Source organism: Ipomoea nil, unplaced genomic scaffold (assembly GCF_001879475.1).
Source record: "Ipomoea nil cultivar Tokyo-kokei standard unplaced genomic scaffold, Asagao_1.1 scaffold2700, whole genome shotgun sequence".
Lineage (NCBI taxonomy): Eukaryota > Viridiplantae > Streptophyta > Magnoliopsida > Solanales > Convolvulaceae > Ipomoea > Ipomoea nil.
The window spans coordinates 1016642-1088626 of record NW_017619128.1 but is presented as its reverse complement, the minus strand read 5'-3'; the positions used below and the strand labels follow the sequence as shown (position 1 = coordinate 1088626).

Genomic DNA, 71985 nt, shown 5'->3' with positions numbered 1-71985 from the left:
ATGACTTTTCAATGAAACCCTATTTTAGGCAATGGTATTTTAGTCTCTTCATTTTTTTTTTCAAAAAGTTAATTTCATTGGATGTCCCTTATCTTTAGAGCATCCTCTTTAGTATGGTTTTTGCACGGATTTTTAAGTGCCAAGCAGGAGAGAAGAGTGGAGGAAAGAAAATAAGAAAAAGAAAAATGAAAAAACAAAAGAATAAGAAAAACCCTCAACACTCCCAGTGGGCTACACGCGCCCACTGAGCACCGCTGGTGCGCGTACTATTTTTTTTTTTTTAAATCTAAGTGGGGTGCCCATAATAGGAGACAAAAAACCATCTCTCCTGCAATACTCTTTTTTCTTCTCTCTCCTCTTCCTCTCTCTCCCACATAGGATTAAGCTGTAACACCCCACTTTTTCTAAATCTTAATTACAAATCTAAACCACAATTAACATAATCTAAGCAGCGGATAAACAACTAAGTAAGATAACTAGTGGGAATGTCAATGCCACAACCACCACTCCGTGGTGATTGCACAGGCTAAGACTAGAACAAGAAACAAAGATTTAATAACTAACATCCATAAAATTAACTGAAAGTCATAAGGGGGAAAAAGGCACCTCGAAGTCTGCATCATCCAACATCATCCACAACATAAATCTAAAATCCAGTAAATAAATTCATAATCAAAGCATAAAGAGTTTAGACTTCTATAACTACTAGATTTGTCTAACTCGATCACTTCTCAACGATGGGTCCACCTGAAAGGGGTTTTACAAACAACACATAGATAAATAGGAAAAACACCCGTTAGCACGAATCTAAGTATAACCACACTCTACCCTGTAAAGTACTATAGAGTATACTTTGAAAAACATTTGATAACATTCATAATTAACAATCCCATCTCATAGGCAACTATAATCACATCACATACTTTCTATATGCTTGCAACCTATAATATCAACAGGCATGCTTCAAATACAAATAACTCATCAACGTAAGTATACCAACACACATTTCTCATAACAAAATCTCATCATAACTAACTCATGCTATCAAATTCTCGTTAGGCAAAACTGGACATAAAAGACTTCAAAATGCACTAGGCAATCATACTCATAAACAAACTCGGTTAATCATTCTCATTATGCAAACTCATGCAATACTATACTCATATGCAACTTGTACAAGTACTATACTCAAATGCAATCTCGTGCAACATTCTCTTTATGCAAACATGTGCTATTTATAAGTATACTCATACACTCGCTTGTAAAATAAATTAATTTTCTGTGGAGGTTTCTTAGAGCCACAAGGACTCGCTTGCTTTCTTTCTTAGAGTCGCAATGACTCGCTTTCTTTCTTTCTTTCTTTCTTAGAATCTCAATGACTCGCTTTCTTTGCAAATGGACGAGGTAGGAACTTCACCGTATCGTGAACGAACCTATCCGGGCACGACGTGTGACACCCCGAAATCCAAATTCGATTAAGGGATTAATTAAATAATTAATCCTATTTCAATTGGTAATTTAATTCCTAAAATCCTGAAAATTCAATAGTCGGGGACTAGTAATTGACTAGTCAACCCCAAAGTCAAGGTTGTACCTTAAGCTTTGTAAGGAGTTCCCTTGTTCCTTACACCTCTTCATGTTAGTAAGGGTATTCTTGACTTTTCACCTTGTGTTAGTATTGTAAGCTAACCGAGTAGAACACCCTCATTTCTCTCCTTACACTTTCCAAAATTCTAGCTCTACCTTCTCTCTAAAAAGGTAGATAGCTTTTCTTCCAAGCCAAGTTGAAGCTTTGTCAAAACTTCAAGAGTTGTCTCCAAGATTCTACCTTTCATACATTTGGGCATCTAGGAGGGTAAGATCCATGTTTATCTTGTGTTTTTAGTGTTTTCTAAGGTGTCTTTTCTTAAAGATAGAATCTTTATGATCTTTTGGTGTGTTCTTGAAGTGGGTTTGGAAGGTGAGCTTTGTTAGGAGCTTGGTGAGGTGTTAAGAGAAGGTTTTTGTCTTCAAGAGGTAATAACCCATGCTCTACAAAATCTATTTTGCTTACCTATATGATGATTTCTTGGATTCTACATGTGATTTTGCTATGAAATGTGAGTGTTGATGCATTGTCTTGTGAAAATGCATATCTAGAGCTTGTTATTAGGGTTCATGTATGCCATTGCTTGGCTATTCCTTTGATTCAAGTCATTTTGTTGTATTTGGTGAGATTTGGCATGTTTTGGACTTGAATTTGAGCTTGGAGTTAAAAATCCCCGAAGGGATTATTTTGGTACAGGTGTGTACCCGCGGGCGGAACGGCGGGTAGGGGTCCACCCGTCGCCCACCCGCGGGGTACAGTTAGCTGGTGGGTAATGTACTCGCGGGCGGAACCGTGGGTAGGGGCCTACCCGTGGGTCCACCCGCGGGGTACGATGTGTGGGTGGTTGGGGATTTGTTCCCCGTGATTCTTTTGACTCGGTATTTGGTCTTTTGACTTCTCGATGTTCTTTTGTGGAACTATTTGAGCGTCTTCTTGATGTTTCGTATGTCTAGAACTATGTGGTAGGTATCCATGTAGGTTTTGGTGTCTTGAATCGTGCTAAGTGTTCAACATTGTGTTTCGTTGAACCGTGATGGGTCTTGTGTGTTCTTCGGAACTACGTTTGGTTTACCCGTTTGATAAGCATGCTAGTTCGGTGTTTAAATACTAGCGTGTGTGTTGTTTGTACATTTTTATTGGTTGATGATAACTTGTGTTATTCATCGTTGTTGTTATTGTGCTGTGACCCATTCCTTGATTGAGTATGGTTTCATATCTTCGTTGTGATCCGTTGATTGATTCCTGTTAAGGTGTGATGTGTGTGTAGCTTTACCTGGATTGCACGATTAGTGGTATGGGACACTAGTCACCAAGGTATTGCAGTGGTCCTCGTGGTGGCCATGACGTGATTATGGAGTTGTGACCTGTGTGTCAGGTTCAAGTATTTCTTGGGAGGCATGTGTTGCCGTGTGTGTGATCGATACCCTCCTGTACTATGAAATCGGTGGTTTTGTTGGCGGTTTGTTGGCGAATGGGGACGACGGTCCTCGGAGGGAAAAGGTTGGACTTGGTTGTACAGGGGTCCTGGAGGTAAAGGTTGGAACTAGATATAAGGTTGGGGGTAGCCATAAGGTTGGAACCGGGCATAAGGAAGGCATATCAACTCGTGATAGGTGATGTCACGAGGGCTTGTGTAGCCGTTGTTGTGAGTTCTCTTCTTGTGACGTGTGTAGTCACAAAGGCATGTGTTTCCTTGGCATGTGTTGCCATTGGGTATGTCCTTGTTCCTTTGAGTTATGCATGTCGGGTGTTAATCTATTGTGTGAAGATAGATTATACCTTGAGACTTCTTGTGAGTCGTTGTTGTTCCTTGTAGTCTTGGGATGTGTTCCCGTGTTCTTGTTGAGAGTGTTTGAGTCTTGTGTTGACTATTACTCTTGGTTTTGAACTTATATATATGTATTCCGTTCCGAAAATGGCTTTATAACTTATATCTTATCTATGTATGATATTTCACATGTATTGGTGGGTTACCAGCATTATTCGCTGACCGGGCGTCGTCCCATGTTTTATATGTTTCTTTCAGGTGATGCTTAGACGAGTGCGCTGTTTAGTGCCAGCTAGTGTAGCTCCTCCCTTATGTTTTGTGGCATGTGAGCCAATTTAGACTTAGTACTTTGTGATGATTGGTTTTAGATTTTGAACAATGCAGATGTCAGCCTGTGCGTTCACCCCTGGGTGAGCGTGGCATAGCACCCCTTCTCTTCCAGTTTATATATTCCCTCTTTCAGTCTTCCGCTGTGTTTGATGTTTTGGTTTAGATATCTGCATGTTTAAGGCTTTAAATAGCATGGAATTTAGGGGGTGTTACATGACGTCTAGCCGGCCTAATACTCATCTCGTCCACCGAACCACTCTCTTGGTTCTATGCTCAAACTCTGTGGAATCAGGTATCGAACTTTTAGCATGCACACCCCCTGACCAGGATTCCAAGCCTGGCGGGCAGTTTCCAACCTCGTAACGTGGGAATACACCGCGTTACATGTACTGGGACCGCAATGTCCATATAACAAATCATCCGAGAGGACATAGTCCAAACGGGTCCTCCAAAACAAGGTTTCCTCACCACAGATATATATAGATATATCACTCATTCATTTCATTAATGTAATACTTAACTTATGCAAAAGACATGCACATACTTCTCAATTTATTCACAAAGATAAGATAGAGATGCTCTACGTAGAATGAGATTTTCTTTGGAAAATAATACTTAGGCTCACATTGGCCAGTTATGCATTTTTGAAACATGATATACATGGAATGCCAAAAACTAAACAACATGCTTCTAATTCATATAATTAGATCATAGGGGTCTCAAGAATACAATATCATGCTCGGTTTGCAACATATCAAATTCTATATATTCCTATCATCAAATTATACTTCAAATCCCAGAAATCAAACAACACATTCTAATCATGTTTTTCTAACAAGTCATATTCTCAAAGTGATCATGCTTCTCTACTCAATACATAAGTAATATCAGGCAACAAGGCAGAGCATTTCTCTTTCACAGTGAACTTCAAAACACATATTGTGTAGCAAAATCAACACTAAAACAATCATAACATGCTCATTTTTAATCCAAATTCAACGAAATCAAAACCAAACGTGCGTCAAGACGGCCCCGAGGTACCGAGCCACAAGGGCCCATGACACCTGGTCTGAAACGACACGTTGCTGAGCCACAAGGGCCCAGTCACTACACAGGTAACCACAAACGGAGCACTCAAAAACACAATACTCTAGCATTTCTACACATTTCTATCTTCATAACAATGACTTCACACGTAGCTCTCCTGCAATACTCTTTTTTATTCTCTCTCCTCTTCCTCTCTCTTCCACATAGGATTAAACCTCCTAAAAAATCACCCTAAAAACTCTAATGAGGATTCTCTTAGTGGCAATTCGGAATATAATCATAGACAATGGTTTTTGCCATTTAGCAACCTAGACGATAATATTTTGGACACTATTGATCATTTTAATGAATTTTTTTTTTCTTTAGTGAAACCCTAATTTAGGAAATTGTATTTTTCGATGACAAAGAAGAAGTTTTTTTTTTCGCTCTACAGCTATAGTAGATGATTCACAGAATCATGAGCTAAAATAATAGTGATCAGATTGAAGTCGGCCAGGTGGCCGCATCTTGAACATTCTGATTGCGTTGCAAAATGATTTCCCTACACCCGGAAGTCTTCACTTACTCGGTATCGCCATTAACGAAGGATGATTTGGGGCTGGGTTGAACAAGATGAAGACAAGAGCTGGTGCAATCCACAGCTGAATTATTAACGAAAATCAAAAAATATATTTAAAATTTTTTAAGAAATGAAAATGCCATTACCTAAAATAGAAGTTCACCAGAAAAAGTCATCAAAAGGACAAAATGTGTCCAAAATATGATAGTCTGGGTTAAATAACAAAAATGATTGTTCGGGACTAAATTTGGAATTGCCAACAAAGACAAAGGAGCTCCGCTGAAATTAACTCATTGAAAAAAAAAATGAAGAAACGAAAATACCCTTGCTTAAATAGAATTTCACCAGAAAAATCATCGAAAAGACTAAAATTGTCCAAAATATTAGCGACGGCCACGTGAGCGTGCGGCGATGGCGGAGGCTCTGTGTAGCGCCGGTTGCAGAAGACGGCAGTGTGGCCGTGACTCCTGCAGATTTGGCAGCGAGGGCTGCCATGGCCATGACCACCGGAGTTCCGGCCTCCTCGCCCACGGCCGCGACTGTTGCTGTTCTGCCGTCCACCCCGTTCGGAGCCCCCATTCGACTGGCCACCACGGCCAACGTATATAGCGGTCGGGGCGACATTCCCGGACTCCATCGCGAATTCATCTCCTTGGATGAAATCCTGTGCCTGCAGAAGATCTCCTAACTGAGACAGAGTTACCGGTGTGCCGGTCACGGTGAGAGCACTCGCCATTGCCCGGAATTCCGGACGAAGACCCCTCAACACGTAGAGCACCTGTTCGACAAGAGTGAGCCGATGGCCGGCTAGGGACAAGGCTTCGATCAACATCTTCGCCTTCCCAAGATACTCCGAGGCCGACATGTTGCCTTGCCGGAGCGTCTGAAATTGACCGAGTAGATTGAGACATCTAGCTCGGGTGGAGGACGCCAGCGAGTCGTTAATGGAGAGCCAGACATCGAGTGATGTTTCCCGGCCAACCGCTTATGGCATGACCTCGTCGGATAAAGACGAGATCAGGAGAGACAGGATCAGTTGGTCCTGTTGAACCCACGCCACATGCGCCGGGTTGACGGTTGATGAGGCGGCCGCGGTGGTGCCGGAGTCGGCTGCCTGTGCCGTTGCAGGGAGGATCGCCGGTAGACAGACGTGGCTGCCATCGATGTAGCCTAAAAGGCCTTGGCCACGTAAGAATGGGATAATTTGTGTGCGCCAAAATAAAAAGTTTCGATTGTTTAATTTTATTGAAACGAAGTGATGCGCTGCGTTTAGGGAGTTCCCGGTTGTTTGTGGTGGAGGGGTGGTGGTTACGGTGCGTTCAGAGGAATTTGTTGACATGTTAAGGTGGTGGAGAAAAAACAGGGTAGGATTCCTAGCCTGACGGTAACTGATACCAAGTGAAACAACGCAAATCATATTCAGACTGGAAAGAGATTACACAAAGAGACCTATAGGAAAGCTACAACTAAAAGCTCCTATACAATAGCAAAGACTAGTCAACTATAACAATAGCCATAAACAAATAAACTATATAACATTACTAACAATAGTCTACAAAGGACATGATGACTTAAGAAATGAAAATAAAATTAGTTTACAAAAGATATAAATACACTATAATAATAATAATAATAATAATAATAATAATAATAATAAAAATAATAATAATAATAATAATAATAATAATATTATTATTATTATTATTATTATTATTATTATTATTATTATTATGAACTTAATTAACAAATAATCATATTTTTCTAGTACATAAGATTATCAAATCTAACTGTATATATGGCTGTTATTCAACTGGACTCATCCAATTGCGCGCGGTTATGGAGTGACGTTCTGGAAAACGTCAGACCAATTACCGCCGGCGGGTATGCCGGTCTCCTATAACCACCTGTCGCCGCCACATACTGGTCACCGTCAATCTGTCTGCCCGGAGTGTTCGCTGTCGGGGGTGGAGGGGATTTGGGACTATCGCGGCCGTACTAGTTATCACTACCAATCATAGTAGGTGGAAAGATAAAGCTTTCGAGTTTATTAACATAGTACGACGCTGAAAGTGGGAACGGCCAGGACAAAGAATATTGTGCTGCCGGTCTGGACGGCGTTGCGGGTCTCGGAGGGGGCGACGAGGGTGAAGGCCTGTAAACGGCGGCGTGTTCACGGCCAGACGACAGCAACACATTTGTCGTACGAGGCTGTTGGAACATTCTTGACTGAGTAGTTTCAAGGAAAAAAGAGAATGTCAGAATGAGTGTAATGACACTCAACATAATCGTCAGACTGATCTCCATGTTCCTTAATTACTGGCCTTTTGTGGGTTGTGAAATGAGAGATATAGTTGAATACTTGAATAAATTGAAGATGAATCACAATTCACAAATGAGTGGTATTTATATACAAGTTATAGGACTATAGGGTATCGTGTGAATATAGAAAAAGTAATGTTATAATTGTTGGGATTGAGCTTCCATCCTATGTGGTAAATAGCTCAATTTGGACCAAGCCAATTAATATTCACTATAATATTTGATAGCTTCCATCCTATGAGTTGATACATTCTGATGTGTGTGGACCAATGAAGGTTAGATCACTTGGAGGTGCATCTTACTTTGTGACCTTCATTGATGATTATTCTAGGAAACTCTGGGTTTACACTTTGAAGCACAAAAGTGATGTGCTTGGTGTGTTTAAAGAGTTTCATGCCCTTGTTGAGAAACAGTCAGGGAAGAAATTGAAGTGCATTCGTACTGATAATGGCGGTGAGTACCGTGACCCATTTGATGAGTATTGCAGAATGCACGGTATTAGACATCAGAAAACTCCTCCTAGAACTCCTCAGTTAAATGACTTAGCAGAGAGGATGAACCGGACAATTATGGAGAGAGTCAGATGCATGCTTGATGATGCAAAGTTGCCTAGTTCCTTTTGGGCAGAGGCAGTTTCTACAACTGTTCATGTTATCAACTTATCTCCCGTTATTGCTTTGAACAATGAAGTTCCTGATAAGGTTTGGTGTGGAAAGGAAGTTTCTTATGATCACTTCAGAGTCTTCGGTTGTAAGGCATTTGTGCATGTCTCAAGAGATGAGAGATCTAAGTTGGACTCGAAGACTAGACAGTGCATTTTCATTGGTTATGGTCTTGATGAATTTGGCTACAAGTTGTATGATCCAGTTGAGAAGAAGCTTGTGAGAAACCGAGATGTAGTGTTCTTTGAAGATCAAACCATTGAAGATGTTGACAAAGGGAGAAAGCCAGAATCTCAAAACGGCGGAAGTTTGGTTGACTGTGAGCCAGTTTCCAGCAATGAAACACGTGATGTTGATGAGATTCAAGAGAATGGCTAGAATGGTGATCTTGTACCAGACCAGCAGGATGATACAGCTGATGTGGATGGTCATGTGGATGATGTTGTGCACCCGGAACAAGAAGTTCCTTCGCAGGTTCCAGTTGATCCTCCTAGAAGATCTAACAGGGAACGGAGACCATATATTTGCTACTCTTACAGTCAGTATGTGCTCTTGACTGATGGGGGAGAACCCGAGTTCTATGAAGAAGCTATGGAGAGTGAGCAAAAGAGACAATGGCTTGAGGCTATGCAGAATGAGATGAATTCCTTATATGCAAATGATACCTTTGAGTTGGTGAAGGCACCAAAGAACAGGAAAGCTTTGAAGAACAGGTGGATCTACAGATTGAAACATGAAGAAGGCACTTCAACTCCACGATTCAAAGCTCGACTGGTGGTGAAAGGTTTTAGCCAGAAGAAAGGTATTGATTTGATGAAATTTTCTCTCCTGTTGTGAAATTTTCATCCATTAGAGTTGTGTTGGGTCTAGCAGCTCGTTTGAATTTAGAAATTGAGCAGATGGATGTGAAGACAACTTTTCTCCATTGTGATTTGGATGAGGAGATATATATGGAGCAACCTGAGGGTTTCAAAGTCAAAGGGAAAGAGGATTATGTTTGCAGGTTAAAGAAGAGTTTGTATGGATTGAAGCAAGCTCCGAGGCAGTGGTATAAAAAGTTTACTTCCGTTATGAGTAAGCATGGGTACAAGAAGACTTCCTCAGACCACTGTGTTTTTGTAAACAGATTCTCTGATGATGACTTTGTTATATTGTTGCTCTATGTTGATGACATGTTGATTGTTGGTCGCAATGTTTCAAGAATTCAACAATTGAAACAAGAGTTGAGTAAGTCCTTTTCTATGAAGGACATTGGACCAGCAAAGCAGATTCTTGGGATGAAGATCATCCGTGACAGGCAGAATAAGAAGCTGTGGTTATCTCAAGAGAAGTACATAGAGAAAGTACTTGAGAGATTCAATATGAATGAGGCTAAGCCAGTAAATACACCTCTTGGTATGCATTTCAAGTTGAGCAAGAAGCAATGTGCTTCTAGTGAGAAAGAGAATGAAGAAATGCAAAGAGTTCCTTATTCTTCAGCTGTTGGTAGTTTGATGTATGCGATGGTATGCACGAGACAAGATATTGCTCATGCAGTAGGTGTTGTTAGCAGATTTCTTTCAAATCCAGGGAAAGAACATTGGGATGCTGTTAAGTGGATTCTGAGATATCTTCGGGGTACTTCAAGTCTGAGTTTGTGTTTTGGTACAGGGAAACCTATTCTCACCAGATACACTGATTCAGATATGGCTGGAGATGTTGATACGAGGAAGTCCACTTCAGGCTATCTGATTACCTATGCAGGGGGAGCAGTTTCATGGCAATCAAGATTGCAAAAGTGCGTTGCTTTGTCTACCACTGAAGCTGAGTTCATAGCATCTGTTGAGGCCAGTAAAGAAATGCTATGGATGAAGAAGTTTATTCAGGAGCTCGGGTTTGTTCAAGACAAGTATGTGCTCTATTGTGATAGTCAGAGTGCAGTTCATCTTGCAAAGAACTCCACGTTCCATTACAGGTCAAAACATATTGACACAAGATATCATTGGATTAGAGATATCTTAGAATGCAAGATGCTTGAACTTAAAAAGATTCATACAGATGATAATGGGTCTGACATGATGACCAAATCATTGCCAAGAGGAAAGTTTGAGGTGTGTTGTTCTATCGCCATATCGCCGGGATGGCGATATCCTCCACATAGTCGGGAGGGGGAAATTTGTTGGGATTGAGCTTCCCTCCTATGTGGTAAATAGCTCAATTTGGACCAAGCCAATTTATATTCACTATAATATTTGATAGCTTCTTGAGGAAGTGTTTCTGACAATTATTTAATTGTAATGGGAGAAGGGGATATGGGTAGAAGTTGAAGGGTGGAAGTTGGGGAAAAGGAGTTTGGGTTGAAGTTGATGGGATGAGGTTTAAAGATAATTTCCCTTCACTTGCTTCCTTCCCCTTTTCCCTTCTTATGTCAGCATAACAGCATTATAAAAACGGGTAAGATCATTGTTTCTTACCAAGGAAGATTTTCCACAAGCTTCTACAATATTCCTTCAATTCCATTTCGGCAGTAGCATTAAGAAAACAAAGAAGAAAAATTCTTTTTATTCTTCTTTCGTTCACGGCAGTACGCAGAAACAGAAGGAGCGTCATCATCTATTTCTTCTTCATCGTTGGCGTTATATTTGTCGTGGGTTTGCCGATCTCTTGGGTATTATCTTCATCAAATATTTTGAGGTCAGTTTGTATTTATTCCAGGCATCTTTTGGGTAATCTCGTAATATTTGTATTCTGTTCACCTTGCTCGTGGTGGTTGAATATTTTGGGTACGAGATATTATTCCTTTTAGCCTGTGAATTAGAATATATGAATTTCGCCTAGTGTTGGTGTATTTGATGATTTTGGATATTTGGCTCTTGTGGTAGCCAGGAACTTTGTACCCAAGATTTATTATAGTGGAATATTTTGGTGGTGGTGGTCCCGTGGTTTTTCCCCGATTTGGGGTTTTCCACGTAAATCTTGTGTCCCTTGTATCTGTTATTTATTTTGGCTGTTTTGTTCCATCTCGTATTTGCGCTCTTGTCGGTCCTGTGATTTTATTTGTCACAGGTGGTGGGATTTTTCCCAACAAAGTTGTATCAGAGCCCTGGTTGTTGATCGTGTTTATTTGACATGGAGGCAAGTACGATAAATATGGTGCGGTTGAACGGTAGAAATTTTCACATCTGGAAGGCCAAGATGAAGGATCTTCTGTTTGTGAAGAAATTACATCTACCTGTGTTTGCAACTGCAAGGCCAGAAAATATGTCAGATGAGGAATGAGACTTTGAGAATCAACAAGTTTGTGGTTATATTCGACAGTGGGTCGAAGACAATGTTCTGAATCACATTGTCAATGAGACACATGCCAGGAACCTATGGGATAAACTTGAGACCCTGTATGCTTCGAAGACAGGCAACAATAAGCTGTTCTTGTTGAAGCAGTTGATGAATCTGAGATACAGGGAAGGTACATTGATCAATGATCATGTCAATGATTTTCAGGGTGTCCTTGATCAGTTGTCTAGCATGGGCATCAAATTTGAGGATGAGGTACTTGGTCTCTGGTTGCTTAATACTCTACCAGATTCTTGGGAAATATTTCGGGTTTCTTTGACCAACTCTGCTCCCAACGGTGTTATGACCATGGAAAATGCAAGAGTGGTATCTTGAATGAAGAGTCAAGAAGAAGATCTCAAGACTCCTCCACTTCTCAGTCAGATATTTTGGTTACAGACGATAGGGGGAGAAACAAGCAAAGGGGACAGAAGGGTAGATATAAAAGCAGAAGCAAGTCAAGATCAAGGCACAAGGATCTTGAATGTTATCATTGTGGCAAGAAGGGTCACATTAAGAAAAATTGCTTCAAGTTGAAAAGGGACCAGAAGCAAGACAAGAAAGATGATCACACAGAGAACCACGTTGCAACGGTTAGAGCATATTTACTTCTTGCTTGTAATGAGAACGCCGTCAACGTTGCATGCCATGAGACAACTTGGATTGTGGATTCAGGCGCATCTTACCATGTTACACCGAGGAAGGAATTCTTCACTTCATATACTCCAGGTGATTTTGGAGAGCTAAGAATGGGTGATGATGGTCAGGTGAAGGTGATTGGTACCAGCACAGTATGTCTTGAGACCAGCAATGGCACAAAGCTGGAACTTAAAAGTGTAAAGCATGCACCGGGTATCAGACTGAATCTCATTTCTACAGGAAAACTCGATGATGATGGTTTCTGTTGTTTCTTTGGTGATGGACATTGGAAAATCACTAAAGGCTCGCTGGTTATTGCACGAGGTAACAAGTCTTGTAACTTGTACTCTTTGCAAAGCTCTATTTTTGGTGATTCAGTGAATGTGGCAGCAAAAGAATGTGCATCAAAATTGTGGCATAAACGACTTGGCCACATGAGTGTGAAGGGGATTGATTACCTTGCCAAGAAGAATAAGCTTTCAGGGGTAAAGGAAGCTAGACTGGACAGGTGTGTTCACTGCCTGGCGGGAAAACAGAAAAGAGTTTCTTTTATGAGCAATTCTCCTTCGAAGAAGCCGGAGCCACTTGAGTTGATACATTCTGATGTGTGTGGACCAATGAAGGTTAGATCACTTGGAGGTGCATCTTACTTTGTGACCTTCATTGATGATTATTCTAGGAAACTCTGGGTTTACACTTTGAAGCACAAAAGTGATGTGCTTGGTGTGTTTAAAGAGTTTCATGTCCTTGTTGAGAAACAGTCAGGGAAGAAATTGAAGTGCATTCATACTGATAATGGCGGTGAGTACCGTGACCCATTTGATGAGTATTGCAGAATGCACGGTATTAGACATCAGAAAACTCCTCCTAGAACTCCTCAGTTAAATGACTTAGCAGAGAGGATGAACCGGACAATTATGGAGAGAGTCAGATGCATGCTTGATGATGCAAAGTTGCCTAGTTCCTTTTGGGCAGAGGCAGTTTCTACAACTGTTCATGTTATCAACTTATCTCCCGTTATTGCTTTGAACAATGAAGTTCCTGATAAGGTTTGGTGTGGAAAGGAAGTTTCTTATGATCACTTCAGAGTCTTCGGTTGTAAGGCATTTGTGCATGTCTCAAGAGATGAGAGATCTAAGTTGGACTCGAAGACTAGGCAATGCATTTTCATTGGTTATGGTCTTGATGAATCTGGCTACAAGTTGTATGATCCAGTTGAGAAGAAGCTTGTGAGAAACCGAGATGTAGTGTTCTTTGAAGATCAAACCATTGAAGATGTTGACAAAGGGAGAAAGCCAGAATCTCAAAACGACGGAAGTTTGGTTGACTGTGAGCCAGTTTCCAGCAAAGAAACACGTGATGTTGATGAGATTCAAGAGAATGGCTAGAATGGTGATCTTGTACCAGACCAGCAGGATGATACAGCTGATGTGGATGGTCATGTGGATGATGTTGTGCACCCGGAACAAGAAGTTCCTTCGCAGGTTCCAGTTGATCCTCCTAGAAGATCTAACAGGGAACGGAGACCATATATTTGCTACTCTTACAGTCAGTATGTGCTCTTGACTGATGGGGGAGAACCCGAGTTCTATGAAGAAGCTATGGAGAGTGAGCAAAAGAGACAATGGCTTGAGGCTATGCAGGATGAGATGAATTCCTTATATGCAAATGATACCTTTGAGTTGGTGAAGGCACCAAAGAACAGGAAAGCTTTGAAGAACAGGTGGATCTACAGATTGAAACATGAAGAAGGCACTTCAACTCCACGATTCAAAGCTCGACTGGTGGTGAAAGGTTTTAGCCAGAAGAAAGGTATTGATTTGATGAAATTTTCTCTCCTGTTGTGAAATTTTCATCCATTAGAGTTGTGTTGGGTCTAGCAGCTCGTTTGAATTTAGAAATTGAGCAGATGGATGTGAAGACAACTTTTCTCCATTGTGATTTGGATGAGGAGATATATATGGAGCAACCTGAGGGTTTCAAAGTCAAAGGGAAAGAGGATTATGTTTGCAGGTTAAAGAAGAGTTTGTATGGATTGAAGCAAGCTCCGAGGCAGTGGTATAAAAAGTTTACTTCCGTTATGAGTAAGCATGGGTACAAGAAGACTTCCTCAGACCACTGTGTTTTTGTAAACAGATTCTCTGATGATGACTTTGTTATATTGTTGCTCTATGTTGATGACATGTTGATTGTTGGTCGCAATGTTTCAAGAATTCAACAATTGAAACAAGAGTTGAGTAAGTCCTTTTCTATGAAGGACATTGGACCAGCAAAGCAGATTCTTGGGATGAAGATCATCCGTGACAGGCAGAATAAGAAGCTGTGGTTATCTCAAGAGAAGTACATAGAGAAAGTACTTGAGAGATTCAATATGAATGAGGCTAAGCCAGTAAATACACCTCTTGGTATGCATTTCAAGTTGAGCAAGAAGCAATGTGCTTCTAGTGAGAAAGAGAATGAAGAAATGCAAAGAGTTCCTTATTCTTCAGCTGTTGGTAGTTTGATGTATGCGATGGTATGCACGAGACAAGATATTGCTCATGCAGTAGGTGTTGTTAGCAGATTTCTTTCAAATCCAGGGAAAGAACATTGGGATGCTGTTAAGTGGATTCTGAGATATCTTCGGGGTACTTCAAGTCTGAGTTTGTGTTTTGGTACAGGGAAACCTATTCTCACCAGATACACTGATTCAGATATGGCTGGAGATGTTGATACGAGGAAGTCCACTTCAGGCTATCTGATTACCTATGCAGGGGGAGCAGTTTCATGGCAATCAAGATTGCAAAAGTGCGTTGCTTTGTCTACCACTGAAGCTGAGTTCATAGCATCTGTTGAGGCCAGTAAAGAAATGCTATGGATGAAGAAGTTTATTCAGGAGCTCGGGTTTGTTCAAGACAAGTATGTGCTCTATTGTGATAGTCAGAGTGCAGTTCATCTTGCAAAGAACTCCACGTTCCATTACAGGTCAAAACATATTGACACAAGATATCATTGGATTAGAGATATCTTAGAATGCAAGATGCTTGAACTTAAAAAGATTCATACAGATGATAATGGGTCTGGCATGATGACCAAATCATTCCCAAGAGGAAAGTTTGAGGTGTGTTGTTCTATCGCCATATCGCTGGGATGGCGATATCCTCCACATAGTCGGGAGGGGGAAATTTGTTGGGATTGAGCTTCCCTTCTATGTGGTAAATAGCTCAATTTGGACCAAGCCAATTTATATTCACTATAATATTTGATAGCTTCTTGAGGAAGTGTTTCTGACAATTATTTAATTGTCATGGGAGAAGGGGATATTGGTAGAAGTTGAAGGGTGGAAGTTGGGGAAAAGGAGTTTGGGTTGAAGTTGATGGGATGAGGTTTAAAGATAATTTCCTTCACTTGCTTCCTTCCCCTTTTCCCTTCTTATGTCGGCATAACAGCATTATAAAAAGGGGTAAGATCATTGTTTCTTACCAAGGAAGATTTTCCATTTCGGTAGTAGCATTAAGAAAAGAAAGAAGAAAAATTATTTTTATTCTTCTTTCGTTCACGGCAGTACGCAGAAACAGAAGGAGCATCATCATCTATTTCTTCTTCATCTTTGGCGTTATATTTGTCGTGGGTTTGCCGATCTCTTGGGTATTATCTTCATCAAATATTTTGAGGTCAGTTTGTATTTATTCCAGGCATCTTTTGGGTAATCTCGTAGTATTTGTATTCTTTTCATCTTGCTCGGGGTGGTTGAATATTTTAGGTACGAGATATTATTTTTTTTAGCCTGTGAATTATAATATATGTATTTGGCCTAGTGTTGGTGTACTTGATGATTTTGGATATTTGGCTCTTGTGGTAGCCAGGAACTTTGTACCCATGATTTATTATAGTGGAATATTTTGGTGGTGGTGGTCTCGTGGTTTTTCCCCGATTTGGGGTTTTCCACGTAAATCTTGTGTCCCTTGTATCTGTTATTTATTTTGGTTGTTTTGTACCATCTCATATTTGCGCTATTGTCGGTCCTGTGATTTTATTTGTCACAGGTGGTGGGATTTTTCCCAACAATAATAGTCAAAGTCATCAGATCACCTGCATTTTTTATTTACAACATGTGTTGTGGAGTTTTACTTTTTTGTTTGTTTCTTTGTTTTTTTTTTTTTTTTTTTTTTTTTTTTTTATACTTACCATTCAAACTCAATTTTATTTTATAAAATATAAGTCATATTTATAAAATAATATATTTGTATACTTATTGTACAATTATAACTAATTTTCTCGTTAACATCTTCTAAGCTTCAAGAGTGCTCTATTTATAGAGCATGGAGTGCAAAATTCAACTGAGTTTGAAACGTGTACTGTCAGCTAGTGATTTTTGAGATGATATGTATCCAGAGGTTAACGTTACATCCTTTTGCATTGCGCACCTTTGAATACTGGATATTAACTATTTTCTTTTTGGTATAATACTTTATTTTATCTCAAAATTAAAAGTATTTTTTTTTTCTTTTTTGCAGTTTTTCCAAATATGTCTTTTAATTTTGTTAGGAGCCTTAAAGATATCTAAAAAAAAAAAGTGTCTAACAACCCTTTTTATCAAATACATTCTTTATTTCTCATACTAGACCTTCAATCTTGATTATGCCATTTTGTACGGTTGTACCATTATTGATAGACCTAGGATCTGCTACACTGAACAAATATGCAATTCCTAAGAGAATTATACAAATTAGTTTCTTGTTTGAATATTAAGACATCTATTGGAAGACTTCAACATATGAATTAAATTAATGGTTTGCTATTGACTAGTTCTATTGTTAATCAAATTTGATAGGTTTTCTATTTGGCTGTTACTATCGCGATCTACCATATTATTCCGTTGAAAGATCTCCCAATTAATCTATTGGGTTCTGCTAAAATAAATTCTCTATTGATATCTATTATAAGATCTGCCATATAACTTCTGTACGTTGAAGTATAGTTCTACTTCTCAAGATCTTCTAAGTATTGTTTCAAAAAAAAATAAAAAAAATCTAAGTATTAGATTTTTGGTCGAAATATGCTAGTTGAACTTTGAACAAGAAGCCTAAGTCTTATTTTGTCCTTTATAAAGTAATCTAGGTTATCTAGCTAGCATAATAAGAATTACAACAGAACTTTGGGAGTCTTAGAGTTCCTAATGCATACATTATTAGGCTAATAGCACCCATGCAATTCTTCAAATTGCATCCAATGTGGATTACTCTTTTTAAAAAATAAATACATAAAATTGTCACATTGGCCACTTCTACAATTCTGACTGTTTGCATAATTGCAAAGTTTGCAAGTCTGATAGCATTTGTATTTTGTTGTTGTTGTTGTTATTGTACATTATTATTATTATTATTTTGTTAAAATATAAATTTTAAATAAATTATTATATAATTACAGTAATATTTATTTTAATTTAAATTTATAGTTTATAACTTTTATATTTAATTTAAATAATCAATTATATATTTTTGATATTTTGAAAATAATATTTATGTTACTTCTATGTATATACGCTTGAAAATACACAAGGCTACTTAATTAATTTGAAACAAGAAATATACAGTATTCAAATTTATGCAATGTTTCTCAATAGGCTAACAAATCGTCAAGGACAAAAACACTTGATCGAAGAGATATAAATATAATCGCATCCACGAGCATGTCAGTTGGTACTCGATTGGTAGATTGAGGGTGAGATATGAAATCGATTTGGTGGAGAAGAAATAAATGATTAAATTTATTTAAATATTTATAATATATATGTATTTATTAGCTTTTAAATTACAATAATTTTAATCATTTCAAAGTATTCCAAGTTTTAAATTTGAACTAATGTTATTTTTCATTAATTTAAATTATACGTAATATTAATTTTAAAACATTTTTAATAAATTTTTTCTCCAAATATTTGCCTAATACAAATTATTTTGTTTCAAATTTTGCAAAATAATTTGATGGAATTAGAATTTGTTTACTATTATTTAATATATTTGATTAATTTATATATTGATAAAAGAGATTAATTATTGTAAAAAAGAATTTTTTATTAATAAAAGAAAATAATGTTTTAAGGAAATGTGAAAGTGGACAGTACCACTTTTGATAGTGAAGAGAGAATTGCATGGATGGATGGTGACAGAAGATTTCATAAATGTAATAGCCTTAGCATCATCAAATTTTAAAGAACATTATTCCTAACAATTTTCCCTTTTTGATGATGCCCAAAACACTTAGCTAGAAATATCTAAACCTATTACTCTCAAATATTATGCACTGCACACATCTAGAAAACTTTCAATTTTTTTCATTAGCAAAATGAGAGTATAGATCAAACTTTTACATGGAGTTTGGCATAAAATTTATATAATTGATGGGGCTATGGGCCCATTAGATTGACAAAGTTTTACCTAAGAAGAATATAAAGCTAAGGACCGGGGGTGCTTGTGGGCTTGAAGGAGAGAAGGTAGGGAGGTCCAAAAAGAGAGGATGAAGGGGGTATTGGGTGTTGGGTGTGGAAAAAGGGGGCGAGTAAGCCCATGAGAGGGTGAAGGAGTAGGTGTTGGGCTAGGTGGGTGAGCATAGAGGCCCAAGGAGGGCTATGACCGGCGGCAATGGGGGCGGGAGGGGGGGGGGGGTGTGGGATGTGACCGGCCCGGTCGGCTGGCTCTTGGCTTGTTGAGGGAGTTCACCAGACTCCCCGAGCCATGTCGTAGCCAATGGGGGTTGAGTGTCCCCAACACACCGGTGGGGTGGAGAAAGGGGTACGACGATGATGGTGAAGGAGGGGGTAAAGAATGAAGGAGTGTGGTAGTGGAAGAATGACATGAGTGCATGGGACACATGGGTGGAGGAGATGAAGGGGAAATGGAGATCACACACTTGACAAGGGAGGGAGGTCTTGACACTATGAAATGGCCCTCTTGTCTTCCTCTTGATCATCACCATTTGGTTCACTATAGCCTATCTAGCTTGGTGGTAGGGATGAAAATTGGTCAGATCCCTTCATAGGGGCCTATGGCTTGTCTTGTTTTTGGCCTGAACTATTTAGTAAAAAAGGTCATGCTTAAACCTATTTAAAAGCTTGTTTAACTAAATAGGTCTAGACCTATATATACAAGGTTTGACATTCAAGCCAGGCTTGGCCTATTTAGCCAATATATTATATACCTAATATATTTTACCATTATAGCTAATATATTTATTAGGGGTGTGTTTGGTTCGCATATGTACCCACGTAATCACATGTACAAATATGTGATGAATTTGAATTATGCCACGTAAACCTAACCGCAGAAACACACCCCAAAAGTAATCCCACACAAATATTGAACTACCCTACAGACAGGTTCCTACTATGGGGGAACCAATAAAAGGCACTGCACGCACACGCCAGAACCATTGCACAGTACTGCACCCACCCACATCAGAATAACGGGAAAAGTAAACTGCAACCCCATTAGAATGTACCTAAAAGTGATACTCCGACCAGGGACTGCCACCCGTGTGTGCAGAAACATTCAGAAACAATCAAACGCACAATATGTTGAAAATTTATATAGTAATGAAGATTAATGTTTTCAGATGGACTACCATGAAAGCTTAAATAATATTTGTAGTTGTGGAGTTATAAATATTATTTTAGTTTGGTAGAAAGTTAATTGAAATACAGCATGTGGAGAATGAGTTTGACGGAAGACTTTGTCTATTTTCCAATATTGGAAATTGAAAGCTTTGTCCATTTTCCAATATTGGAATATGTTTCAGTTGGAGCTTTGTCCATTCACCAATATTGGAGATTGTTTCAGTTGGAGAATGAATATACAACTCGTGAGCTTTCAAACTTTCCAAACTTACATGCAAAATTGTGCTAGCAATTATAATATATAAATATATTATTCTTGCATAGTTATTTGCATGCAGTTCGTAACCTTTTATAAATGTTCATAATTACATATATAATCATGTTGAACATGATTTATGTAATTTATTTTCTCATAGGATAAATATATCAGTTAAGATATATTTTTGGAAGTTGGAATTTTAAACTACTGGTAACTTCCATGTAACCTCTCATAACCGTCAAAATATTTTATATAAATGTTTGGAGAGACATCTGAAAGATATATGAAAATCAACATGCAATTGATAATGCCAATTGCTACATATGCAATTAATTTGCAGGAAACCAAGATATTTCACAGGCTTACAATTCTACAGGAAATTCTAAAACAAAGCTACTTGAAAATTTCATTCATGTTCTTGTATCCCATAAGATTAAATCTTGAACCTTGTTGCTTTTATAGAGGGAGATTTAATGCTTATAGGAAAGTGATTACACTACGCCTGAAGATATCAAATGATCCAGTTTTTGTTCTATGTTGTCTTCTGTATTTTTGTTGTATCTCAAATGTATTACAGAATACAAGCACTTTTTTCCAACAATCTATAAGCTTTAAACTTATAAACCTGCTAAATGCAGTCCAAACAAATAATCCTTTCAAAATATATCCAAATTATTATATCTATGCATATTTTGAAGAATTAGAATGAACTAATTAACACCAAAGCATATACAAAAACTTGATGTATATGAAATTAATGTTGATTTTTAGGCAATAACAATCAACCGGGCAGAGATTATAAAAGCTCTGATACCAAATGTTAGATCTAAATAGTCTAATTATACTGAATATTAGTATACGAGAGATCTAACCTCGTATGAGCAGAAGCGATAGCCGTGTTGATCTCCAGCCACAGTTGATATTCCTGTTGTGTTGCCTTTTAACGGTAGATCGTTAGCCCTATTTTGCCTCATACCTGACTCAGAACCCTAGATGGTTGTGTATTGGTGTCTACTGAGCAGTATGAGTACCGTAACTAAATGTGCTATATCATCAATCATCCTGTATCCCATCAATCCAGGATTATATTAGGCACTGAGTCTGGTTGACTAACAACTTCTAGTTATTTAGTCTAACCAAATCACTTAATAAGCCTAGTCAACTTGCACCACTTAATTAAGGCCCTAATATATAATATATAATATATATTATTAGGGAAAATCTTACAGCAAAAACTATACTTGAGTAGGTTGAAATTTTAAAACACTTTGAAATGTTATAAAAAGAAATATTTATAGCAAAATATTGTGGACTACTTTAACTAAATGATTCACAAAAAAGGTGGGTAGAACTAAAATAAAAATATTTATAACAAAATATTGTGGACTACATTAACTAAATGATTAACGAAAATGGTGAGTAGCTAGAATTAAAATAAAGAAAAGAAGCTAAAATATAATAAATTGCTATAGATGGAATTCAAACCCATGCCTTTTCATTCATTTCATAATCAAACCAACTGAGTTGCTGAATTACTTAGTTATCCTTACATATAAATATATACAGTTAATACCTCCAATGGTCCTCCGAGTATTAGCCATATATCAGCTGTGGTCATCCAACTTTTAAACGACCACGAGAGGTTCTCATAGTTTTAAAAAAATAACCACCTGTGGTCCTCCGTTAAGTTTACTGTCAAAGGGACGTTTAGTTTGAGGACAAAACTGTCATTTCCGTATATTTCTTCCTTAAAGCCCTAGAGTCCATGTTGGGAGATGAAAGCTCAGTTAAAAGAGGCCACACCTAGGCGACGCCAGACTCGAGGGCGACGTCGGACTCGCAGAGCAATCGCCTAGGTGGAGTCTTCTTCCGCGAACACGGGTACAAACATGGAATAATAATGTTAGAGGAATAGGGTGTTAGTTGAGATGATCACTCTTAGCCTTAGGTTTAGGTGTTTGAAATCTATGGGTATGATTAGCTCTTGTCTTGTATAAATAGCTCTTCACTTCCTTATACATCTACACATAACATATAGAAATATACAAGTTGAGTTCATTGTTTAACATGGTATTAGAGCGAGATTGAGGTGACTGGGTAGTGGGCTTTGGTCGAAAAGAGGAGGAGGCACCGTCGGGAGAAGCGGAGCAGCCACTGGAGTTCTCACGCGCCGCCACGTGCCGGCGCGTGCGCACTGTTCCGGCATATTCTCCGGTAGAGGCTGGTACTGGCGGGCTCGTCTCTGTGAGCCCAAGAGGTCTGGGGTGGTGGTAGAGGCGCGTGAGGTCATTTCCGGTGATTTTTCCGGCAAAACGTGTTCGTGAGCCCATTTCATCAAGCAACAAAGGCAGCAGAGTTCGCCGGAGAGAAGGTTCCAAGCTCACCGGATCTGTTGTGCACGCCGGGAAGAAACAGAGAGTTGCACGTAAGAGGAATTGCTGCTGGTCGAGAGAGATGGAGGGAAACCAGCGAGAGAGACGACCGAGAGAGAGATGGTAGGGTAGGTCCACGAAGCTGGGTGGTCTCATGGCTACGAATAAAAAATGGCGTGGAGGTCTAGTTGATGAATGCTTCTGGAAATTAATTGGAAGCATAATGTGTGGTTCGGTCTGTGCTACTGACGAGGAATAATTAGGCAGTAGGTTTTTTTGTTTATCGTATTAATAAGTCTTGAGCATTGTGTTTGGTTTGTCATAGTTTGTCGCTCGTTTTAAGTTAATTTGGTATGGGAGCAATTCTAGGGTCTGAGTTGAGTCAAGTGCAGCTTGTTCAGTGTGCGTAAATAGGGGTGTTGCAGGAGTGGGCACGCACAGGTGCCAGGAGTGGGGCAGACCTGGCATATGCCGCAGGGGAGGCCGATGGCTGAAGAATGATTCAGAGTGAATCGGTTTACGTGCATGCACCAGGGAAACGCTGTGGTGTTAGGCAGCGCTGATAAGGGTGCATGGTGAGAGGGACAGGTGCACTGTGGTCTAGCAACACTAATGGTTTGTGGAGTGAGAGGCAGGTGCGCTGTGGTGTTAGGCAGCGCTGATAAGGGTGTGGGGTGTGAGAGGCAGGTGCGGCGTTGTGGTGATTGGCCTAGCTTTTGTTGGTTCCGTAGAAGCGTTGTTAGTGCGACAAGGAGCGTTGTGGACTGGTTTGGCACAACCTGGTTCGAAGGTTGTTCGAGTGGTTCAAGACTTGGGCGTTAGCCTTGGAAGTTATGAGTCTAGGTGTGGAGTCCTACGGTTCATGTGATACATATGTAAAAAGTTGGATGCTCCAACTTGCGGGGGAGTGTTAGAGGAATATGGTGTTAGTTGAGAGGATCTCTCTTAGCCTTAGGTTTAGATGTTTGAAATTTATGGCTAGGATTAGCTCTTGTCTTGTATAAATAGCTCTACACTCCCTTTTACATCTACACAGAACATATAGAAATATACAAGTTGAGTTCATTGTTTAACAAATAAAATCTTGAGAAAATCTTGAGTTCAACAGAGAACAATTAAAACACTAAGAAAAATAAAATCTTGAGAAAAGGGAGAAAGTAGAGTTCCTGCTCTGCCTCTTTTCTATGTTTTTTATTTTTGTTTTTGGAACCGACAGAGAAGAGACAGGGAAGGATTCTGGCCAAACACCACCGATGCCGTCGAGTTCGACCAAACAGACGGAGAAACAACCGCGACTAGCAGCGGCGCTGGCCTCTGGCTTATTTCCGACGAGGCAACTTGGGCGGACCGAACCAGCAGCTGCAGTAATGGTGGCGAGACCACTGCTGAGCCTCGCTGCTATGCTTGTAGCTCTCATCTGCCGTCTTCGCTTTCAGAAACTGCACAGAGTTCTTCAGATCGTGCGACTTCGAGGCGCCGCAATTCAGGATGGACGAGAACATGGTCTCCAAGTCGGAGCTCGAGGAGCCGTCATTCACCATGAAGCTGTCCGCCGCGGCGTTCGCGGCGGAGAAATTGGCGACGGCGCCGTCCATCATGCCGACGAATAAGGAGCTCGGAGCTGAGCGGTATCGCATCAGCCCGCTGCTACTTTGGTGCTGATAAAGATCTGAACCCATCATTTCTTTGCTCTTCGGGAACTCATTGCTCTGCATATCCTTTTGTAACCGGAATTAGCAGGCGGGAACAAGAAGTTGCTGGCGCTGCCACTGGTCAACTCTCTGGAAATCAAAGCTTCTGATGAGCTAAACATGGGCGCAATATTTTTCAAGAATCATCGAAGAAATATGATTATTTATGGGTCTGAACGAAGAATGATACAAGGTTATGGAATTTGCACTTTTGTTTTTCTTGTGTTGGGCACACAATAACAAGGCATCGTCATATACTTCCAAAATCTACTGCACCATGAATGTGGATGCGAAAATCAAGTAAAAGGACAAGTTTTCCCACCAACTTAACACCATTTTGACAGAAAATCTAACGGGAGGACCAAGGGTGGTTGTTTTTTAAAATTCGGAGGACCTCGCGGACGTTTAGAAGTCGGATGACCACAACTGGTATATGGCTAATACTCGGAGGACCATTGGAGGTATTAACTCTAAATATATATTAAGGAATGGGGGAGGGGTGAGTGGGGGCTCCACCACTGCAAGTGTTGAGTGTAATATGTGACCAACAAATAGAACATAACAATTGATTGGATAAGTACCTAATCTAAACAACAAGATTGAATTGTGCAGGAAATATCATATAGTTAAGTAATCTATCCTAGTTTCTTCTTCTTTATACACTTGAGTCTGTCTTCCTTACAGCCCCATTACGGCCACAACACAACCATAGCCCCCATTACGGCCCCTCGGGGGAAACCTAACAATACCAACACACAAGCAGCGCCAACCTTACGCCCATACCACATTTTTGTCCACGGGGAAAAACACAGAAACACACAGAAATGGGAAAATAAAATTTGTTAAAAAAAACAAAAAAAAAAAAAAAACACCGGAAATTGAAGCAAATCGGGAATAGCAAAAAAAATAAACAATTTCTTTATTAAACTATCACAACAAATCTAAACTAAAATAAACAATTAATAATAAAATTTCTAAAACATATTACAAATAAATAAAATTAAATTAAAAACTTAAAATATATATATACACGTACGTACCTTGCGGCAGGAGACCGGCGTCGATGATGCGGCAGGAGTGCGGCGGCGACCCTGCGGCATGGAGCGGTAGCGGCGGCGGCGGCGGCTGGGCTGGAGACCGGTGGCGGAGGCGACACGACTGGAAACCAGCGGGGGCGACGTCTGGACCGGTTGTGCGATGAGAAGAAGATGACGACGAGCGACGGCACTATGGGGAAGACGACGAGGGAGAATGGAGAGCGGCGACAGTGGGTGCTGGGGATGTTTTTGCGTGGTTTGGAGACTGACGAGGGTTGGGGGTGTGTTTTTTCAGAAACCCTAATAATATGCGTCCAAAGTTGCCAACTTTGGACGTATATTATATTTACGTGTCAACTATATGTGTCAAGGGTGCAAGAACTTCAGACGCATATAGTTTCTGTAAATACGCGCAGCCCAATAATGTGCGTCCAAGGTTCCTAAACTTTTGACGCACATTGTTTCATATTTAAAAAAATAAAAAAAATTAATTATATAGTGGCATTTTAAATACAAAAACACCACTGCCTCCCACATTACACGTCCAATGTTTAAACTTTGGACTGTATCCTTTGATTTTTTTTGATATTTTTTGTAGTAGTGTATATATATTATTTTTGTGTAAAATCGACTTATTCAACCAACATGCCTTATTCGAGCAACTGATGGGAAAAAGAACATTTCTACAATGGTAAAAAGTGTTTAGCTTCATTTTTGTTTTTGAATTTCTTCTGATCTTGTTTGATTTTCATTGGACAGTACATTTCAACTAGTTCTTTTCTGGATCTTGTTCTAATTTTCAAGAACCAACCTTTAATGTGTGAATGGGAAAATATTATGCTTTAGCTTTCCGTACCCTTTGGATAAGAATTAGGAAAGAAGTTTCACATAATTATAAGTGGTTTTTTGCTTCATGCTTGCTTTGTTTTTAAAGCTCTGAGGCTCTTAGTTAAAAAGTAGCTAGGCAGTTGTTGAATGTTTGCGTTGAAGTTCAATTCATTTGTAGATTGTTGATTACAAAATGTGAGATCTTACTCCGCGTTTGCTTTGCAATGGAGTTACATTATTTGCTTAGATTTTGCAAATAAGGTTCATTATTTCTGCAAAATGTAGTAAGGGTGTGTTTGGTTGGTGGGTTTTGCCCATAGGAATGGGTATGAAAGTGATTGTTGTTGTTTGGTTAATAGGTTTATAGAACACTACTATGGGTTTCGAATATCCCATCAATTGAAAAACCCATACCCAAATATAATAAGGATTTCATTCCCTTATTTGTTTTCAAGCACTACTATTAGTAACTATTCCCATTCCACCCTATTACCAAACATGTTAAATACTTTCACCAAAACTCATTACCATTACCAAGTATTTGATACTCATTCCGATTCCGATTCCTATGTCGAACCAAACGCACCCTAAGTTCTCTCAATGCCACTCCATGACTAAAGCATCTTATAACACTGACAAGTTATAAGATGCCAGAACGGCTAAAATGTTAAAGGTGCCATTAACTAATTGATTTTTACTCAGAGACGACCTAAATGCTTCTTTTTACTTGACTTGTCTTATTCAAGTAGAAAATTAATGATCAATGCTTCAACTATTCAGCTACTTTATTTTTATTTTTATTTTTTTTTTTTACTTTAGCATGATTGGAGCTTTATATATTGTTTCTATTCTATATGTTAAATGATATCTTTTTTTTTTTCTTTGGTCCATCACAGAGTTAAGTACCACCTAGTGTGAAGTTTACCATTACAGCAAAAGGTGCATCTTAATAAAAGGCATCCTATCCCATCTACTTGTGATCTGGATATTATGACATCATATCAAAGAGAAGGCCCTTTACTGCTGATGGGAGCCACTCTTATGTTGAGGACATACAACATTCTTAAGGTGCGTATTAACTCAAACTGCGTGTACAACCTATCAAGCAACTTATAAGAACTTTAACTTGTAATCTCTTGTCATAACTCATAAGCATAATTGCAGAAGCTATAATCAGATTGAGCATGCAAAACAGCTTGTTAATGAAGTTATCAGTGAGCTGAGGTATATTGGTCATGCATAACGTTGTGGATTAATTCTTGTCATACAATTTAAGTATTGTGTTTAGTTTGTGTGTTCATTTTTTCACTATCCTTTGGTGCCTGTCAAGATAAATAGCCTACACAAATATGCTCAAGGGTTACATACTCATTGCTGGACATCAGCGGTTGCATACTCATGTCAAGGGTTACGTTACATACTCAAGTCACTTGAGTGGTCTTATTTAACTTTATTTTCTGAATATGTATATTGGAAAAGCCAAATAGAGGAGAAAATTGAACTTTAATTTTCTCTTTAAACTTGTTCTTCGTCTTCTTCTTTTCGGAATGGAAGTTTCAGATTCAATTTGTGCAGCATATGATGATTGAAACAGCTGAATATGAAATAGCTAAACAACAATCCCAAAGTGAGAGCAATCACCCTGCAGGACAATACTCAGTGTAACTGTGTAAGATCAGATCAGAGCTTTATATAGTCCAGATGGCAGTTCTTACATGTTGAATACTAGCTGCAATATTTGCATGAGATTCTGAATTTGAATTTTAACAAGCATTTGCAACAAAATTTTGGTTTTATATTGCTTGTTTTGATCCCATCCATGTTGATATATATATATATATATATATATATATATATATATATATATATATATATATATATATATATATATATATATATATATATAGGGATGCACTCAGGTGCGAATAAGTGCTCAGGAGGGAAATGCGAACGAATCAGCACGCGACACGTGTCCAGATCTAATAACTTAAAAAAAAACGCGATGGCATTTTCATAATTAATTGAACATCGAAGTGCAAGTAAAATCACTTACAAGTGCACCTACTTTCACCTATAAGTGCATGTAATTTTGCCTTGTTAGCATTCACTTTCCGCAAACATTCATGCACCTGGGTGTGCTTATAACTATATGTGGAACTATTTATAACTATAGGTGTAACTACTTATAACTATAGGTGCACCTACTTTCACCTATAAGTGCATGTAATTTTGCCTTGTTAGCATTCACTTTCCGCAAACCACTAGTACAAAAAATATCAATAAAATCTAATAAATCGCGTCCAAAGTTCGAACTTTGGACGCCGAATGTGTGGTGCGGTGGCAATTTTGTAATTAAATTGCCACTGTATAATTTTTTTTTTTTTTTAAATAATTCGCGTCCAAAGTTTCAAACTTTGGACGCGAATAATTAAATGCGGCCAAATTTCGCGTCCAAAGTTTGCAACTTTGGCCGCAAACCATTTAATGCGGATATAATTCGCGTCCAAAGTTGCGAACTTTGGACGCGAATTATATTTCTAATCCCCCCAAATCGATCAGTTCATCAGATAGACCTCCAACCCTAGCAATCGACCTTCTCCATCTCCCACTCCCGTTCGCCGTCCGTCCGCCGCCCGCCGTCCGCCGTCCGCCGTTCATCGCTCTCCGCTCTCCATTGTTGCTGCCTCGCACGCCAACCACCGCCGGTCGCCGCTGCTGCTCGCACGCCCACCACCGCCGGTCCTCGCTGCTGCTCGCACGCCAACCACCGCCGGTCGCCGCTGCTGCTCGCACGCCAACCACCGCCGGTCGCCGCTGCTACATCGCACGCCACCACCGCCGCTGCTACGAACGCCGGCCGCCGTCTCCGTTCATCGCCGCAGGTACGGTGCGTTTGTTATTTTATTTTATTTTTTTTCGAAAATCATTAATTATTTTAATTTTTTTTTTGTTATTTGTTATTGTTGTTTATTATTGTATATACAATGATTGCTTCCTCTCCATTCCAAGCTACTAAAGAATAATGCATATAATCTTACTTAGGATTAAAGAATTTTGTTATGTTTTGGTTTGATGTCATCTCTAAAGTGGTTTTAAGATTGGATTAGGTTAATTGTGAATTATTAATTAAGTATAAAAGCAAGCATTAAGGATGTGAAACGTGGAGGTTTATTGTATATACAAATTTGTTGTGTATTATTGTATATGTTAGGCATTATTGACAAATTCGTTGTGTATTATTGTATATATGTTAGGTATTGTTGACAAATTTGTTGTGTATTATTGTATATGTTATGCATTGTTGACAAATTTGTTGTGTATTATTATATATGTTAGGCATTGTTGACAAATTTGTTGTGTATTATTGTAAAATATGATGTTTATTTTTGAAAAAGTAAAATATGATATGAACTTGTAATTACTAAAGTACTTCGCTTATTTTGTTGGAATCATATTTGACCAACCATTATCTTATGAATTAGTAAATTTAAAATTATTTAGTTAAAGCTTTAATTTGAACCTTTAAGTTATAACTTAAGAAACTAACTCATTTATCATTTCTTAAATGTTGTGTGACAATATATAGGAGATATGGATCGGAGTTGGATGTATAAAAAACACAATACACTTGAATATGTTCATGGGGTTCAAGAGTTTGTTAAAATTGCCTAGGAATATGCAAGTAAAATTGGTGAAAATTATATAGTGTGTCCTTGTTATGATTGTAGAAATCTAAAAAAGTTTCGTAGTTCTGAACAAATTAAGGAACATTTGATACGTCGTGGTTTTAAGATAGGATATGACCGGTGGATATGGCATGGTGAAACTGTCCTTACTAGTAACAGTACAAATCAAAGAGAATGTAGAAAAAATGTAGAGAAAGATCAAAGTAATGAAGATAATGTTGGAAATGATGGAGACAATGATCGGCTAGATGAATTGATGCGGGATATGCAAGGGGATTTGAATGAAATGCCTCAAGAGTTTGAAAGTTTTTTTGAGAGTTCTGGAAAACCTTTGTTTTCTGGATGTAGTAAATTTACAAAGTTATCAGCAGTGCTTAAATTGTATACCGTAAAAGCGAAAAATAGGTGGAGTGATAAGAGTTTCACGGAGTTATTAGAGCTTTTAAAGGGCATGCTTCCAAATGAGAATGAACTTCCTTGTTCAACTTATGAGGCAAAGAAAATGTTTTGTCCGTTGAGTATGGAGATTGAAAGGATCCATGCATGTCCAAACGACTGTATTTTGTATTGGAATCAAAACAAGGACTTGCATGTGTGTCCAAAGTGTGGAGCATCGCGTTATAAACAAAAAGGGCTCGATGATACATGTGAGCAGAAGAAAGGTCCTCCAGCGAAGTTGTTGTGGTATCGGTGATTCCAAGATTCAAACGTTTGTTTGCAAATGCAAAGGATGCGAAGAATTTGCAATGGCATGCTAGTGGGAGAAAAGAAGATGGGTGCACCTACTTTCACCTATAAGTGCATGTAATTTTGCACCTGGGTGTGCTTATAACTATATGTGCAACTATTTATAACTATAGGTGCAACTACTTATAACTATAGGTGCACCTACTTTCACCTATAAGTGCATGTAATTTTGCCTTGTTAACATTCATTGATCTGAGTTCAGCAGGTAGTAATACCCCTGAAAACCACTCGCAAACATTCATAAACCTAGGTGCAACTACTTATAACTATGTGTGCAACAACTTAGAACTATAGGTGCAACTACTTAGAACGATAGGTGCAACTAAGTATTGATGCTCAGTGTAAATTTTTACTTGCACCTATAATACATTTTACATGCACTTGTAATACATTTTACTTGCACTTCGATGTTCAATTATTTACGAAAATGCCACCGCGTTTTTTAAAAAAATCAGTGTTTCTCATCCATTAGACCTGGACACGTGGACGAACAGAATTCATTCCTATTTCGCGCCTGGGCGAAGCATTCGCACCTGAGTGCGATTATATATATATATATATATATATATATATATATATATATATATATATATATATATATATATATAATAAAGTTCAAATGCGGCAGGGTCTTCCCGTGCGGCGGTGCGGCGGAATTCCAGAATACACCAACAGTGTTAACAATATGCACCAACAGTGTAATAAAAGCACACCACAATGAAATGCAATAAAACATCACAAAATACACAATAGACTCAAAAAAATTACACCATATAACTCACCACCCCCAATGGTGTATTTCCGAACAGTGTATGGTGTTTTTACTCACACCTAATGGTGTGTGTTTGGTGATGCGGGGCCCTGTTTACTCTGTTTTGTGTTGTGTATTTTCCTAACGTTGATAGTGCATATTTGTTGAACTATTGGTGTTGCCGCACCGTAAGAAATCGCCGCACCGTAAGACACTGCCGCACCTGTCCGGCGATTTCTTACGGTGCGGCAGTGTCTTACGGTGCGACGATTTCTTACGGTGCGGCAACACCAATAGTTCAACAAATATGCACTATCAACGTTAGGAAAATACACAACACAAAACAGAGTAAACAGAGCCCCGCATCACCAAACACACACCATTAGGTGTGAGTAAAAACACCATACACTGTTCGGAAATACACCATTGGGGTGGTGAGTTATATGGTGTATTTTTTTGAGTCTGTTGTGTATTTTGTGATGTTTTATTGCATTTCATTGTGGTGCGCTTTTATTACACTGTTGGTGCATATTGTTAACACTGTTGGTGTATTCTGGAATTTCACCGCACCGCCGCACGGGAAGACCCCGTCGCATTTGAACTTTATTATATATATATATATATATATATATATATATATATATATATATATATATATATATATATATATAGAAAAACGCTGTGGCAGTGTAGTTAGGTGTTGCAGTGTGGTTATATCTGAACCATTGTATCAAGGCATTCTAACGGCAGAGGCTTATTTTTTTAAATAAGGAAGAATTGGTCGCGATTTGGTAAGTGGGGTAGTTATGTAATTTTATATAGCTGGTTACGTGAATGTATATAAGGTGATTTGTATTATATTCTATATGTTTGAACTCAGACAGAGGGAATCAACAACTTGGAGAAGAGAAGATCAAGATCGCGATCGCATCGAAATTTCGAGAAGATCAAGGTCGCGATCACATCGCAAGCGGGAGAAGGTCGCCGGAGATCAGTTGATAGTGCAATTTGAGTATACCGGGCAATTTGAGATATCTCAATAAGGGATTTTTTGGATTTGCGTGATGGAGCATGGTATGTGTTGATTTATTGATGGTTGTAGTTTTAAGTTGTTCATAATAATATGCGTTTGTTATGTCATGGATGTTTTTATATCGTTCTTTATCTGGATTGTTATTTTTCTGAGGGGTGAGGTAAGTCTCTGTTGTTGTTATGGTGTTGTGTCTTATTGTGTAATTATAGTGTGAAATTTGCATGGTCGTGGTGCATATTAAGGTAGTATAGTATTGTGTGTGTTTTTGTAGTTATCAGATGCTATGCATGGGTTATTTAGTGCGTTATTATATATATGTGGTGTGCAGCTGTTAATTTGGACTCTGTGGGTTTCGTTTGTGATAAAGGTACGTCCATTGTTGTTGTTGTAGAAGGCAGTGGTGGTGTCTGCAATAAAGAGCATTCCACTGTTCGCAGTGGTGGTGTTTGTGATGAAGTTGATCATGGTATGTGTTGATTTATTGATGTTTGTAATTTTAATTTGTTGATAATAATATGCGTTTGTTATGTCATGGATGTTTTTATATCGTTTTTTATCTGGATTGATATTTTTCTAGGGGTGAGATAAGTCACTGTTGTTGTTATTGTTTGTGTGTTATTGTGTGATTATAGTGCGGAATTTGCATGATTGTGGTGCATATTAAGTTAGTATAGTATTCTGTGTGTTTTGTAGTTACCAGATGTAATGCATGGGTTATTTAGTGCGTTATTATATATACGTGGTGTGCAGTTGTTAATTTGGACTTTGTGGGTTTCGTTTGTGATAAAGATATGTCCATTGATGTTGGTGTAGAAGGCCGTGGTGGTGTCTGCATTGCAGAGCATTCCACTGATGGTGGTGTAGATCGCAGCGGTGCTGTTTGTTATGAAGGTGATCATATTGATGGTTGTGTAGAAGGAAGTGGTGGTCAGTGTGATGAAGGTAATTCAACTGATGTTGCCGTAGGGGCTTGTGGTGAGGGCGCCAATGAACACTGTTCGACCGACGGTGGGGTAGAAGACAATGCATGTGATTTGGAAATGTCTCCTGGGTTGACTAAGTATTGGCTTCCGGTTTGTACTGATAGTTTGAAGCCTGTTGTTGGGCAAACGTTTGATTCCTTGGATGGTGCTATTGTTTTTTATAAACAGTATGTTGGGTCTGTTGGTTTTGATTATAGGCAGGGTACACTTCGGAAGAGGAGGGATGCTGTTGTTGTGGAGAGACAAGTATTTTGTAGTCGAGAGGGGTTTAAACAGAGTATTTATAGTACACAATCTACGTGTGTTGGTGATGGTAAACCCATTGTTGTGAAGAGACGGAGGGTGACAAATAGGGTTGGGTGCAAGGCTAAGGTGGTGTTTAAGCTTAAGTCTAATGGATTGTACGTTGTGCATTTTTTGGAGGAACGACACACTCATGTGATGTGTTCAATCATTGCTAAGCAATTTTTAAAGGTGAATCGTAGTCTTGATGCTGGCCACCAAATGTTCATTGCAAGTTGTGTTCGGGCAAATATTGGTTATGTTCAGTTGTATAAGCTATTTAAGGAGATTGTGGGTGAGTATTCCAATGTTGGTGCTACTGCGGTAGATTTTAAGAATTTCAAGCGTGATTTGATGGCATACATATTGAATTGTGATGCTCAACTATTCATAGACACGTTTCTTAAAAGGCGTGAATTTTGCGAGGCTTTTGAGTTTGAATATGATGTTGATGACGTTGATCAGCTTACAAGCGTTTTTTGGGCAGATACAGTATCGAGGAAGAATTTTGCATTGTTTGGTGATGTTGTTCTATTCGATGCTACATACCGCTCTAACAGGTTAGTAATTTATAGTTAATGTGTATTCTGTATAATATTCTGGTGCATATTTCGATGTCATATAGTGTGTTTTTGTTATACTTAGGGTATTCAGTAGTTGTTGTGTTGTGCATTCTGTAGGTATAATTTGGTGTTTGTTCCATTTATTGGAATCGATAACCATAAGAGATCTATCACATTTGGTGCTGGTTTACTTACGAGGGAAGACGTAGACTCATATGTGTGACTTTTGGAGAGATTTAAGACAATTATGCGTCATGAACCTATTTGTGTTGTTACTGACCAAGATCCAGCTGTCAAGATTGCAGTTGCTTGTGTGTTTGGTACATCAAAACATAGATTCTGCATGTGGCATATAATGTGCAAGGTTGGTGAGAAGGTTGGACCGGTTTTAGCTAAGGACGAGGTGTTTAGGAGGAAGTTGAATGACATTGTTTGGAACAAATCTATAGATTCCAAAGTTTTTGAGGATTCATAGAGTCGTATTATAGAGGAATATGGTTTGGTTGATAATGGTTGGTTTCGTTACTTGTTTGAGTCTCGTACATTCTGGGCATCTCCATACTTTCATGATGAGTTTATGTCAGGATTTGTTAGGACAACGTCTCGATCAGAGTCTCAAAATAGTTTTTTTTTTTTTTTTTTTTTTTTTTGCAGTTTCTCGAATGGTCATTCCAGTTTTGTTGAGTTTTTGGTGCATTTTGATAGTGCTATTAGTGCACAACGACATGCACAAGCAAAATTGACTGCTGACTCTGAATCTTGTTTTCCTGTTTTGAAGACCCCATTGGCGCTGGAGAAGCATGCAATGGATGTTTATACCATTTCTGTATTTTATGATGTGCAAGTAGAGATTTGTGAAGGTTGTTTTTCTTGTCAAGTGGTGTCTTTGTGTGAGTGTGATGTTAAGGTGTGTTATGGGATAAAAGATGGTGACAAGAAGGCATGGTGTGTGGAGTTTTTGCTGGCTGACTCTACTGCTACTTGTTCATGCAAGATGTTTGAGCGGATGGGGTTGGTGTGTAGGCATATTTTTTTTTGTGTTTAAAGATCGTGGACTTGAGAGAATTCCTTCTATGTATCTGGTGTCTCGGTGGACAAAGGGTGCTTGTTTGAAGCCAATATTTGATATTGATGATACGGTTGTTGATCAATCGGCTAAAGTGGATAATGTTAGGGTGTAACACCCCCAAAACAACAAGACCTAAAAACAAGTCTTAACACATGCAGATTAACAACAAAACACTAGCACAGCGGAAGATAGAAAGATAACTGGATAAAAGGAATCCAAAACGGGGTGTTATGCCACGTACACCACACTTGGCATACGCTACGGCGACAATCTGCAAGTGTATCACTATCCCAAAAACAACAAACTAGAACAATCTAAAGACATTGGCACACAGGCCTCAAAAACACTGTCTAAAGGTACAGGTGCTAAGCTACCAGCTCTAGACATCGCGCTCGACTACGCATCACCTGAAAGATACAAAGATAAACATCGGGGCGACGCCCGGTCAGCGAAAGATGCTGGTAACCCACCAATACCGTTAAGTATCATAAATAGGTAGATATATAATATGAAAACCATTTTCGAAACGGAATACATATATATAAGTCAAAAGCCAAGATCAAAAGACAACACAAGACTCACCACTCACAAGGATAAAACCGGGAACACATCCCAACCACAAAGATTAACCACACACAAGGACAAAGACTCACCCAACGGCAACACATGCCAAAACACCACACCACAAGCCTCCGTGACTACACACGTCACGAGAGAAGAGAACTCACCACAACAACGGCTTCACAAGCCCTCGTGACATCACCCATCACGAGTTGATATGCCTTCTTTATGCCCTGTTCCAACCTTATGGCTACCCCCAACCTTATACCTTCGGTGCCAACCATTACCTCCAGAAAGCCCCTGTACAGCCAAGTCTAACCTTATTCCTCCGGGACCGTCGTCCCCCACCTATAACCACCAACGAAAACCCACCAATTCACGGCAACACATGCCCGGATAACACAATGTTATCCCCCAAACACGTGGACTCAGCCACAACTCCATGAAATCACGTCACGGCCACCACGAGGACCGCTGCAATACCTTGGTGACTAGCGTTCCATACCACTAATCGTGCAATCCAGGTAAAGCCACACACGCACCACCACTCACACGAAACGAACAACGGATTGCAAAGACGCTAGCATTAAGATAATAACTAGCAAGCTCAACAACGAGGAAACTCAAGATAGTTCCGAGGAACACTCAAGACACCACACGGTTCAACGAAACACAATGTTGAACACTTAGCATGATACACAACACCAAAGATCCTACATGGATACCTACCATAAAGCTCTAGACCTACGAAACATCAAGAAGACGCTCAAATAGTTCCACAAAAGAACAACGGAAGGCCAAAAGATCAAAGACCAAGACAAACGAATCACGGGGAACAAATCTCGATCCAACTTCACTGTGTTCCTCGCGGGTGGACCCACGGGTAGTGCCCCACCATTGGTCCCGCCCGCGGGTACACTACCCACAAGGCACATGTTCCCCGCGGGTAGGCCGGCGGGTGGTGCCCCGCCCGCCGTTCCGCCCGCGGGTACATCCCTGTACAACAACAAATCCCTTTGGGGATTTTCTCCTTCAAACACAAATTCAAGTCCAAAACATGCCAAAACTCACCAAGCACAACAAAATGACTTGAACCAAGGAAAATGCCAAGCAATGGCACAAAGGAAACCTAAACACAAGCTCTAGATATGCAATATCACAAGATAAATGCATAAACTCTCACATTTCATAGCAAAACACAAGTAGAAGCCAAGAAATCATATATAGGTAAGCAAAATAGGTTTTGTAGAGCATGGGTTACCTCTTGAAGACCAAAAGACTCTTCTTACACCACAACAAGCCTCTCCACTAAGCTCACTAGCCAAACCCACTTCAAGATCAAACCAAAAGATCATAAAGATCCAACCTTTAAGAAAAAGACAACCAAGATGGAACCAAAAAGACTAGACAAGCTTAGATCTTACCCTTCTAGATGCCAAAATAGAGGAAAGATTGAATCTTGGAAGCAAAACTTGGAATCTTGACAAAGGCTTCTTTTGGCTTGAAGAACAAGCTACTCTTGTTTTCTAGAGAGAAGGTAGAGATATTTTCTAGGAAGTGTAAGGGAATGAAATGAAGAAGTCTTCTAGGTTTAGGTTACAAAACTAGCTCTTGGTGAAAAGACAAGGATACCCTTACTAACTCTTAGAAAGTGTAAGGAACAAGGGAACTCCTCTCAAAGCACAAGGTACAACACAACTTAAAGATTGACTAGTCAAATACTAGTCCTTGAGTATAAAAAAAACCAGGATTTTAGGAATCAATTCCTCAAAAGAAATAGAATTAATTACTCAATTAATTCATGGTTTGGAGTGTGGATTTTTGGGGTGTCACATAGGGTGCTTACTAATCTAATGTGGTCTGAAATATATGCTTGCGTGGGATTGGCTGATGGTAATGTAGAACGGTTGGAACAACTAAGACGTGTTATTTGTGAGCAAAGGGAGTTTTTTCTCAAAGATGGGTGTGAGGATGACAATGGGGTAGCTGGTAGCAGCAAGGAAAGTGTGATTAAATCATTTTGTGGTGATGTGTCTCAGGGGTCAACAGTGGAGGTGCGTGATCCAATTAAAGCTAAGAACAAGGGCAGCGGGAAGCAGATGAAGAGTGCAAGGGAGAAAGCTGCGAATAAGTGTGTAAAGCAATCAAGGAAATGCCATACTTGTGATGAATATGGTCATAATAGTAGGACGTGCCCATTAAATGGCTAGAGATGTGTTTGTTTTCTAAGTTGGTCTATATTGTGGAATTTGATGTTTTTACAGTTGTGTAGACGTTTTATAACACATAGAATCGGGATTTTTTAGACATTGTTGGATTTGTGCATTTTATAATAGATCACGGTGCGTTTCGACGCATACCGTGGTGTGCTTTTACATACTATTGCTATATTTTTAGTGTATTTCACCTCGTAGTTCAACTTGATATAGTGTATATTTCATTCAGAAATTGTGTATTCTGAATTACGTTAGTTGAATACAGTAAATAAAATTGGTTTGTGTTTTATTTGTGTGATTGGTGTATTTTAAAGGCATGTAGACGTTTCATAACAGAGAATCAGGATTTTGAAATATGTTTGGACTTGTGCATTTTATAATACATAATGGTGCGTTTTCACACATATCGTGGTGCGTTATATTGCGCATTTTTTTTTACCAAGTGTTGTTGTATTTTTAGTGTATTCAACCCTGCAGTAATGGTGTTGAATGTAGTGTATATTTCATTCAGAATGGTGTATTCTGAATTATGTCACTTGAATTTAATAAATAACATTGGTTTGTGTTTTATTTGTGTGGTTGGTGTATTTTACAGGTGTGTAGACGTTTTATAATACAGAAGTATTTGTGCATTTTATAGTAGATCATGGTGTGTTTTACTATATCATAGGGTGCATTGTTATAGTTCAAAAAGCATACATAAAGAGGTCACATTAGCTGCCCGTCATCACAAACCACAAAAAAAAAAATCTGTCAAAGTCAGCCATTCACATTGTCTTTCTTCCACATTAACTTTCTGCTCAAACCCGGAACTCTGCTGCTTGCTGAATGTTCCTCTATTTGTGTTCATTTAAGTCTGACATGATTAGGGCAGCCATGTATCGCACTCGTAGCTTGTTCAACTGCTCTTTGTTGTTCTTCTGAAGTCCACACTGCCACTGCTCATACGTTTGCCCTCGAAAAGTCTCCAAATGGCGCATGAGAAAGATTCCACAATCCACCTTGTTGTGTGCATCTCTCCAAGGCATTTTCATTATCTTAGATTTCACCTTTTTCACTTTCTCAGCCTTGTATGAGGATTTTATGTCAGTCAAGAACCTTGATAAGAACTTTTGCTGCATCAAAGTAATACAAATTTGAGTATTTTTTGCTTGTAGTTGTGCATTAAATATATGTAATCAGTCAAGGCTTAGTGTGTTACCATATTAGCAAGCACAGTCCCATACTTGTTGTCTTTCTTTACAGTGACAGAAGAGTTGTCAATAATGTCAAATCTTTCCATTATTGGGCTAATGGAAAGCAGGTAGTAGTGGTTGGATGACACGATTGGAAACAAAAACTGTTATAACAAAAAGATGTGTTTTTAGGGGTGTTAGTATGAATCTAAGGATGGTTAGTAATGCACCACAAATAGCTAAATAATAGAATGCACCAAATGTCTAAAGTCAAAATTCAACTAGTATGAAAATGTAAAGCACTTAATATGTATATTAATATCTTACGTATAGAATGTTGTTCCACCTAACGTCGCCTGCAATGGTTTTGTCTTCAAGGTATTTTGATCTGAATCTTGCAAATCTAACATCCTCATCTCCTTGTGGGTCCGCAACTGTGAACAACTGCAAATTGTAATGGTATTTTTGTTAGAACTTTAAGATTGTTAAAGTTGAAGCTAGGTTTATATTTTCCATTCACAGTTGTCCACAATGAAGCAATGAACTTTGTACAGCCCCTTTCTGACTCATGAATGTTGATTATGGCTGACCAAGCATCAATTATAGAGACTGGGATCTGTGCATCTGGCCTCATTGACAGCATATCTTTCCAGTAGATTACCCTTCCTTCATATTTGAATAGTTGCTGGGTCCTATTGAAACCAAAGAAATATGTTAGTTACAAAACACAACCAGTCACCAATCATTTAGTATAAACACACCAACATTTAACGTATTATACACTAATATCACATTGAATAACACATCAATGTGCATAGGATATTTATTCACCAATATCATTATATAATGCACCAAATATATATAAACAGCACACCATCTTTTTTAGAGTGTGTTGTGCTTACAGATCTGGGTTAGGGTTTTCCAATACCCACTGCCTGATAGCTTCCTCTGTTGCAGATAATGGTGTGTCAATGTCAAGCACGTATGAGATGAGTCTTCGTCCAATTGGGCTATGCACTCTAGCTGGGCCTTTTCCTTTGTCTGCTGGTTGGGGTGGGGGTGGGGGGGTGGACTTGATGCAGGGGCTGGCTGCCCTTGGCATTCTGGTGTGATCTGTAACATTCAAAGTTGAGAGCATCAGTTTTTATAGTGTGTTACTTTCTTTTGTTTTTTTTTTTTTTTTGTTTTTGTTTTTTTGTGATGTTGGATTTATTATAGTTCATTACCTCATTATTGGTGTCATCTGCTCGAGTCTCATGCAGAGCCTGTTTATTTTGGTCAGTTAGAGGTTCTTGTTGATCTGTCTTAGTGCATTCTTGAGCTCTGTTTGCTGCTTGATCCTCATCCACACCCAACTGAACTTCGGCAGGTTCATCAGCTTCGTTAACATCCTGGTAGTCACGTGCAATATTAGTCACATCTGCCCAGCCTCTGTTTGGTTCATCTTGTGACAAGCCTAGGCTGAAAGAGGGTATATCATTTAGGAAATTCCTCTTGTTTACCGCACGTACAATTTCATCAACTGCTTTCAGAAACTCAGGGTCACTCTAGTAGGCGTCTTCTCCTTGGGTAAATGTCAATTGTCCATCTTCCTGTGCTTTGAATCCTAGCATCTGTCTAGCAGACTCAATAATTTGCTTGAATGTATCATGTTCCAAAACTGCGGCAGGTGCATTTTCAATCAGTCTTGATATTCTCAGTAAAATTGTTTCAATTGTCCTTGTATTGCTAGTAATCTCATCAACAAACTCCTGTGTATGTATCAGAAGGGCCAGTAGCCTTTAGTGTCATTGACTTGGGGCTCAACCAATACACTCATAACAAGCAGTGCAAAGTGTCTTTTGAACTAAGGGCCAGTAGCCTTTAGTGTCAACATCTTCTCAGACATAACATGGGGGGTGATGTGGCCGTTATCCTTTCCAAAGATTCTTCTCCAGTCAGTCAAGAGTTTGGATGCCCTCTTCACAATTTCTATGCCTCCAATCGGCAACCCCAATGTGGCAGCAACATCCTTTTCTGTGATGTGGAGTCGTTCACCAGTGGGTAGGTTCAATGTGTTGCTCCTAGCATCATAGTGTTGAACTAACCACAGCCCCAACTTCCTTGGCACATTGGTAATATTCAGGTCAAGTATTCTTCCTAGCCCAATGTCCCGTACGCATGTGCGTTGCCGAGCAGTTAGTGCGGCAATTGGGTTTGTTAATTGCGTGGGTAGGGGTCTTATCTTTAGGCCAGTTTCTTTCTCTTCATTCTCAAGTACGTCTGCCTCATCACTTGAGCTGGAGTCACTTTCTATCGCTGTATCCTCACATTCTAGCTCTGTCTGTATTTTATCAATGAATTGCAGGGCTTGTTGCTTCCGTATATGTTTTGCTAATGGGGGTTCTTCTTGTTCCAATGCCTTCCTCTTGGTTTTTGCATGATATAAGTTCAATGTTGCAAATACACCAATACAGAATAAAAAATGCACTACATACAACAACATGAATGCAAGGTAAAATACACCAAATATACAGCAACAGTAAGTTAAAATACACCAATATCAAAATAAAACACACACCAATGTTGTTTACTGTAGTAAAGTGAGGTAGTTCAAAATACACCATTACTTACTGAAATATGCACTACATTCAACAACATGAATGCAAGGTAAAATACACCAATATCAAAATAAAACACACATCGATGTTGTTTAATGTATTCAAGTGGTGTAGTTCAGAATACACCATTACTTATTGAAATATGAACTAAATTCAACAACATGAATGCAAGGTAAAATACACCAATATCAAATAAAACACACACCAATGTTGTTTACTGTATTCAAGTGACGTAGTTCAGAATACACCATTACTTATTGAAATATGCACTACATTCAACAACATGAATGCAAGGTAAAATAAACCAAAAAATACACCAAAGGTAAGTTAAAATACACCAATATCAAAATAAAACACACACCAAGTGACATAGTTCAGAATACACCAGTACTTATTCAAATATATTATAGAACGACGATGAAAATGCACAAAACAAGATGATATGGAGGAGTGGAAGTATGTAGGGCACTGTAAATACTACAATACGTATTTAGTATACACCAATCATCAAATAAAACACACAAAAAGGTTTTTTGCTCTATTCCGAGTATATATTACAAAATACACTGACAGTTAACGATATTTCAAATATAGCGATGTGTGAAATTGATTTGTGTTCTTAGAGACTGAGTTCATACCCCTGGGTGCTGGTTCCTTGCCTTTGTTCGCCATTGTTAGGCTTCGCAGTCGAACGGGCCTGTGGTGTAGGGTTCGCGCTTCGCTTGCGACGCGATGGTGTGTTTGATAGCAAGTTATTCGTCTGTGATTATGTAATCGTCGATAGAGTTCGCCGTCGTTCGTGAAGCGATGAGAAGACGTCGTCGCCGGTGAGAGAAGTCGAGCGGTTCTCTCGGTGCTTTGGGATTGTGAATGCACCAATGGGATGGACGTGACTTGTAGAAGGAGGAAGTACACAGTGTTTGAATAGAAGGTAATTGTCAGTTTTGCCCCTATCTGATGCGTTTTAATTCAATAGGCGCGCCAATAAGTAAGAATCCTGTACGTTGGATTGAAATCATCTAATTGCCCTTATTTGACCACATGACTACACCTAATGTATATGCCACATGTGATCACTCATATATATATATATATATATATATATATATATATATATATATATATATATATATATATATATATATATATATATATATATATATATATATATATGTGTGTGTGTGTGTGTGTGTGTGTGTGTGTGTGTGTGTGTGTGTGTGTGTGTGTAATTTTGCATTTCATCATTTTTAATCAAATTAACTGGATTAACCAACTGATGAAATGGACTGACTGATTCAACGATGAAGCCAGTCAGTAAGGCAGATCATTGAGATGTTTATATAAAGAGATAATCAGCACAAAGCAACACACAAGATGTTTACCCAGTTCGATACAGTGTGTATCTACGTCTGGGGGACGATCACATACGTGTCCAATCCACTAAATCATAATCCAATGTACAAAGGTAGAGAAACAATAATCTCACCCAAGTGTCCCACACAAGGTACGTACCCAGTCTGTAACACCCCGTGGTACGACCCCTAAACCCAAATTAATTAAACAATTACTCAGCCCAAAAAGGGAGTTAAAATCCACTAATTAGCTAAAAGGGGTCCACCATAGTCCATGGGCCCTTACCCCTAAATCCAACCCTTAGTCCCATAGGAAATAGAATTAGCTAAATCCATACCATTTAGATCCTAAGTAGGACTCTTAGATATATAAATAGGGACATAAGAGACACCTAGAACTCACACCACAATAACTTTCACCACACAAGAATTCCCAAGAGTTCCCCTAGGAGAAATCAAGAAAGAGGAAATCTTAAAGAAAGACCCTTCATAGCCAAGGAAATTAATTAAAGGCTAAGAGGTAACCCATGTCTCAACAAAACCTATTTTCTTCGCTATAATCTCCTTCCTTTACCACCTTCTATATGCTTGTGACTTGATTAATTCCTCTATGCTATTTGTGATATATTCTTGATGATTGATAAGATGATTTATGTGTATTCTTGGAAATCTTGATGATCTTGATGATGAAAAGAGGTTCTTGATATTGATGTGATGATTCTTGACAAATCTTGATATTTCTTGATGTTAAAGATAAATTGTGATTTTGATGAATTGGGAGGGATTAGAGCCCTAGGGTGGATTGGGAAATTGTGTTGTTATGATCTTGATATATATTTGGGTGGGAATTCGCATGTTCGGGCGTTGTTTATGTTTAGAAGTCGTAATAGGATGAGTTATGCATGATTCTTGCTTTTGATCCATTAATTGCCTACGTGATGTCGTTAATTGCGTTTAAATGTGTCTAAGCATGGTTTCAGGTTCCACAAAGGATCCCGGGACGTAATTGTGATGAAAGAGTCAGTGGGGGGTAGGTGGGGGTAGGGGTACCCGCCACCTACCCGCTGCCCGAAGATCACCGCCAGGCAGCGGGCAGGCGCCGGGCAGGCGTTCGCCCGCCAGCAACCCGCTGCCCGGGCAGTGATCTCCGGCGGGTGACCCTCCACCCACCGGCTACCCGCTGGTCCGTACCCACCCCGGGTCATTGGTTTCCCCGTTTGATGTTCCCCGTTCCCCGTGGTGTCCCAACGGACCCCGTTTTTCGTACTTGAGTCTAGTTTGATGTTTTGGGGAACGTTCGTAGGATAAAAGAGTCTTAGGGATTGTATGCTAGTTGAATCGGTAACCCGTTAACCTAGGTGGAAGTCGTATGAACCCCTTAGGACTATTCTTAGTGTGTGAATGATCACACGTAAGCTTATTTATATGTCTCCCCCTTCCCAATGTGCTATTATGTGCTATTGTGTGTTATGTAATGCATGATTGCCCAACTTGGTAACAATCAAGTTGGCTATACGGGCCGTTGAATGCGTTGAGAACCATCCCAACTGTTAACCAGGCCGGTTGCGATCGTTCAGGTATATAAATATTATATAGGGTTGCAGTCCACTATACGGGCAGTTGAATGGGTTTTGAACCATCCCAACTGTTAACCAGGCCGGTTGCGATCGGTTAGGTATATAAATATTATATAGGACTGAGGTCCACGTGGGCCTCGGGTACGATGACCCACCGAACTGGACGCGCCAGGCGGTGTGTAGGGCCAATAAACTCGAGGAAGACTGTAGTCCACCGACCTGAGTAATCAGGCGGTGTGTAGGGCTACAGCTGGCTGCGATCCACCAAGTGATGGGACAGCGGTGTGTAGGGTTGTAGTCTCTGAGGATCTTCGCCCACCGACTGAGTTCCTCAGCGGTGTGTAGGGCGATCCGCTATGGTCCACCAACTGTACGCATTAACAGTGTGTAGGGTCGTAAGTCCCCCCTTGTAAAGGGGATCACAGTCCACCGACTGTGTGCGTCAGCGGTGTGTAGGATTGTGGTACGACGTTGAGTTTGTCAGCGGTCCTCTATGGGTTGGTTGCGATCAACTCCCTTCATGTCGCGGTTTGAGGTAGGGTGCTGCGGGGCCGTGTTAATGCTATACGCATTAACCCTCATGTTCGGGGCATGCGATTGGTCCCGTGGCGCCAGCTCAGTGTGATTGAGTGTCACAAATTATGCTTGAATGATGATTGATTGATGACATGATTGATGTGGAAATAGACTGTGACCTTAGTTACGTATTCTTTATGATGATTCTCCTTAACTATTATTATTGATTATGTGCTTACCCTATTTCCTGAGTCTGTTCCTAGTTTTAAAACTAGTGTCTCTTAAGTATATATCTCCCTGCTTCAAAATGATTTTTGTATATCTATATATATCTATCTATAATGTATTTCAACGCGTTGGAGTGGGTTACCGACATCATTTGCTGAACAGATATCTTTGGCTTTCAGGCACAGTTGATTAGCTCCCAGAGCGCGCTAGAAGAGCTTGGAGTAGATAGATAGTTTTCCTTTTCGGCCTGCGTGCCACAATGATGTATTGAGGATAATTAGTTAGTTTAGCCTGTGCATCTAAGTTCTCCAGCTCAGATGTGGCATAGCACCCCGCACCCTTATGTTTATTGATACTCTATTTTGGGATTTAATGAGAATTTACCTTTATTATATAAGTTTTAATAAGTTTCAAAATTTCGGGGTGTTACAGTTGGTATCAGAGCCTAAGTTTGACCCTAGGATAAGACTCTTAAGACCAGACTTTAGGACATTAGGCTTAAAACACTAGGAGTTCAGTAAGGATAGGATTTAGGTATTTAAGAACACAGGAATTAGGAATCTTAGGACACGCGGTGAGATTGTGAGCCTGCCTATCATCACATAACCTCCCCCTCATCCCTCATTAATTTAAAAGAACTCCCCTTCGCTTATCACACCAAGGTAAGGGTACAACACTCTAACTCAAACGTTGCTATAAACATTGGCTCTATAGATCAGCATCATGGCACCAACCAGAAGACAATCAAGGACCCCGGAACCCGCTACACAAGACCCCCTGGCTCAAACCCTACAACAACTAACCCAAGTCGCCCAAACACTAAGCGACGTAGCTCTCCGCAACAACCGACCACCACCAAACACAAACTCAGAAGTCGCCCGACAAGTTTCGAACCATAGGCCACCCACTCTCTCGGGAGAGGAAGATCCCGCCATCCTTGAGGAATGGATTCGGACCTTCGACAAAATTCTGGGGTTAGTAGAATGCCCAGAAGAACGTCGCGTAGAGGTAGCCTCATTCTACTTCGGACACGAGGCAGACCTCTGGTGGATCCACGAGGGACCCACTTACAGACAGGAACCAGGATTCAGCTGGGAAAGCCTGAAAACACGACTGCGAGAACGATTTTACCCAGCCCACATAAGAGCATCTATCCACGAAGAGTTCCTTCACCTAAAACAAGGAGCGGCTACCGTCATGGAATACCATAAGCGATTCCTCGAACTGGCACGCTTTGCGCCAGAACTTGTCCCCACAGAGACAACCAAAATAGAGAGATTTGTATCAGGCCTCAATTTCGAAGCCCGAAAAACTCTAGTAGTGAGCGGACCCTGGACCCTCAACGAAGCCTACTCCAGTGCTGCCAATCTCTATCGAATCCAGCTACTACAGCGTGGGGTTCCGGAACAGATTCGAAAAAGAAACACCGGGGGTGGGGCACCACCTATAAAAAGAACGAGAATCAACACCAACACAAGGCCAAGCAACCCAGCTGGACAAAGGCCACTCCCAAGAAACAACGAAACTAATACAGGGGGCTTCCCTTGCCCAAAATGCCACTAAAGCCATAGGGGCAAGGACTGCATGGGGAACCCCTTACGATGTTTCAACTGCGGGAAAGAAGGGCACAAGGCCTTCCACTGCACTCAACCCTCAAGCTCACGCCCTATAGCCATGGACCAACGCGAGGGCACGAACAATCAAGGAAATTACGGTGCCTCCGGAAAAATATTCGTCATGAGTCGCACGCAAGCCGAACTCGAGGACGAGGGTAACCCGACGAAGAAAACACGATCCCAGGAGACGAAGATCACGCAAAACCACCAGAAGAAAACCAGGGAGATGAGTTCTGTTTAGGATAAACTAACAAACTCCTTGTAACCACCCTCGTAGTAGAATCGCTTGTTTAGACTAATTACTTCAGAATTATTATAAATAAAGAGCTAGATCAAAATAATATTAGCATGAGGAAAGGGAACTAAGACTACCCACAACAACAAGGACCAACCAAATCTTCTACCACTAGAAGACAAAAGAGGGAAAAGACAAAAGAATACCCAACAAAAAAGACTAATGTTACTAATAGGAATGGAACCTTGGACCTCCCATCTACAAGTTAAAGCCTTGACCACTAGGCCATGAGTGTTTCTTGAAACCCCAAGGGAACACTCCCTTCTTAAACCCCTACAAATCCCTAAAAACCCCAAAACCCCCAAATCAAAAACCCTTCTTCTTCCTCATCTTCTTCTTTTCCCACAATCCCTCTCTCCCTCTCTCCCACACCACACCGCCGTTAACCACCCGAAGCCCCTCACCCCTCACCCCACCGGCAGCCACTATCAAACAGCCGCCGCCCGCCACTCGGTCAGCGCCACCACCCCGTACACCCGCCGTCGACGTCCCGGAGACCACCGACACCTCGCCCGACCACGACCCGCTGCCACGCTACACCCGCAGCTCGACCGGCCTCGCCCCACTGCCTTACGCCACCGTAAGACGCCCCCGAACGCCGCCAGGCCAGCCGCCCCCCCCCCCCCCCTTGCCGTCCAAAGCCCAACGGGTCGCCGCCCCATTGCCGGAAAATTCTGCCGGAGCTCCACCGGAAACTCGCCGGTAACTCGCCGGAAAAACACCACCAAAATTCGAAAAGAAAAATGCCCAAAAAACCCCAAGGGATCCGCACCCCGGACTGGAGCAACGCCGACTACACCGTGATCGGAGGTAAAGCCCTCGAACCCGACCAATTCTCTCCAGAGTTGGTCGACATGCTTAACTACCAAGGGCTCTTGGATACATATCTCACCATCAAAGGGGATACATACCCCGAATTGGTGAAAGAGTTCTATAATCATTTGGTGGCCGTCAAACGAGGTGATAAACTAGAAATCACCACTAAGGACCGAGGCAAGGAAATCATATTTTCTGAAGGCCGCTTGGCCAAACTCTTGAAACTGACCACCACGGGTGTGTCAGACTACGACCGAAAGGGGTGGATTGGTACCCAAAACACGGGGTACAAGGACTACCTCGGGTACCTTCTCGGAAAAGAAGAGGGTTTCACCTCGGCCACCGCGGAACAAAAGATACTAGTCATGATTGTAACAGATAGCCTGTTGCCTACAAATAATAAGAGCAAGGATGTGGGGAGTTTGGAGTGCACGTTTGCTTACCTCCTAAAGCACAAAATCAAGTTCAATCTACTGACCCTTATGTTGAGACACATGGAGTTTTTCAAGACTAGCAACCGGCTTAGCCTACCTTACGGGATGATCCTAAGTTGGATCATGGAGAAAAAGGGAGTGGACCTGAGCCACACCGAGGTCAAAACCGCAAGCGGCATGGTTTTCAATGCCCAGAATCTCCGTCGCAATGATATTTACTACGTCGAAGGGGGACAATACATCACCCTCGAGGAGGTTTGCCTTAAACCTGAAGAGGAACGGAGGGAGTTGGTTGATCGACTAGATATCTCCAACAAGAAGTTTAAACGGGCAATTCAAGAATGTGTGGGAACAAGGGGAAATGGGGAGTAAGAGGAGGATAGCGAGCCCGAACCACTGGCTCCCACACAAGCAAGGGGAAACCCGGGGGGCCAAAACGAAGAAACCACCAACGAGCGCATCCTCGCACAGCTCACCCGACAGAACCAAATCATGGACGAAGGGTTCTCGGCCCTAATCCACGCAACACGCGCCTTAGATCAGAGGGTGGCAGCAATCAAGACCATCCTGGGCACTCGCGGGGCATCCAGCTCGGGAGCATGTAACCAAGGTAGACCCGAACTTTCCAATCACCACTTCACCAGAAATCCAGTCGACCCCAGCAAAGACAACGCACGGGGCCACACTTCCTAATCGGGAGGCCAAAATACACGACGTCCAGGAGTGAAAGAATGGATCCACGCACCGGCTTCGGGGACGAAGCCTCTTGTAAGGGGGGGAGAGTGTAACACCCCGTGGTACGACCCCTAAACCCAAATTAATTAAACAATTACTCAGCCCAAAAAGGGAGTTAAAATCCACTAATTAGCTAAAAGGGGTCCACCATAGTCCATGGGCCCTTACCCCTAAATCCATCCCTTAGTCCCAAAGGAAATAGAATTAGCTAAATCCATACCATTTAGATCCTAAGTAGGACTCTTAGATATATAAATAGGGACATAAGAGACACCTAGAACTCACACCACAATAACTTTCACCACACAAGAATTCCCAAGAATTCCCCTAGGAGAAATCAAGAAAGAGGAAATCTTAAAGAAAGACCCTTCATAGCCAAAGAAATTAATTAAAGGCTAAGAGGTAACCCATGTCTCAACAAAACCTATTTTCTTCGCTATAATCTCCTTCCTTGGCCTCCTTCTATATGCTTGTGACTTGATTAATTCCTCTATGCTATTTGTGATATATTCTTGATGATTGATAAAATGATTTGTGTATTCTTGGAAATCTTGATGATCTTGATGATGAAAAGAGGTTCTTGATATTGATGTGATGATTCGTGACAAACTTGATATTTCTTGATGTTAAAGATAAATTGTGATTTTGATGAATTGGGAGGGATTAGAGCCCTAGGGTGGATTGGGAAATTGTGTTGTTATGATCTTGATATATATTTGGGTGGGAATTCGCATGTTCGGGCGTTGTTTATGTTTAGAAGTCGTAATAGGATGAGTTATGCATGATTCTTGCTTTTGATCCATTAATTGCCTACGTGATGTCGTTAATTGCGTTTAAAAGTGTCTAAGCATGGTTTCGGGTTCCACAAAGGATCCCGGGACGTAATTGTGATGAAAGAGTCAGTGGGGGGTAGGTGGGGGTAGGGGTACCGCCACCTACCCGTTGTTCGAAGATCACCGCCAGGCAGCGGGCAGGTGTTCGCCCGCCGGCAACCCGCTGCCCGGGCCGTGATCTCCGGCGGGTGACCCTCCACCCACCGGCTACCCGCTGGTCCGTACCCACCCCGGGTCGTTGGCTTCCCCGTTTGATGTTCCCCGTTCCCCGTGGTGTCCCAACAGACCCCGTTTGTTGTACTTGAGTCTAGTTTGATGTTTTGGGGACCGTTCGTAGGATAAAAGTCTTAGGGATTGCATGCTAGTTGAATCGGTAACCCGTTAACCTAGGTGGAAGTCGTATGAACCCCTTAGGACTATTCTTAGTGTGTGAATGATCACACGTAAGCTTATTTATATGTCTTCCCCTTCCCAATGTCCTATTATGTGCTATTGTGTGTTATGTGATGCATGATTCCCCAACTTGGTAACAATCAAGTTGGCTATACGGGCAGTTGAATGGGTTGAGAACCATTCCAACTGTTAACCAGGCTGGTTGCGATCGGTCAAGTATATAAATATTATATAGGGCTGCGGTCCACTATACGGGTAGTTGAATGGGTTGAGAACCATCCCAACTGTTAACCAGGCCGGTTGCGATCGGTCAGGTATATAAATATTATATAGGACTGAGGTCCACATGGGTCTCGGGTACGATGACCCACCGAACTGGACGCGCCAGGCGGTGTGTATGGCCAATAAACCCGAGGAAGGTTGTAGTCCACCGACCTGAGTAATCAGGCGGTGTGTACGGCTACGGCTGGCTGCGATCCACCGAGTGATGGGACAGCGGTGTGTAGGGTCATAGTCTCCGAGGATCTTCGCCCACCGACTGAGTCCCTCAGCAGTGTGTAGGGCTTGATTCGCTACGGTCCACCGACTGTACGCATCAACGGTGTGTAGGGTCGTTAGTCCCCCCTTGTAAAGGAGATCACAGTCCACCGACTGTGCGCGTCAGCGGTGTGTAGGATTGTGGTTCGACGTTGAGTTTGTCAGCGGTCCTCTATGGGTTGGTTGCGATCAACTCCCTTCGTGCCGCGGTATGAGGTAGGGTGCTGCGGGGCCATGGTAATGCTATACTCATTAACCCTCATGTTCGTGGCATGCGATTGGTCCCGTGGCGCCAGCTCAGTGTGATTGAGTGTCACAAATGATGGTTGAATGATGATTGAATGATGACATGATTGATGTGGAAATAGATTGTGACCTTAGTTGCGTATTCTTTATGATGATTCTCCTTAACTATTATTATTGATTATGTGCTTACCGTATTTGCTGAGTCCGTTCCTGGTTTTAAAACTAGTGTCTCTTAAGTATATATCTTCCTGCTTCAAAATTATTTTCGTATATCTATATATATCTATCTATAATGTATTTCAACGCGTTGGAGTGGGTTACCGGCATCATTCGCTGAATAGATATATTTGGCTTTCAGGCACAGTTGATTAGCTCCCAGAGCGTGCTAGAAGAGCTTGGAGTATATATATAGTTTTCCTTTTCGGCCTGCGTGCCACAATGATGTATTGAGGATAATTAGTTAGTTTAGCCTGTGCATCTGAGTTCTCCAACTAAGATGTGGCATAGCACCCCGCACCTTTATGTTTAGTGATACTCTATTTTGGGATTTAATGAGAAATTACCTTTGTTATATAAGTTTTAAAAAGTTTCAAAATTTCAGGGTGTTACACAGTCTACACAGGTTTAGTGGATTGTTGAAGATGGAGAGCCATGCATACAAAAGTCGAATGAAATCCCTTCACTTGGAGAGCCAACTCTGATGCAGTCCACTTCAATGACGCTCTTCTCGGTTGTTCCCACAACAGTGTGATCGTAGCGTCCTTTCGTTTAAGCAACAATAATTCTTCTCAAGTTCTTCATCATAATCACCATGAACATGTTGTATTGAGAAGAGGCATGATAATCAAAGATCTGATCTCATAAAACTGTTTTGGAGTGTTCCTTCCTTCTTAAAAGCGTAACCCTAATTCTTGTCGAAAAAGAGTACTTATAGTTCCATAGTAAGAACACTCTCCATAGATATCTTTGATTGTAGATGGTATGACAACATTTGAAGAATGTAATCTTAAAGATTCGGTCCATACCTTTCCAGGACAGATACGTTGATCTTCTTTCCAATTCTGTCTTCTTTAAACCGCATACAGCCTTTAAGGAAACAGATTCCTAAAATAGATCTTCAGTGCCAGTCCCTCTGTTGTTGTATCTGATTGATCAGTCCTTTGTAGAACAAAACCGACACTAAGCTAATCCTATCTTAGTTTGCCATAATAATATTGCCAATTATAAGTTGGGGTTTTTGAGCAATTAAAACACTAACAAACTCCCCCTTTGGCTATTATTTGGCAAAACAACTCGACTACGTATAAAGATACACACTGAAAGAACTAAGATAGGCTAGCATAAAAACCAAACCAAATATCTGATTACAAAGCATAGCGGAAATAAAACACAGCATACAAGTCATGCTGGATCAAAACAACAGTCATAAACATTCTTCAAACAAAAAAAGGTGGTGCCATCACAATCAATGCCCAGCCAGGGCCAGAAGGTACACAAAAACACATAAACACTCCCCCTGAGTTCATACCCCCCCCTTTTTGCCAATGATAGCCAAAGCATGGTCAAGCATTGGAGGGAGTCTCACTGTCAGATTTCGCAGGTTCAGCAGCAGCAGATTCAGACAAGCTTAAACGAAGAAGAACGGTGGCCAATTCATTACGAGCCCCTGTCAGCTGTTTCGCAATAATGCCGTGAACTGTCTCAAGCTCAGAGACCCTTGCCTTCAACTGAATAGAAAGTTGGAGATCCCTTGCATGCGGCGAATCATCAGCCACTGTATCAGCATCAGAATTGGAGGGTGCAATCACCGATGTAACATCACAAATGTGGTCTCCAGTCAAAAGTCGACGGTCAACAGTATAGAGAAGAGTCGGACTTATCACCTCACTAGGCATTGGCTCAAGGCCCTGAGTTGTTAGAACTCCAAATATCATATTAGGGAAGGGTAACCTTACCTTCTGTTCTCGTGGATGGATCAAGGTGAGGATACGATTATAAATACAGGCCCCCAAATCAAACGTCATTTTTGTTCCAATCCGAAACAAGAGACCTGCTAATTGCTTGCCCACCGTATGGAAATGGGCCAATGGAAGCCAGTTGTGAAGCGCAAGACGATGCAATATGACATATTTGGAGGTGAGCTGAGAGCTAGGTAGATAATCCTTGTCACCAGAAGGGCATGTATCAGTCTGTCCACCGGTTAGCGTCTTGGCCACTGAATCCCAGTCAGTGATTGCTTCTTCGTGCACCGCTATCAAGCCATAGTATTCATTGATCATGTCAGGACCGAAGACGTACCATTTACCTCGAATGAAGATGTGCATTGGCCGTGGCCCAACCAAATTGTCTATCTCTTCATTGAGATTATAGTAGAATTCATAAGTGAGGAGCTTCGAATACGGACAAATAGAGGAGACAGTCTTCAGCAGGCGTACTTCACTCAACAGTGGCAGGACGTCGCAAACTGAATTCATCTGGTTTTCATCAACAGACCGTTGAACAATAAGATCTCTCCTGACCATGGTGGACCATTTACCTTGAGCAGTGGAGGAAACAAACTGTGGCTTGTAAATAGATGTGTCAGTACTTTCAACAGGTTGAACCTCAGGAGTGATACTCCGACCTCTGGAACGAGTAGATGGTTTCCCCTTTCTGGTAGAGGATGTGGGAACGACAGTAGGCTGAACAGCAGCAGGACCTTTTTGCTTAACAGACGACCGTAGTGTTTTGAACACTTGTTGAATTTGAGGATTAGCTTAAGGTTCGATAGACTCACTGGACTTTCTTCTCTTCTCAGGCTGATCTACATCAGCATTGTCATCACCCGTCTCAACAACAACCTTCACAGGAACATTCTTTCGTTTTGATCTTCTCGTCTCCTTGGATGGGGAATGAATAGGAGACACAGAGTGACTGGAATCAGGAACATGGGCAGAAGAACTTCCAAGAAGATTTGTTACTTCTCTAATTTTGAAGGTGGTGGAATCAGGATGTGCAGTAGCCTCAACAGTCGGGGGCTTAGATGCATGAGCTTGGGTGCCATAGACTTCAGCAAGGATCTTTTCATTTTCACTCGATGACTCAGAAGGATGAATCACACGGTATGGTTCTGGAATGGAGGCAACAGGTAAACCAGCAAAGTGCCGGACATGTTCAAGACTTTCAGCCAAAGATGTGGAGGTTTAGACTGGGACTCCATCTATTCTTTCAGATGCATGGGTGGTTGAGAGTTTAACAGTCTCAATTTCAGTAGGCAAACCAGAAAGATTATCAGAGGGACAGATTTCATGTGGGACATCAGCAATCGCAGAAGGAGGCATAGCAACATTATCAGCCGAGTAAACAACCAAACTCCGATCATTGGACTGTTACGGAGAATCTCAATTTGGTGTCTGGCTTCATTCTCGGCAGCCTGTAGGTATAGGGGTTGTGCAACTGCTCTACGACGGGAGATCTCTTCTAATTCAAGAGCCCTTTGTGCAAAGTAGTGAAGAAACGCCCCAGCACGATTTCCATCTGAGGGCTTTGGAATAGATGCTGGACTGACCTCATCACCCGCTTCGGAGGCCAGCAACAAGAGCTCACTAGTGTCATCATCGGACCAGTCTGCGTAGAACTCTGGGTAATCGGATAGCACTGTGACCATGATTTCATCACGAAGAAGAGGATCAAGCTTCAACTTCTTCTTCATAGCTAACTGGAGCAGTGTTTTGACATGCTTGGTGGCTGTCTCTTGTGAATGAACCTTTCTCCCAACCTTGATGATAATGTTGCGAACTGCATCCGGCATTGGTATGAAAAATTGGGAAGCGGAGGAAGAAACTCTAGGTAGAAGAGCAGAGAGAAATCAATCGGTGAGCAGAGATATAACTTCTTCGTTCTTCCAAGCCTGACCCGATACTCAAATATAGACCTAAGGGCGATGTATCGTAATAAATGCAGCTAGTCAGATTACATGCAGAGCTAATGTGATTGACGCAACGGTATACCTCCTTTTTAGGCAAGAAACGGATGCGAAGAAGATTTGAAATTTGAAAAAAGGCTAATTACTTTATGGTAATATAGGAAAAGATATTCTCTTAACAAAACAGAAGAGAGTTTTAAAAGGAAGTCAAAGCTGGTTATTGACCGGGAAACTTAATACCATATACTCTCCTTCTGTATAGCTTACTGCCTTATTAATCAGTCCTGCAGATTCCCAGAGCAGATCTGAGAATCTCAAACCGATTTGCATCTAGGGGCTTAGTCAGAATATCAGCCAATTGCATATCTGTTTGAATATACTCCAACTCGATCTCCTTTGATTCTACCAAGTCTCTGATGTTGTGATGTCTTATATCAATATGCTTCGTTCTGGAGTGTTGAACTGGATTCTTTGAGATATTGATAGCACTGACATTATCACAGTAGAGTGTCATAATTCCTTGAGTAAGACCATAATCTAAAAGCATCTGTTTCATCCATACTAACTGAGTACAACATCCACCAGCAGCTATGTATTCTGCCTCTGCAGTACTTAAGGAAATTGAATTATGTTTCTTACTCAGCCACGATACCAAGTTTTTACCAACAAAGAAACATCCTCCAGAAGTACTCTTTCAGTCATCAATATTTCCTGCCCAGTCAGCATCACAATAAGCAACCAGACTCAGTTCACTGTCCTTGGAGTACCACAGCCCATATTGAATTGTTCCTTTTATATATTTCAGAATACGCTTAGCAGCTATCAGGTGTGATTCCTTTGGATCAGATTGATACCTTGCACATATTCCAACACTGAACATTATGTCTGGTCGACTAGCCGTCAAGTACAGCAGACTTCCTATCAGACTTCGGTAGACTGTGTTATCCACTGATACACCTGTGTCATCTTTAGATACTTTTGTGGAGGTAGAGATTGGTGTCCTGGATGGTTTGCATGATTCCAGGTCAAACTTCTTGACTAAATTCTTAGGATACTTTTTCTTGTGAGATAAAGTACCCTTCAGGACTTTGCTTAACTTGCAGCCCTAGAAAATATGTCAGTTGACCAACCATGGACATCTCAAATTCTTTCTTCATGACCTTTACTAACTCATCAGTGTATTTTTTGTAAAGTAGATCTAAACACAATGTCATCCACATAGATCTGAGCAATGGTGACATGACCTCCAGTGGCTTTTACGAACAATGTTTTGTCGACACTTCCTCGGTTATAACCGTGTTGTAACAGATACTGTGTCAGTCGTTCATACCATGCTCGTGGGGCTTGTTTAAGACCATAGAGAGCTTTTCTGAGCTTGTAGACATGGGATGGATAATCTAGATCTTCAAAGCCTTTAGGTTGTGCCACATAGATATCTTCATGCAGATATCCATTCAAAAACGCTGTCTTAACATCCATCTGAAACAGTGTGAATCCCAGAATGCATGCGACTGCCAACAGAATTCTGATTGACTCTAATCTCGCCACAGGTGCAAACGTTTCATCATAGTCAATTCCTTCTATCTGAGTATATCCCTGTGCCACTAACCGAGCTTTGTTCCTTGCAATATTCCCAGCTTCATCAGTTTTATTTTTGAAGATCCACTTTGTCCCAATTATGTTGACACGATCAGGTCTTGGTACTAGATCCCAAACATGATTTCGGTCAAATTGGTGTAGCTCCTCTTGCATTGCCTTGATCCACATATCATCCTGTAAAGCTTCTTTTACATTTCTTGGTTCTATCTTTGAGGTATAGCAAGCAAATCCAGATATTTCTATCAGATTATTTCTTACTCTGCTCCTGGTCTTCATCCCATATGTTGGATCACCAATGATGTTATCTGATAGGTGATTTTTCTGAGTTCTGGTGGGTTTTTCTTTACCCGTATCATCAATAAGAATGGTCTCCTGTTCAGAACTTTCTTGATCTTCATCTGAGGATTCTTGTGTTTTGGGCTGACTGTTGTCATCGGCAGTATTCAGTCCACTGATAGGAATATCTGTCTCTGGCTCAGTCACTGTTGTTTTATCTGATTCGTCTGGATTGTCGTCTATAACAACATTTACTGATTCCATTACAGATTGAGTTCACTTGTTGTAGACTCTATAGGCTCCACTGTTTGGAGAGTATCCAAGAAAGATGCTCTCGTCGCTCTTAGGTTCAAACTTCCCTCTTTGTTCCCTATCAATCAGCACATAACACTTAGTCCCAAACACATGAAAGTACTTCAAGTTTGGCTTCGTTCCCTTCCAGATCTCATATGGTGTTGTGGTCGTTCCTGGTCTATGATAGACTCTATTCACTGTATGACAGGCTGTGTGAACTGCTTCAGCCCAGAAGCGCTGTGGCAAGTAGAAGCATGTAACATAACTCTAGCCATTTCTTGCAAGGTCCGATTCTTTCTTTCCACCACACCATTCTGTTGGGCTGTTTTAGGAGCTGAGAATTCATGTGATATTCCATTCTCGGAGTAGAAATCTGAATATAGAGAGTTTTCAAATTCTTTTCCATGATCACTTCTCAGTCTCTGAATTTTTATTATAGGCTCGTTCTTTTCCTTTTGAACCCTTATGCACAAGGTTCTAAAGGCATTGAAGGCTTCAGATTTTTCTCTTAGGAAGTATACCCAGCTGTACCGAGAGAAATCATCTACACACACAAATATGTATTTCTTTCCGCCAATGCTTTCAGTCTGAGTTGGCCCCATGAGGTCTATGTGAACAAGCTCTAGACATTTCTCAGTAGTGATAACTCTTACGGTTTTGTGAGGAGACCTTATGTTGGTCCCGATAGGGTGGTGAAAGTCTAGAGGGAGGGGGGGGGGTGAATTAACTTTCAAGCTTTTTCGAAATAACTCTTTTGGTAATTTTAACTCTAAGTAACAAGTAAATAGAGTTAATTTAAACTGCACAACGGAATAGGTAGTATGTAAAGAGTTATGCCCAAACAATGAATTAAATACGCATGTAAGATGAATAAAGTGACAGAGGTATCTTGAATATATAAAGAAGATGGTGCACTCAATATATAATAATAATATTCAAGATTATAAATAAATATCGTATCACGTCGACCGTGTGATGAATGTTACATGCAACACGTCAAACTTGCTTAGAAAGATTCAATATTTAAGCTCAAGAAGTTTGAGTCACATGCATACGTGAAAACACACTAAACCCGAAAGATTAAGATTAACTGTGAATAGTAAACGGGTTAGTCGGATAAGATAGGTAGATAGAGCAAATTATGTAAGTGTGGTATGTAAATGAGAGAGGCAATTTATAGTGGTTCGGAAGTGGCGTAATCTTCCTAGTCCACTTTTCTCCTTTCGCGTCTAGGAGAAATTCACTATTTTCCACACACAGTTACAATAGTGAATAAGCGCTACACAAGCACTTCTTCCGGATGTTTTACACACAGCTACACCCAACTCCGAGTGTCTCGCACACAGATACACTCAACTTCGAGTATTTCGCACACAGCTATACTCAACGCCAACTAAGTGTCTTGCACACAGCTACACTTAGCAACTACGAGTGTTTTGCACACAGCTACACTCACTAGAGTATTTTGCACACAGCTATACTCTTTTTACAATTACAAATACAAAGGTAATTGTATCTCTCTCCAACTAGATTTTTGAGACTATTCAGACTAAGTCTCTAAGAATATTTGAGCACTTGCACTTTTAAATTTTCGTGTGTATTGCACTTCTATCTCGTTGCTCTGCACTTGTTCACTTCTACATCTTTCTTCAAGTCTTCATGGCTTTTTATAGGCAATCAAATATATCCGTTGGAGTGGGATAATTTGATATTTGAAATTTGACTTTGTTTCTCTTCTCTTTAAGCACATGATTTATATGATTTTGAACATCAATGAAATTGTCACTAATGGCATAATTGTTGCATACCTGCCCAACTGAATAATAGTTGAATGCTTCGATGATGTTGTTCCCGGGCAGTATACCTTCTTCATACCATATGATGCATTCTTCTAGGCTTCTTCCATTTTGTAGCTCGGCATCATTGACCTTGATATAGTCCTTTAGAACCATGATCATCAAAGCTCTAGCATAGCTTTGGATTCTTCTGAAATTCTCGTTTGAAACCCACAAATTTTGATCACTTGGACCACTCTTCTTCATACCCTTTGGTAGATCATTCAAAGTCACCAACTTTGGCATTTCAACTCTACCATCTCTTGGTGTGGATTCCAAATAGAGAGCTGCACGGTTATACCAATTAATTTGCTCAATATTTTCACCTGCACAAATAATGTCACGAAAAGAACGGTTAGTGGTATTTGCGCTGCTTGATCCTCCTGGACTGCCAGCCTCACCACCACCGAACCAATATTCCAATCCTCCTCTTCTAGCAACATTTCTGCCAGCAGATCTGCCTCCTCCACCTCTACTACTGCTTGTGCCAACATTTCGGGTGGCCATGGCAGTCATCATCATCTCAAGCATGCCTTCCAAATGACTAAATCTCTCTTCCCCCTTTTTGGCGTAATCAAGGAGTGTATGAACCGATTCACGAAGAGATGAAATAGATTCGGAAATATTTTCATATGATCCCCGAAGGCAGCCCACTTTGGTGTTGACGGAGATGAGATCCGTGTGGACATCACTAATCTGCTTCTCATGTTGATGAACAACATTGAGAATTCCTTGGCTTTGATTCACGGCAATTGCTTCATTTGCCTTTCCAGAATTCTTGAGGATTTGAGAGAGTTGGATGTAGAACTCATTGAGTTGCCCCTTGACATTTGCATTCAATCCTCCAACTTGTCTCTCAAGTGCTTGGTAGGTGTCGATCAAATGTTGTTGACTCCTCCGATTTTCATCAAAAGATGTTTCAAATTTTCCACCTTGAGTATTGACAACATGATCCACATGAGTGTAGATGCCTTGAAACATGCTTTCCATTCGGTCAACAAGGCTTAGTACAACTTTCTCCAGATTTTCCAATTTTTCCTTTGAGGTTGTGCCATCAATGTCTTGCTCTTCTCGGGTTGTGGGAACACACCTTGCTCCTTCTTGAGCAGAATTGACTTCAAGCATGTGAGATTGTGCTTGATTTTCCACTTGATATCCTTCTCTTTCCGGTGTGTGTAACACGTGCATGTCACCTTGTGCACTTTCTGTATGAATGGATTGAATTTCCTCCGTGTGTTGGCTAGCTTGCATGGCATTTTGATCTTGACTTATATCAGTGAAATTCAAAACACTCACATCATATAAGCCACTGTCCATTAAATGTGCACCATATGTGACATTTACTTCTTCTACATTCCTTGTGACAAATTCCTCAATATCAACTAGGAAATCATCTTCGGTAGGCATATCTCCTTGGACTGTGACATCAACAGTAGCTTCGGCCAACTTAGCTTTCAATTTATTCACAAATATTCCATTCACCGTAGACATCAAAGTTGCATGGCCAACATCAAAATTACCAATCCAATTCAAGGAAAATAATTCTTCTTCTTGCATACTCGGTCCTTTTGTCATCAAATCTTGATAGGAACCAAGTCTCCATTTTCTCCAATTTAGGACTCTTCGGTATTCATTCACCAATACCAAATCAAGTCCATCAACTTGATGAATCTCCTCATTCAACATTGTTTCCAATTCTGCAATTTGGGAAAAAGGATTTATGAAACTTTGGCTTGTATTGGGATTGTGACTTATGGTTGGATTTTGGCTTGTGGTAGGATTTTGGCTTGTGGTAGGATTTTGGCTTGTGGTAGGATTTTGGCTTGTGTTTGGATTTTGGCTTGAGGTAGGGTTTTCATGGGATTGAGTTGAGGGTTGAGAAGATAAACCAAGAATTTCTACAATTGGCCTTTTCCTAGCAGGAATGCCTCTCGGTTTCCTTTTTCTTTTGGAGCTCAAATCAGTTGATTCTTCATGATCCTTAAACAAAATTCGGTTACTTCCAAAAGGCTTTCTTGATCTCATTGGTAACCCTTTCATTTTTATAATTTCACCAATAAGCAAACCGAACCCTAGGATGCGGTTGAACTTCCCATTCCTAATTTTCGCACCTTTCACAAAATGTGCAATCCGGCTCAAGATAAGTTTACTCCAGTCACCCCTAACTCCATTCATCACAACATGCAAATATCCAATTCTCACGGGTGATATATCCTCCATACTATTCAGTTTGCACAATACACATTTATAGAGAATTCTAACTAGCATCTCATACTCAAGCTTCAAATCAGATTTTTGACCGGAAAGATTTGGTTCGAGAGAAGCATTCTCATTCCGAATTTCTGTCCAAATTTCCGTGTGATCATATGTGTGAACATCTAAGTCCAACAGTGGTTGTTCTGGACTAGATATAGGCAGTCCAAAGGTTGTGTGCAACTCTTGTTCATCAATGGTGATGAGAGTTCCATTCACGGTGGACTCAATGGTCCAACCAACAACCTTGGCATTCATATAAAAATCTGCTACATCTTCATCATAAAATCCTGAGTATGGATAAGAACATAACCTCATGAGATTACTTTGTTGAAGTGCATGGATGATTCTTTGTGCAAGATGAGAGTTCTCAGCTTCTTTGAGGAATCCTTGAGGGTCAAAACTTCCTCCGGCCTTGATTCCAACTGCTAGCTTCGTGAGGTTGAGTTGTGTAGTGTGTTCTTCATTCGGTTGAGAGCTTGAATCTCCAATGGCAGCCATAATGTGCTTGGTATTTTTAGAGATTGAGGGATTGAAGATTTTGAAAGAGATGAAGATTGAGTGTTTCGGCTATGGACGATAAAAGGATTTTGAGAGTTTTGAGTGTAATGGTGGCTCTTCCAACCGGTTGGGTGGAAGGGAGGTGTCTTTACACAAATATCCTCACAATTAAATGTTGACTTTTAATAAGTGAGGGGTATTTTTGATATTCCAATAGATTCCAACCTTTGACCTAACTGATGGTTAGTTTAGGTTATATATTCTCCATCTAATTTGTCTGCTGATGTGGCGCCAAAAATTTAGATACTCGGACTGATTTTACCTTAAATAAAATTCATAGAGCACTAAATCTGTTCCGAAAATAATATGTATATATCTACACGTTTTATGTAGATGGAAGAAAGAGAAATCTATTCTTTCTAGACTATTTATTATGCACAACTACCATAAAAAGGTGTTCTTATTTAAGGCAACTTATCATCACACCATCTTGTCACTCTTAAATGGTAAGATTGTGTAGATCTAAATGATTTTTATTTGTGCATATATGTATGTAGATACATGGTTGAAATAGAGATACATGCAATTGAGATAGGTAGACTTAAATGTAAAGATGTGACAACTTTTGCATGTGTGACACATAGGCACGAAACTAAATCAGATAAAGTAACGAAATTTCAGATGAAAATTGAGCTTATAATTTAAATAGAGTTTAGAAACTTAGCTCAATTCAATCATGCCCATCTCGTGTCTTAATTTCGAAAATCTTGATTCACACAGAGGCTTTGTGAGAATATCAGCTAATTGATTCTCGGTCGGGATGTATTCGATTGATAATTCCTTCTTTTCAACATGATCCCGGATAAAATGATGTCTCACATCAATGTGTTTTGTTCTTGAATGTAACACGGGATTGTGTGTTATGGCTATGGCACTTGTATTGTCACACAGTATGTTGACATTTTCACAATTCACGCCATAATCTTTCAGCTGTTGTTTCATCCAAAGAATTTGCGCGCAACAACTCCCAGCAGCTATATATTCAGCTTCGGCTGTACTCGTGGCTATGGAGTTTTGCTTTTTGCTAAACCATGATACCAATCTTCCCCCTAAGAACTGGCATGTCCCTGAGGTACTTTTTCGATCGATTTTACATACTGCAAAATCTGCATCTAAGAAACCAGTTAGTGTAAAATTACCTTCTTTGGGATGCCATAATCCCACATTGACTGTTCCTTTTAGGTATCGGATGATTTTCTTGGTAGCAAGAAAATGACTTTCTTTTGGCTTTGACTGGAACCTGGCACATACTCCCACTGAATAAGATATATCTGGTCGGCTTGCAGTGAGGTATAGTAATGATCCAATCATTCCTCGATATTTTGTTTCGTCAACGTCCTTGCCTTCATCATCTTTATCCAATCTTAAAGATGTGCTCATCGGGATCTTGATTGAGGATTTTCCATCTTGACCGAATTTCTTTATAAGATCTTTTGTGTATTTGGCCTGATTGATGAATATTCCTTCATTGAGTTGCTTTACTTGTAAACCAAGAAAGTAGTTCAACTCTCCCATCATGCTCATCTCGAACTTATTCTGCATTAGCTTGGAAAATTTCTCACATAAAGTTTTATTAGTACTACCAAAGATAATATCATCGACATAAATTTGTACCAATAAAATGTGATCATTTTCTTGAATTCTAAACAAGGTTTTATCAACAAGGCCTTTTGTAAAACAACTGTTAATTAGAAACGATGATAGAGTGTCATACCAAGCTCTCGGTGCTTGTTTTAACCCATATAACGCCTTCTTTAATCTGTAGACCTTATTAATATCACCTTTTACCTCGAAACCGGGAGGTTGCTCAACGTAGACTTCTTCTTCAAGTAAGCCGTTCAAAAATGCACTTTTCATGTCCATTTGATAGACAGTGAAATTCTTGTATGCGGCATAAGCTAGGAATATTCTGATGGCTTCTAGTCTTGCAACGGGTGCAAACGTTTCGTCGAAGTCTATGCCTTCTTCTTGTGAATATCCTTTTGCCACTAAACGTGCTTTATTTCGTATGACAATTCCATCCTCATTTGCTTTATTCCGAAAGACCCATTTTGTTCCAATTACATTGTAATTTTCAGGTCTTGGAACTAATTCCCATACGTCACTTCTTTTAAATTGATCGAGCTCTTCTTGCATTGCATTAATCCAATCTGGATCACTTAGAGCTTCTTCAATGCTTGTGGGCTCCACCTGAGAAAGAAAACAAGAAAATAAAGTATGTATATTTGAGGACCTTGTTTTTACTCCTTCTCGTGGATCTCCAATCACTAGCTCTGGAGGGTGATTTTTTAGCCATCTCAAGTCAGGTTGTAGGTTGCATGGGCTTTCCACGTTTCCTTGCTCAGTAGGTAAGTTGGAGGTAGACACATTTTACTCATCAGATTGTTCTCCAACTTGTGTTTCAACTTGAGAATTTTGACTTTCCACGTGGGGATCTTTATTGACTTCCACGTGTCCTTCACTATTGCAATCAATGTCCAATTGCTCCATACCCTGTATAATTTGATCTTTGAAAGATATGTCAGTATCATTAAATGATTTTTCAACTTAACAACTTTCCTGATCATTTTTGTTGCTCTGGGTTTTCTTCTTATGAGCTTCATCAAATGTAACATGAATTGATTCTTCTACCACCATTGATTTCTTGTTCAATACTCTGAATGCTTTGCTGGTAGATGAATATCCTAAAAATATTCCTTCATCTGCACGCTCATCAAAAGTCTTTAGATATGTTTTACCATTATTAAGAATAAAACATTTGATGCCAAAAGTATGAAAATAATTAAGTTTAGGTTTTCTCCCTTTCCATAATTCGTACGGAGTCTTATTGTAAGACTTGTGTATCAAGCTCCGATTTTGCGTATAGCAAGCGGTGTTGATTGCTTCAGCCCAATATCTTTTAGGTAGCTCGGCTGACGTAATCATCACTCGTGCGGCTTCTTTTAGCGTTCTATTTCTTCTTTCGGCTACACCATTTTGTTGCGGTGTATGTGCGGCAGATAATTGATGTAGAAATCCTTGAGAATTGCAGTAGGCTTTAATTACTTGATTCACGAACTCTGTTCCTCGATCAGTTCGGATTTTTGCAATTTTCAAGTCTTTCTCGTTTTGTAGCAGCTTGAGTAGTTCTGGCAGCTTTTGCTCGACTTCATTTTTCTTTTTGAGAAATATCGTCTATGTGTACCTGGAAAAATCATCAACAACAACTAGTGTATATTTCTTACCACTTAGACTTGCATGGTCTACTGGACCGAATAGATCCATGTGTAGTAGACTCAGCGGTCTTGTTGTAGATTCTTGGGCTTTGGATTTGAAAGATGACTTGATTTGCTTTCCTCTTTGGCAAGCATCACATATTTGATCTTTCTTGTAGACAATATCGGGTAGACCTTCAACGAGTTTGTTTCTTGCTAGCTTGTTGATAGTCTTGAAGTTTAAATGATTCAACTTCTTGTGCCATTCCCAACTTGTTGCGTGTGAGTTGTTTGCTAGTAGACACACTGATTCTTTTGTTGTCTTCCAATCCACAACATACATATTTTTCTTCCTTATTCCTTCGAGCACAACTTCTCCCGAGGAATTATTCTTCACTTGTCACAAAATTGACTTGTACTTAACAAGTTGAATTTTAGACCTTCAACAAAGGATACATCTTCGATTTTCAGACCATTTCGAAAAATTGTACCAATTCCTTTTGTTATGTCGTATCGTTCATTTCCACCGAATACGACTTTTGGTCCTTCGATATTTTTAAGATTCACAAGACTAGATTTATTTCCAGTCATGTGTCTAGAACATCCACTATCAAAGTACCAAACTTCCTGCAAACAAATTAAACATTTTTAGGTACCCAACTTGATTTGGGTCCTTGAGTGTTAGTCATTTTTGGTACCCAAATCCACCTTGTACTCACTGATCTAAGTTTAGGTGATTGGTAACCATTAAACACATTATAATCATAATTAATTTTTGAAAACAATTTTTGTGTCGGTTTTTGAAAATTGACTCGATTTTTTGGCACGTGGGAGGTAGATTGTTTGAGCCTATGATAAGAATTAAATCTGGACTTAGTCCATGTTTTAATATTATCAAACCAATCTTGTCTGGGGGGATAAAATTTCCCTGCCTCAATTCTTGGATTCCTTCCCATTCTCCTATGAGGGCTTTGTGCACTAGACTCATTGGTGTATTTCCATTTAGGAACAAACTTTTGCCTTTTTGTATACTGTTTAGGCGAAATATTCGGCCTAACAGTATTAATTTTGACATTTGTTTGGTAACCAATTCCTTGTCTCACTGTGCTTTCTTGACCTTTAACAAATTTTACTACTTGGACTTTATTATTTAAAGTAGTAATAGAATTGGCCAAGTTCTTGGAGGCTTGAGAACATGATGGATCATAACCGAGTCCGGTTTTATCACTTGAGGGTTTTTGCATATTTACCATTTTGTCCATTATTTTGGATGAATGTGTAAATGTTGCTATAACCTCTCTAAGGTTGTGTTCTCTCACTTCCCTTGATTTACACTCTTCTTGAAGACAAATAATTTTATCTTTCAAGTCTTTCACTTCAAGTAGAGCATTTTGCAATTTCTCATTTATTTGATCTTTTTCGAGAATCAAAAGACAATTGCGCTCTTTGAGTTGAGAGTGAGTGTCCATTACGGTTTGACATTCTTCCATTAAGTGAAAGAAGGACTCTCTAGAAAATGAAGAATTGACAGAATCATAAGAGTTAGATGTTACCTCATTTTCTTCATTTCCATTTGCCATAAGACACATGTCCTCGTAGGGTGAGTTGTTGGAGATGCTCATGCAAAACATTGCATTGTCATCCTTTGAGGTGTCACTTTCATCACTTGAAGATTCTTTTGACTCACTTATTTCAAGTGGGTCACTAATAAGTGTTTTTCTTCTCTCCTTTGTGAACCTTTTATCTTTGGGCTTGAATTCTTCCTGTTGAGAGTTAGAGATATTCGTATATTGACTTTTACTTACCTTAGGGTGTGGACAACTTGCTGCAAAGTGTCCAGGCTTTCTACAGTTGTAGCATAAATTCGAATCTTCCTCAACAATTTCTTTCTTCGAATTCTTTGTTGCATTCCACGATTTCCCTTGTGGATTTTTCTTGTAGTTGCTTCTCTTCATGAATTTCCTAAATTTTTTGACAAAGAGAGCAAATTGATCATTAGGCAATAATTCAACATTTTGTACTGACCTTGAGGTTGATGGTTGCTCGGCTATAAGTGCATTGTTCTTTTCTTCATGATCTTCCTCTAATCTTGATTTCATCTCAAATTCATAAGCTTTTAGATCACTAAAGAGCTTATCGGTCGATAGGGTTTTTAGATCCCTATGATCTCCCATGGCCGTGACCTTCATGTCCCATGTAGATGGTAGACCACGTAGAATTTTGAGTGAGATTTCTTTTTGATTAATATCTTTTCCAAGATCATTAATCTCTCCTAAGATTTTGGCAAATCTTGTTTCCATGTCGGTAATATTCTCGCCGTTTAGCATTTTGAAATCCTCGAATTTCTTTAATGCTATGGTGAGCTTATTATCTTTTTCTTGTTCGTCTCCTTCACCAATTTGAATGAGCGTTTCCCAAACTTCCTTCGCGGATTGACACTTTCGAACTTTTGGAAATATCGTGTCATCGATAGATTTAAACAAAATATCCTTGGCAATATTGTCCAAGTTATTTCTTGTTCTATCTTCACGAGACCATTCCGCTTTCGGTTTTGGAATGTATTGTCGAGTGTCACTTGTTTGTACGGATGAAGTGTTGACTTGCAAAATCTCAATAGGACCACTTGTAACCACTTCCCACATTTCATCATGTAATGCGGATAAATGTACCTGCATGCGAATTTTCCAATCATCAAATTTTTCTAAGGAAAATAATAAGTTTTGGGCAAGAGCCATATCTCTTTTCATCGTCTTGATTTTTCGAGATCTGTCTAGCAGTCAAGATTGACTCAAATAGACAACCGCTCTGATACCAATTGTTGGTCCCGATAGGGTGGTGAAAGTCTAGAGGGGGGGGGGGTGAATAGACTTTCAAGCTTTTTCGAAATAACTCTTTTGGTAATTTTAACTCTAAGTAACAAGTAAATAGAGTTAATTTAAACTGCACAGCGGAATAGGTAGTATGTAAAGAGGTATGCCCAAACAATGAATTAAATACGCATGTAAGATGAATAAAGTGACAGAGGTATCTTGAATATATAAAGAAGATGGTGCACTCAATATATAATAACAATATTCAAGATTATAAATAAATATCGTATCACGTCGACCGTGTGATGAATGTTACATGCAACACGTCAAACTTGCTTAGAAAGATTCAATATTTAAGCTCGAGAAGTTTGAGTCACATGCATACGTGAAAACACACTAAACCCGAAAGATTAAGATTAACTTTGAATAGTAAACGGGTTAGTCGGATAAGATAGGTAGATAGAGCAAATTATGTAAGTGCGGTATGTAAATGAGAGAGGCAATTTATAGTGGTTCGGAAGTGGCGTAATCTTCCTAGTCCACTTTTCTCCTTTCGCGTCTAGGAGAAATTCACTATTTTCCACACACAGTTACAATAGTGAATAAGCGCTACACAAGCACTTCTTCCGGATGTTTTACACACAGCTACACCCAACTCCGAGTGTCTCGCACACAGCTACACTCAACTTCGAGTATTTCGCACACAGCTATACTCAACGCCAACTAAGTGTCTTGCACACAGCTACACTTAGCAACTACGAGTGTTTTGCACACAGCTACACTCACTAGAGTATTTTGCACACAGCTATACTCTTTTTACAATTACAAATACAAAGGTAATTGTATCTCTCTCCAACTAGATTTTTGAGACTATTCAGACTAAGTCTCTAAGAATATTTGAGCACTTGCACTTTTAAATTTTCGTGTGTATTGCACTTCTATCTCGTTGCTCTGCACTTGTTCACTTCTACATCTTTCTTCAAGTCGTCATGGCTTTTTATAGGCAATCAAATATATCCGTTGGAGTGGGATAATTTGATATTTGAAATTTGAATCTTCATAGCCTGATATTGTTGACAATAGTAGGTCTTCAATTTTGATTTGATTGTCAACTTGCCTGACAAAATAATATTTTATCTCCACTTGATTTTCTAGTTGTTTCTTTAAAATATTACTTTGTTTTTATATTGAATATCCAACGTATCTTTGAAATAAATTCATCTGATAGAATTTATTTCTAGGATAAGTTTTTATATTCATGTCTTCATAAATATTTTTCCGTTCTGATCAAATGTCTTTCAGGCAATTTTGGATTCTGGTGGCATGTGGGTAGACTTGGAATAAATTCCTTCGAATTAATCCAATTTCTGATCATCTTGCTTCTTTGCCACATTGTGCTCCTTTGACTTTGAACATCGTGCTTTTCTGATTTGGTCACATTGTGCTCCTTTTGAACATTGTGCTCCTTAGCACACATCGTGCTCTTTTGGTAGCATTGTGCTCTTTTTAATACATTGTGCTCTTTTGGTAGCATTGAGCTCCTTCAGTAGCATTGTGCTCCTTAGGTAACATTGTGCTTGTCTGAAAACTTGACTTGTAAAAACAAGTCCTTAGCGGGGAATTCATCTCGGGTGTGATCGTTTTGAGTAAAAACTTCTACCATTTCGCCTTTAGGCTCATCCGATCATTCTTTGCAACGCCATTCCTTTATGCTTTTTTCTCGGATGAATACTCGTAGGACCAAAATTAATTTCTCAAATTAATTTTGTTCTTCCTATGGTAGATTCCTTTTGACTCGATATTCTGATTTATGATGCTTGTACTAAAAGATCTAAAGACTAAGGGGATCTAAAGTACATTTGGCTCATCAAAACTTACAAAAATATTCCTATCAGCTTATCTGTTTCCCAATGGCACATGCAACACAAACTCTTTCCTGTTCAATTCTGATCTTAGGTACTCCTCTCACAGCTTCTAGTTTGATCAGTTTATCCATATCTCTGAAGTTTATGTGACCAGTCGTCTATGCCAGAGTTTTGATTCATCAGATTTTGATAGGTGACAAGCATTTTCGTTTGTCAAAACATAACAGTTGTCTGAGGATCGTGTTCCTTCCATGACTAATTGATCTACTTTGTCACTAACTCTGCAGCAGTTACGATCGAAGCAAACATTCCAGTTTTGATCACACAACTGACTGATGCTAATCAGATTTGCTTTCAAACCACTGACTAACAAAACTTCTTCTAAGTGAGGTAAACCTGGTACATTCAGGGTACTTTTTCCAACTATTTTGCCTTTTTGCCCGTCGCCATATGTAACAGATCCACTGTTAGGTTGAACAGCCATAAGGCACTTTATATTTCCAGTCATATGCCTGGAACAGCCACTGTCGAAATATCATCTTGCTTCAGTCGTAGAAGCACTCAGAACTATAGTGGGATAATATATAACTTTTGACTTTCTGACCCAAACCTGTCTCGTGAACGGTGTAATAGTCTTGTTCTGATATTTTTCCTTTCTTTGATCTCTGTAGAAGGAATAACATTCAGGTCGAGTGTGACCTTTTGTTTGACAGTAGTGGCAAATGGGAGTGTATTGTCTGACCCTGACACTCTTATTTTTGAACTTTGAATACTGAGATTGAGGAGCTACTCTGCCAAAGTCAGTATCTGCAGTTCGATCATATACCTTCCTTTTTTCATTTTTCTGAACTGACCCGGATGACTGTCCTCGTTCAAAATTGTGAACTGATGTAGCAGTTGACATACCCTCTTTGATGAATATAGGGACACTATTCGAAGATTCTCCTCGTTCGAATCTAAGACCCTTTTTATCATTTGGATTTCTACAAGAGTCCAGAATTTTGTCTAACGTTGATGTGGTATCCATCATCTTGATATTCTTCTTCAGATCTTCAAATTCCTTTATCAGTTTTCCTTCTAGAGATCTTATTTGTGTGATAAGATCTTCTTTTATAACAAGATCTATATTTAGTTTCTTCAGAAGATCATCCCTTTGCTTCAGTTCGTCATTCAGATTTTTATTGACTTTCACTAGATGTTCCCAGCTTGCAACAAGTTTAACAAATTCCATTTCAAGTTGAGTATGCCTCTCTTCAAAATCATCTGTCGATATATAGGATTCTTCATCGGATTCGTTTTCGTCTGACTGATTTTCTGTAGCTATAAAGAAGGCTACAAAGTTTCCCACATTGTCATCTGACTGATCATTAGATGCTTCCTCCTCATCATCACTTAGCGTAGCCACAGACATAACCTTCTTCCTCTTGAGATAAGTTGCACATTCAGCCTGTATGTGTCCAAAACCTTCACACTCTCTACACTGCACTGACCGGTTGAGGGATCTCCCTGTATCTGTGGAACTGTTTCTGTTTTGTCTTGTTCGGCTAGTTTGGGATTGATTGTTCTGTGGAAAAGGTGAGGTTTCTGCTTTCTAATATGAGGAGTTACTGCCTTTGTATTGAGTCCTGGTAGACTGTCCTTGACTCTTTTTGTTAAATACTTTCAATATTTTCTTAAAATTCTTGGTTAGAAGGGCTAAGGTTTCATCATCTATGTCATCTGTGTCAGATTCTCGATCAGCTTCAGCCACAAAAGCCACTGACTTGCCTTTTCTGTTGACAACAAGGTCATCATCAGCCAACACTTCAAGTTCATATGTGTGTAAACTTCCCATAAGTTCTCCTATAGTCTTCTTTTCCCAGCCTGTGTGCTCCTTGATAGCAGTTACTTTCATCCGGAAGCGTTTAGGCAAAGATCGAAGGATCTTTTTGACTACTCTCTCATCAATGAATGGTTCACCAAGAATTGAGGCTCTATTCATTAGATTCTGGACCCGACTGTGAAAGACTGAGATAGTTTCCTCTTCGTTCATTCTAAGAGCTTCAAATTCTGACAGCACCATTTGTAGCTTTGACTGCTTGACATCACTGGTGCCCTCAAATCTGGTTTCAAGAATTTCCCATACCCGTTTAGCTTCTTTTACAC

The 71985-nt window shown here is 39.9% G+C and overlaps 1 protein-coding gene across 1 annotated transcript; it reads left to right on the top strand.

Annotated features, from left to right (window-relative positions):
- The first annotated feature begins 34297 nt into the window (after positions 1–34297).
- On the top strand, positions 34298–37890 carry LOC109155285. Its single transcript, XM_019302970.1, has 3 exons — positions 34298–34507; positions 34829–35061; positions 37518–37890. Exons 1-3 carry the CDS (start codon positions 34298–34300, stop codon positions 37888–37890), a joined length of 816 nt encoding a protein of 271 aa, XP_019158515.1.
- The last annotated feature ends 34095 nt before the right edge of the window (positions 37891–71985 follow it).

What these genes read in the sequence shown, in the direction of transcription:
- LOC109155285 (XM_019302970.1), top strand. Translation starts at nt 34,298, where the DNA reads ATGCGTCATGAACCTATTTGTGTTGTTACTGACCAAGATCCAGCTGTC. An exon ending in ACAAATCTATAGATTCCAAA is followed by an intron (nt 34,508 to 34,828) that starts GTTTTTGAGGAT and finishes CCTGTTTTGAAG; the next exon opens with ACCCCATTGGCGCTGGAGAA. An exon ending in AAGATGTTTGAGCGGATGGG is followed by an intron (nt 35,062 to 37,517) that starts GTTGGTGTGTAG and finishes GGTGTCACATAG; the next exon opens with GGTGCTTACTAATCTAATGT.